The sequence below is a fragment of the Magnolia sinica genome, chromosome 9 (genome assembly GCF_029962835.1).
Source record: "Magnolia sinica isolate HGM2019 chromosome 9, MsV1, whole genome shotgun sequence".
Classification (NCBI taxonomy): Eukaryota; Viridiplantae; Streptophyta; class Magnoliopsida; order Magnoliales; family Magnoliaceae; genus Magnolia; species Magnolia sinica.
In genome coordinates, this window is record NC_080581.1 from 25,688,977 (window position 1) to 25,761,065 (window position 72,089).

At 42.4% G+C, this 72,089-nt stretch overlaps 1 protein-coding gene and 1 long non-coding RNA gene across 2 annotated transcripts; both read left to right on the plus strand.

Annotated features, from left to right (window-relative positions):
* Window positions 1-10,975: 10,975 nt before the first annotated feature.
* LOC131254915 (LRR receptor-like serine/threonine-protein kinase EFR) lies at window positions 10,976-22,016 on the plus strand. The gene is made up of 3 exons (XM_058255618.1): window positions 10,976-11,179; window positions 20,430-21,507; window positions 21,646-22,016. The coding sequence occupies exons 1-3, from the start codon at window positions 10,976-10,978 to the stop codon at window positions 22,014-22,016; spliced, it is 1,653 nt and encodes a 550-aa protein (XP_058111601.1).
* Window positions 22,017-41,070: 19,054 nt separating this feature from the next.
* LOC131254748 (uncharacterized) lies at window positions 41,071-51,219 on the plus strand. Its single transcript, XR_009175842.1, has 2 exons — window positions 41,071-42,719; window positions 51,003-51,219. It is a non-coding gene; the product is annotated as an uncharacterized LOC131254748 (long non-coding RNA).
* The last annotated feature ends 20,870 nt before the right edge of the window (window positions 51,220-72,089 follow it).

The window sequence follows — 72,089 nt, forward strand, 5'->3', positions numbered from 1 at the left end:
CAATATAGAAACATGATAACCCAAAATGCTAAATGTCACGCCCCAAACTTAGAAACCGAGCTCACAAAATTCCCGATCTCCAAATCCGGTGCCGACAGCCTCCGTAGTACCCCATTCTCAGCTCCCAGCGTGCATGCGCCGAATTCCGATCTTGGGATCCTACAAGGAGGATTTTGCAACGTGCATTTATCTCATAAGAAGCATAACCACAAGTATACCAAAATCACAAGAACAACATCATCATCACATATCCACTAATATAAATATTTGAATACAATGTAGAAAGGTAAATACATATGCCAAAAATCAAAGCTCTAGAAATCCACTGCTTGCTCCAAGCTCAACGCTGCTGCAACCTAACGCCACCTGCAGCATCTATCGTGCATAAGCTTATAGAAAGCTTAGTGGGTGGTGAAAGTGTGTGCACAAGGTAAGTGCCCAGTAAGCAATATCAGAGTAAATACTAACAAGCCCATAAAGCATACAATATCAGAAATACTAGTAAGTTTATAAATCATATGATATTAGAGTAATGTGAAGACATGCTAATAGGCCCATAAATACCATCGGCCTTATCCAGGCTATGTGATGCAAAAATATAATAAACCAATATCATATATTGATGAAGGAATGTAGATCAGCTATGCAATGCGGAGGCAGTAAGCTAAATACTATGTGTTGAGGATGCAATGCAATATGTGATGTGAATGAAATGACTAAGCTGAACTGTAAAGTCGGGATGGTAGTACGTAGTATCGCAAGCTACGGGGTCCATCACAAGGGACTTCTATCCAAACCAGTCTCATACCTAAATTTGGATAGTCAAACTCAATGTGGTAAACTCCTGGTCTCAGGTTAGTCGCGCGCCCAACCGAAATCCTGGCCATGCGAAGGTACACGTAACAAATAGTTACGCACCACCAACCCGAGTGGATAGTGAATGAATAAATGAATGAATATGCAATTTATGCTCAATAAGTCCACATATCAGTACGGTTCCTCTCTAGGAAATCACCGGGGTCTATTACACTCCAAACCAGATTGCCGCCTCATCATGCGCAACAAGGTGAGTGGAAAAGACCTCACTATCCGCCTGCCAATATCGGGCCCGGATCGTCGATAGCGAACCCATTCCTCGAGCTGGTCAGACTCAGCCTAGTATTATCCCCTCCTCTCGGGTAGGTAAGGCTGTACCCCCTTCCAACCGACCACGACACAGTGGGAGACGCGGCCTAACAGTATACGACCCTCATGCGCTCATGTATCCACTCGGTCTAGACGTTGGAGCAACCTCTAGAACCAAGAGGGTTTAGAGACTTTCACCCAGGGATATCTATAGCACCCTATGTAGAACAGATTTTCGGTGTCCCATCTGGCCATCCACGAGATACCTGTGGAGGCTACAGCCCTGATGTCGCTAGGGCGTACGGTGGTCATGTCACATAAATGCAAGATGCATGAGTCACACAGTCCAATCATGCATCAATCCTGCGCATACCGTGCGCTCAGGTGAGACAATCTCTGCCTATCAGGGAGTCTCATAACAACCTGCCCAATGACATATGCAATGGTCAATCACATCTCATAACAAACATGCAGATGATGCGTATGGGCATGTGTCATGATGCTATGCGGTCACATACTCATAATCGGTATCAATATCGACATCGACAATTGACCTCGACAATGTGGACATTTAACCAACATTACCCCCAAGGAATGGCCCACATAGAGTCTAACGTATAGTGGACTCATGGCCTCACACAAGGGCCAAATATACAACATCATAGGCCTCACTCAAGAGCTTAATACTCATCATAATGGGCCTTTCACATGGGCCTAACATACATCACAATGGGCTTCATCGCCTAGCCCTCAAATGCATCACAATGGGCTTCATCACATAGACCTCACATACATTACATAGGCCTCAAATGCATCAAGCCGAGGCCGAATGCTCATCAGAATGGGCCTCAATAGTAAGAATCGGCGATCAGAATCAGCCTTGATAATCGGCCATAACAATCGGAATTGATCGATAATCGGCTATCGTCCACGACAAATCAGAATCGGTAATTGGCAATCGATGAGAATGGGCCTAACAAGGCCCAAGGGAAGGTCACAATGTGGACATTCAACCACCACTGCCCATCAATGTGGACATTTAACCATCATTGCTTCCAAGGAGTGGCCCACATAAACATTATTACATACATCATTGCAAAATCACACATCACATCGGGCCTTGAATACACAACAGGCGAGCCCTGCACTTGGGCCTCAAATACATAACAGGTGAGCCCTGCACCTGGGCCTCAAAACAACAGGTGGGTCACAACCCATGGGCCTAATGCTTATCATAATGGGCCTCATTAAATGGGCTACAAAGCATCACAATGGCCACGCCATATGGGCCGAAAACACATCTCATTGGGCCTTACCAAATGGACCGGAAATATATCACAATGGGCCACAACATATGGGCTAAAAATACATCTCAATGGGCCACGACCCATCGGCCTAATACACATCTCAATGGGCCATATTATATGGCTTAATACACATCACAATGGGCTACATCAATGGGCCACACTAATGGGCCGTACTAATGAGCCCCATAAATATATCAAGGTAGGCCTCACAGATGGGTCACAAGCATATCAAGGTGGGCACCTCGAATGGACCAAAAAATACATCAAAGTGGGCCCGACAAATGGCCAAAAATTACATCAAAGTGGCCTTAACAACATACCTCATACACATCAAGGTGGGCCTCAACAACGGGCCATAAATACATCAAGATGGGTCCTCATATGGCAAGTGGGCCACATCACATGGAATATATGTACCTCAAATGAGCTACACCAATGGGCCTCATGTATATCAAATGGGCCTCAACTCACGGGCCCTAATACATCACAATGGGCCTCGACTCATGGGCCCCAAATACATCACAATGAGCCTTACCAAATGGGTCGAAAATACATCACAATGGGCCTCGTAACATGGGCCTCATACATATACCAAGGTGGGCCTCAATGGACGGCCACAAATAAATCAAAATATATGTATATAATATATACAAATGAATCATATCAAAAGATCAACTGGACCGCACTCCAAATATCAATGGTGACAATGATTTCCACTGTTAAAAATCCTACAGGGGCTCATCGTTATGTATTTTTGGGATCCAACCTATTTATAAGTTAACATGGAGGTAGATGAAGGCAACACATCATCTTGATCGGAACTGCCATGGCCCTTAAGAAGTTTTGAACGGTGAATGTCACTATCCCCACTATTTAAATGGTGGGGTCCACTTGAACTTTGGATTTAACTCACTCATTTACTCATGCCATAAAATGATCTCGCAAGTGGTTGGACGGCATGGATACAACACATGCGTCATGGTGGGCCTCACCACCCAAATAGTGGGCCGTGAAGATAAAACACATACATCCTGATGGTACCTGCATGTCGAATAGTAGTGGGACCCACAGAGCTGGACGGTGTGGATTGTATCCACATGTGCAACAGGTCCCACGGACCTAGCTGAAACCAATGGAGCAGCTACCTAGCTGTTGAACGTGCAGCCTCAGCTGCTTTAAAAAGAGCAGAGGTGGGTCCCACGTAGGGGCCACCATATATATATATATTTAATATATTAAAAAGCTAGCTGTTGTACATGCAGCTTTTCTGCATTAAAAGGGAGAGGTGAGTGCCACGTAGGGCCCACCATCATGAATGTATAATATATAATATCTAATATACAATATATAATATATAATATAATATAATATAATATATATATATATATATTATATACCAAAGCAACGTCCAGGCCCTTGGACGGCCTGGACAGCCACATACATCAAAGAGGGCCCCACACGGGCGTGGTCCCACCGTCCAAGGACGGTGGATACGTGGCATGCATCATGGTGGGGCCATCTAAATGGATGGACGGAGTAGATGGGTCTATGGACCCCACCGACGTTCACACATCACTGTTAGCCACCAGTACAAGGGAATAAATGCCAAACCTCAGCGTTGAAAAGATGTATCATTCACTCAGCCTACCATTTGAGCTACGGACATGGGTCCCACCATCTGGACGGTCTTGATCTCACGGGGGACCCACAGGACTGCTGACGTCAGATGGCAGTGGGTCCCACCATCAAAATAGGTGGACGGCATGTGTAAAACACATACAGCATGGCTGGGATCCACCGTCCATAGGCTGGACGGTGGATGCAGCGCATCCTCAAGGTGGCCCCACCGTCAAGATACGGCTTGGATGGGTCCCACGTGATGGGCTATCCCCCTGTATAATAATATAATATATTTTATTTTATTTGATGCAGCAGGTGATTACACCCCACTGCCAGCTAACACTTCACTGACAGCCCCTCCCTCCACCGTCAGTTCATGCTTCAACGACAGCCACACTCACTGTCAGTTACGTCCAACGGCCCTGGACGGACGGTGCAGATATACACCTCATCAAGGTGGGTCCCACATGGCCCACCTGCTTTGGACCCAAAACTTCTGTAAAATTCAAAAAGGATTTCAATGGTAGACATTAATCCCACTGTTTCCTGTGACGTGGGCCACTTGAGCTCTATATACAACTGATTTTTGAGGGGGCCCACTGTCCCAAGGGAGACTTACCAAATGCATGGTGTTGATGCCAAACAAACATCACAGTGGGGCCCACGGTTGGGACCCACGTCCCTGCCCGTTTTACAAGCAGCAGAGCTGCAGCGTCCTGGACGGACGTCAGCAGCCAGCGGTGTCAGCCCTGACTATATAAATTTTAGTTTATTTATTTTTATTTTTATTTTTGTTTTCTTATGGTTTTTCATAGGTGGGGTCCGCATCAGTAAAATCCAACCCAACCATTGGTGTCTACGGTCCAAGACAGACCCATCAAGCCCAATATCTGACATGTTTTGGGGTACAAAAACATCGGGGTGATTTTCAACGCTAACAGTACTATTTTTTTATGCTATGGCCCGCCAGATAGTCGGATTGGCTTTATTTTTTGGCTCAACGCCTAAAATAATCTGGGAAATAGGATTGACGGCGTGGATTGCATTCATACGTCAAGGTGGGGCCTACACGAGCGGCCACTCAAAAGTTGGAATCAAGCAAACATTTTTGCTTGACAGGTGGTCTGTACACCACACCGTCAGTTCACATTCCTCTTCATGGCCTCGTCCAGTGTCCCTGGACGCTGGACGGTTTGAATGCACCACATGTCTAAGGTGGGTCCCACCTACAAGTGTGTTAAGGAGAGGTGGGCCTGTAGGTGGGACCTTACCCAGGTGGGCCACCAAATGGCGGGATGGTGTGGATGAGACATACATCAAGGTGGGGTCCATCCGAGTGGGCCACACGGCCACACCATCACAAAGAAATAAGGAAAGAGAGAGAAAGAAGCACTCGCCTCAAGATATTGAACTTCTCCTTCCTCCAATAAGTCTTAAAGCTCCAAAGAGGTTGATTTAACGGTCGAGATGGGGCTTGGATGGTGGAGATGGGAGGTAGGAAAGTGGGCCACACAAGCTCTCTCTCCCATGGAAGCTTGGACGTGAGTTGCTCTCATGGAGCTTGAGAGAAATGAGAGAGAAATGAGAGAGAGAGAGAGGTGATAGGTGAGAGATGTGAGTGATGGATAAGTGTACTTGATGGGTGGAGAGAGAGAGAGAGTATTGACTTTTGGGGTTGCTTGAGGATGGGTGTTTGTACTTGACATGATGGGATGAGGTACTTGACACTTAATGCGATTGATGGGACATTCTCTTGGGATTGCAACGCGCGACGTTTTTCTCAAACCAAACGAGGGCCCACATCTCCTAGCCTGGGTATCATCTCGGCGTGCAAGACACGGCATCACAATCGCGGCGATGGCACGGTCGCACTGGTACAAGTCTCGGGTCGAATCGACTCTAAAATACGGGATACAACTCAGGATCGCACGCCACTGTTATTTATGGGTCGTGGGTCACCGAAATTCGACTGGGAGGACCGCGAAAGCCTACGGAACGGTAAGTGCTAGGATACGGGTCTTACACTAAATGCTGCGGATGCAATGTAATATATGGTGTGAATGACATGAATAAGCTAGAGTGAATTTGGGATGATAGTACGTAGTATCGCAGGCTATGGGGTCCATCACAAGAGACTTCTATCCAAACCAGTCCCATACTTAAATTTGTATAGTCAAACTCAATGTGGTAAACTCCTAATCTCAGGTTAGTCGTGCGCCCCAACTGAAATCCTTGCCATAATGAAGGTACACAACAATTAGTTGCGCACCACCAGCCCGAGTGGATAGTGAATGAATGAATGAATGAGCATGCAACTCCTACTCAATAAGTCCACATATCAGTAGGTTCCTCTCTAGGAAATCACCGGGGTCTATTACACTCTAAACCAAATTGTCGCCCTATCGTGCGCAACAAGGTGAGTGGAAGAGACCTCACCATCTGTCTGCCAATATCAGGCCCGACTCGTCGATAGTGGACCCATTCCTCGAGCTGGTCAGACTCAGCCTAGCATTGCCCACTCCTCTCGGGTAGGTAAGGTCGTACCCCCTTCTAATCGACCACAACATAGTGGGAGATGCAGCCTAACGGTATATGACCCTCATGCGCTCATGCATCCACTTGGTCTAGACGTTGGAGCAACCTTTGGAACCAAGAGGGTTTAGGGACTTTCACCCAGGGATATCTATAGCACCTCATGTAGAACAGATTTTTGGTGTCCCATCTGGCCATCCACGATATGCTTGTGGAGGCTACGGCCCTGATGTCGCTAGGGTGTACAGTAATCACAGCACACAATGCAAGATGCATGAGTCATACAATTCAGTCATGCATCAATCCTGCGCATACCGTGCGCTCATGTGAGATGATCTCCACCTATCGGGGAGTCTCATGAACAACCTGCCCTATGACATATGCAATGATCAATCACATCTCATAACAAACATGCAGATGATGCGTATGGGCGTGTATTAAGATGCCATGCTATCACATACTCATAATTGGTATTAATAACCGGCCTCAATAATCGGCATCGACAATCGACCTCGACAATGTGGACATTTAACCAACATTGCCCACAAGGGGTGGCCCACATAGAGCCTAACATATAGTGGACCCATGGCCTCACAAAGGACCTAATATATAACACCATAGGCCTCACTCAAGAGCTTAATACATATCACGATGGGCCTTTCACATGGGCCTAACATGCGTCACAATGGGCTCCATTGCCTAGCCCTCAAATGCATCATAATGGGCCTCATCACATAGGTCTCATATAGATCACATTGGGCCTTAAACATGGGCTGAATACACATCACAACGGGCCCCAACTACGAGTCGCATATATATTACATAAGTCTCGAAAATCGGCCTCAGCAATCGAAATTGGTTACGACAATCGAAATCAGCCTCAACAATCAGAATCGACACTCAGAATCGGAATCGGCCTCGATACTCGGCCTCATTAATCGGAATCGGCCTCGATAATCGGAATCGGCTTATACAATCGGCCTCGACAAATCAGAATCATCCTCGATACTTGGCCTTGACAATCGGAATTGGCCTCGATACTTGGCCTCGACAATTAGAATTGGCCTTGACAATCGGAATCAGCCTTGATACTTGGCCTCGACAATCAGAATCGGCCTCGACAAATCAGAATCGGCCTCGATACTTAGCCTCGACAATCAGCATCGGCCTCAATCCTCGACCTCGACAATTGGAATCGGTCTATATAATCAGCCTCGACAAATCCGAATCGGCCTCGAACTCGGCCTCGACAATCAGAATCGACCTATACAATCAGCCTCGACAATCGGAATCGGCATATACAATCGGCCTCGATAAATCAGAATAGGCCTCGATACTCGGCCTCGACAATCAGAATCGGCCTATACAATCGGCCTTGACAATCAGAATCGGCTTATACAATCGACATCGACAAATCAGAATCGGCCTCGATAATGGAATCGACCTATACAATTGGCCTCGACAATCAGAATTGGCCTATACAATCGACTTCGACAAATCAAAAATCGGCCTCGACAATCAGAATCGGCCTCGATACTCTGCCTCGACAATCAAAATCAGCTTATATAATCAGCCTCGATAATCAGAATCCGCCTCGATACTCGGCCTCGACAATCGGAATCGGCCTCGACAAATCAGGATCGGCCTCAACAATCAGAATCGCCTATACAATCGGCCTCGACGATCGGAATCGGCTTATACAATTGGCCTCGACAAATTAGAATTGGCCTCGATACTCGGCCTCAACAATCAAAATCGGCCTATACAATCAGCCTTGACAATCGGAATCGGCCTCGACAATCCGCATATAAATAAGGCGGGGTCCATAGATGAACAACCGATCAACCATAATATAAAGATCTGCCGTTGGCCGTGGTTATATCAAATCCGATAGCATGGAGCCATCCGTTTATGGTGAATGGGGTGATAAGGCCTAAAGGAAGGTCACAATGTGGACATTCAACCATCATTGCCCATCAATGTGGACATTTAACCAACATCGCTCCCAAGGAGTGGTCCACATAGAGTCATACGTATAGTGGGCCCATGGCCCCACACAAGGGCTTAATATACATCGCCATGGGCCTCACTCATGGGCCACGTATACATCACATTGGGCCATGCTCATGGGCCTCAAATACATCACAATGGGCCTCGACGCTGGGCCTCATATACATTGAGTGGGCCGCATCATATGGGCCTCATACATATCAAGTGGGCCATATCACATGGGCTGCACCAGTGGGCCTCATATACATCAAGTGGACTGCATCCACGGGCCACACCAATGGGCTTCATATACATCAAGTCGGGCCCACCCATATGTATTTCGAGATCCGACCTATTCATAAGTTAACATAGAGGTAAATGAAGTGAAAACTAAATATCAGTTTGAGTGGAAGCTGCTATGGCTCCTAAGAAGTTTGAAAGGTGGATGTCACTGTGCCCCACTATTATTGCAAATGGTGGGGTCCACTTGAACTTTAGATCTGGCTCATCCTTTCGCTCATGCCATAAAATGATATCTCAAAGTGCTTGGATGGTATGGATATAACGCAATGCATCATGGTGGGCCCCACCATCCAAACAGTGGACGATGTAGATAAAACACATACATCATTGGGGCCCACACCACAGGGAAGAATCACATACATTTGGAGTGGGTCCCACTGTCAGAACAGCTTGGATGTACATGCACATCACGTGGGACCTGCAGAACTTGTTGTCGTTCAAAGAGAGAGCAGCCACATAGGTGCTGTACGTGCAACATGGCTGCCTCTTTTTAAAAAAAAAAACAGAGGTGGGTTCCACGTAGGGCCCACCACATCATTTAATATGTGATATTATATTATATTATAATATAATATATAATATATCATATTATGTATTATATTATATTAATATAATATAATAATATTATATTAATATTTAGACAACGTCCAGGCCCTGGACAGCCTAGACATACACATACATCAAGGGTAGCCCCACACGTGGGGTGGGTCCCACTGTCCAGGGATGGTGGAGACCCCATGCATCACGGTGTGACCCATTTAAATGGGTGGCCGATGTGGGTGGGTCCCATGGACCCCACTGTCTGTTCACACCTCACTGTTAACCACTCCCACCGTCAGTCACACTTCATTGTTAGCCACTCCCACTGTCAGTGTTGAAACGAGGTATCTTTCACTCAGTTTGCCACTTGAGTTATGGATCTGGGTGGATAAATACATCAAGGAGGGCCCCACCCATACGTGTGGGGTGGGCCACGTCCTAGATGGATGGGATGACATACAAACATCATGGTGTATCCCGCATGGATGGGGTCCACTGGTAGATGGCTTGGATATAAACATTATGGTGGGCCACACACCTCATCATCATCATTACCATGCAAAAAAAGGAAAAGAGAGAGAAGGAGAAAGAGGAGAGATCGGATGGTGATCGAGGGACCCCACCACTATGGGCCCTCCATGGTTACAATACATAGATCAAGATGGGTCTCACCATATGTGGGCCGTCAAATCACAAAACACACACCTTTGATCTTCTTAGACTTCTTCTTCCATCAACGCATCTTAGAGCTCCGAGGGATGCATTTCAACGGTGGAGATGATCATTGGATGGTGGAGATGGGAGGTAGGAAGGTGGGCCACACATGGCTTCTCTCATAGAGATAGCTTGGTCGTGGATTGCTTGGGAGATAGGTTTGAGAAATGAGAAAGAGAGTTGTAAGAGAGAGAGAGAGAGAGATGTGTGAGTGATGGGTGAGGGATGGGTGAAAGGTGATGGAGTGATAGGTGTACTTGACATGTATGAGTTGCTTTGACTTTGGAGTTGCTTGGGGATGGGTGTTGTACTTGACATGTGAGGTGATTGATGAGATTGATTGAGGGGATGTGATGTGATTAATTTGAAAGATTTTCCTGGGTTTGTAAATGTGCGGCGTTTTTCTCGAATTGAAGGCGGGCCCACATCTCTTGGCTTGGGTATCGCCTCGGCTCGTAATTCGCGGCATTGGAACCGTGGCTATGACGCAGTCGCAATGATATAATCTCGAGTTGAGCCGACTCTAGAATATGGGATACGACTCAGGGTTATGTGCAAATGTTGGTTACAGATCACGGGTTGCCAAAATTCGACTAGGAGGACCGCGGAAGCCTACAGAATGGTACGGGTTGGTATACGGGTCTTACAAATATGATAGACACCTGCTTGACAATAGGCGCAAAAATCTCATTGAAGTCTATACATTCTTTCTGAGCCTATTCTTCACTACCAATCTCGCCTTGTATTTATCATGTTTCTTTCGATAGATTCACTTACAACTAATCTCTTTACACCTAATGAAAAACTGCACCAACTTCTACATTTCATTCTTATATAGAGAGTCCATGTCGTCTTGCATCGCTGCTATCCACTTGTCAGCATTTAGGTCATTCAATGCTGGATTTCCTTCATCCGTAATGAGAGCGAATGCAATATTTGAGTCATCTCTGTATCTTGCCGGCAATTTACGATCTCTCGGTGAATTTCTCCTCATAGTTGGTTGCTCCACCTTCTCTTCTGCCTCTTCTTATGTCTCAGCTTCTATCCATGTCTCACATTTTTCAACTTCGACATCAATAAATGATAATTTTTCTGTTCCCTTATGTTCATCCTTACGGAATAAGGAATCCTCATCAAACCTGAGATCACGGCTAATCATGATCTTCAGTTTGACTCAATCATACATGTATCCATTCACACCATTATCATAGCCTACAAAGGTGCACTTCTCAGTCCTTTAGTCTGTCTTTTCTTTCTCAACTGAGGGTACATAAGAGTAAGCGTTACAACCAAATACTCATAACCCTTAGTAGTCTACATCACGACCACTCCACACTTCTTTTGAAATTTTACAGTCTATCAGTGCAGAGAGGACCGGTTCACTAAGTAACAAGCCGTGTTAATGACCTCAATCCATAAATATTTGTCTAACCCAGCATTGTTGAACATACTTCAGGCACTCTCTAAGAGAGTCTGATTCATTCATTCTGCTACACCATTTTGCTCTGGTGTGTGCTTGACTTTGTTATTTCATACGAACCCCTCATCTTTACAAAACTGATTAAATTCCTTCAAATTGAATTTTTAAGAATTGTCTATCCTCTACACTTTCAATTTTCACCATGACTATTTTTCTACTATCTCCTTCCACATCTTAAAGGCAGCATAAACATTGGATTTATTCTTCATATAGTAAACCCAAACTTTTTTATAATAGTCATCTATGAATGAGACAAAAATGATGACCCCTCTTTAGAAATAATAGACGACGACCCTATACATCCAAATGCACATAGTCTAACACACCCTTACTAACATGCCTTTTATATTTAAAACATAATCGTGATTGTTTACCATATATACAATGCTCGCATATGTTAAAATCAATAGTTTTAAAATCATGAATCAAGCAATGAACACAAAGAAGTGTGCATGCTACAATCGTGCCGATGTGGGTTCCGTTATAGATGTTGTAGCTCCACTCGATACGATATTCTCGATCAATTTGTAAAGGTTACCGCTCCACTTTGCCTTCATCATATGAGTGCTCCTTTTAAACCATGAGGACATGATCAAACACGGTGAACTTGCACTCAAATGCATTGAAAGCTCCTAGGGATATCAAATTCTATCTTATTTTAGGAATGCATCTCACATCCATCAGGATTTGCTCCATTCCATCAAACATCTTGATGTACACTGATCTGACACTAACAACCTTACAGGCAAATTCATTTCCCATAAACACTTGGCAACCATCAAACTCACTGTAACTAGTGAACCAACTATGCTGAAAGGTTATGGAGTATGAAGCCCTCGAATCCAAAATCCACTCATTGTTGAAATACTCGAATTTGGATACAGTCAGAACGTCAAAACCTCCCTGGATTCTGCTGTGTTGGCCTCCTTTGGCATTTCATCTTATTTTTTTCGTTTCTGTGCTTTAGGATTCCGACAATTCTTCTTCATATGTCCATGTCTTCCATAGTTCTATCACTCTATCTTCCACTTGCCTTTAGACTTGGACAAATATCGTGAGTTTTCATTCTCCCGCTTCAAATTTCTTCCCCTAACAAGCAACACATCCATAGAGGAACCACCACCACTGTCATTCTTTCTCAACTGCTTTGAATGAAGGGTTGAGATGACCATTTCGACGTTTATAGTCTCCCTACCGTGGCACATAGTATCTACGAGACTCTCGTAAGATTCTGAAAGAGAATTCAACAGAATTAGGGGTTGGTCTTCCTCACTGATCATCACTTCCACACTCGTCAATTTACAAAGTAACTAGTTAAATGCACTTATGTATTCATTAATATCAGACCCTTCCACCATCTTTAGGTGATAGATTTTTTTTCTTTAGATACAGATGATTTGAAAGAGATTTTGTCACATGTACAAGTTTTCTAACTTTTCTAAAATCCTGCAGTGGTCTTTTGAACAAGGACATTATAAATGACCTCGTCAGACATGCATAATTGAATCGAGGTTTTCACTCGATCATCCAGTTCTTCCCACTCTTCTTTAGTCATAGTTTCGTGATGCTTCACTACACCAAGGAGTGTCTGTTGCAATCCTTGCTGAATTAGAAGGCTTATCATCTTCACCTTCCATAGTTCAATGTTATTTTTATCGGTGAACTTTTCAGTTTCATACTTAATGTTCGATCCTTTCATCAACATGTTTTAAATTCAAACTCAAATTCCAACGTATAGCTCTGATACCACTTGTTGGAGGACCGAGGAAACAAACCCCAAATTCGAATCAAACAAGTAAAAGATAAATGCAATAAAGCATGCACAAGAACACACAATTTTTCGTGAAAATCCCTTGCGGAAAAAAACCACGGCACAAATTGGCAAGTAAATCCACTATGAAGAACGAATTAATTAGAAGAGATTAGATGAACTTAAAAATGCAAAACCCTTCAGAAAACCCTAGCCCTCCTTCAAAATACTCTTAGAAATATTTAAGCTATCTTAGTCATACCCTAATCTCGCATTACACCAATATTTATAGCATAACACCAGGAATAGTAAACAATCTGCATAATTACGCAAAATTGTGTACGTCGTCGATCGACATCAATCGAACAACCATCGATTGATGGGCAACCGCTTGTTCGGTCGCTAGAACATGCTCAAAATGGTTTAGAGAGTTTACAAGTATTATTAGAAAATAGTCGATCGCTCGAACCTCTCAGGTCAATCAACCGAGCCTGTCTAAAGCTGTCTACAGACCTGCCTATATAATCTAAGGCTCATTTGATTGATCGATTAGTTTGGTCGATCAATCAAGACCCCTATTTCATATACAAATTGAAGACATTTAGACAACAATAGGGCATGGTTTCACCATGGCCAAACTTACTTTTCAATGTGGTGGAGGTGACTGGGCATAACTTTTCTCCCAACTATTGCTTTGGTGTGGTTCATCTAAATTAAATGTCAGCTTGTTTTTCGGCCCCAAGCCTAACAATAGATTACACATTTAATGGTTAGAATGGATTTGAGTTACGATACATTCAAGCTATGTGGGGCTCACGATGATGTTTAAGTGACAGATATTCATTAGATGCACTGCTCCACAGGCCTAGATCCTGAAATTAGTTGATCATTAAGTCAGGTGTGTTGCATCAAAGATAAAAATGAGGAACAATTTGCCTACCTTGCCTCAACCTATCTGTTGGACATCCTTGTATGTTCTTGTTCAGATGATCCCAACCGTTCATCTGGTGGATACTAAAATGTGAATGGGTCGAGGATCAAAGTTAATGCTGATTGGTCATCATAGTTAGCCAATGAATGAACTTTTTCCTATTAAGTGTGGACTATTTACTATTTTTGACCTTCTTCTGGATCCAGTAGAGATTACTAGTAAGTGACTTGGAAGGCCTAGAAATGTAAATGATTCATGAAGTCTGCTCGATGATCTGCACCTGGATCAGATATGGAGAGTTAAAGCTCTTTCCTTGTGTGCAATCCAAGTTGGTTCCAAATATAAGTTTAGAGAAGAGAACTCAGATGGCTGATCTCAAAGTGATCTAGCAGTCCACTAGTAGGAAAGAGTTCAGGGAGGGGCTAAAGACAACAAGCTTATGGACCTCGGAATGGGTGGGGAAGGACTGGTCCAACTGAGGGTAAAGGTTGAAAGGCCTATTAACAAAATGCGCACGTGCCCCTTTATTTATAGTCGTTTTCAAGCTACCAGGGCCCTGATGTTTTCTTTAGGGCCCCTTATGTATATCCGTCAGTTTTTAGATGAAGAGCTGCGGATCATCTGACTGGATGGTAAGAACGATCGACAGATCATTAGACCATGCTGTTTTCTGGTCCCTATCCAACATTTTATAATCCATCATGGATGATGAGCATCTCAATCTTGATTATATTTAACATTGGGTTATGTATATCTTATCAGATGACCATGTCACTTGCCTTGCACACTCATCAGATTGACTTAAACTGATAAAGGGATAAGATTGGGTCAGGTTGGGATAACACCGAGGTTGGTCAAGCCGTGACAACCTACTTTAATGTATATGTTATATATGGATGTTGGACGTGGACCATCTATTTTGCCAGCTCATTTTAGGACACGCCCAAAAATGAAGCAGATCAAGATCTCTGGTGGACCACACCACATGAAGCACTGGTGATTGAGCACCCACCATTAAAAACTTTTTTTGGGTTTCAAAATTTTTAGATCAAGACGATGGTCGTGTCTTCCCATTATCCTTTTCTATTTATTTATTATTTATTATTTTTTTACCTTGTTGACTAAATGGATGGCAAATAAAAATTATGGTGGGCCTTTTGAATATTTGTATAGGTATGATACAATTTTCATACTGTGGTATACTTGAGCCTTGGATCAGCCTATTTTTGGGAAACGGATTGGCTACTCCCCCAGCCCGCAGCTAATGACTGGTGGTCGGTGCTTTGTGGGCCGCACCATGATGTATTTATTTCATCCATGCGGTAGATCATTTTAGGGTACGAGACCAGAAATAATGTATATTCCAATCTCGAGCGGACCACATTGCAGGAGATAGAGTTGAAGGAACGTCGAGCATTAAAAACCTTTTGGAGCCCATAAAAATTTTGGATCAAGGTAATATTTGTTTTTTCCCTTCATCTAGGTGTGTATGACTTGATCAACGGATTCGATGTCAAATAAACAGTACAGTGGGCCTCAGGAGGATTTTAATGGTAGATATCCAATCACTATTGTTTTCCTGTGGTGTGGTCCACTTAAGATTTATATCCCTCTCATTTTTGTATCAAGCCTAAAATGATCTGTCAAAATGGATGAACGGCATGGATGAAACACACATTATGGTGGGGTCCACAAAGCACCAACCATCAGCCACGGGGCTAGTGGCAGTGGGAGTAGCCAATCCGTTTCCCTATTTTTGAGCGCATCGCCGAAAATAATGTCAAAATCGATGGGAGTGGATAAAAACCGTGCATCACCAATTGGATAGGCGGATTGGGTACTACCCCACCATTGGAGACGGACGGTCCTATCAGGGAATCCGTGAGACCCACTGTGATGTATATACTTTATCCACGCCGTTCATCTATTTTGATACATCATTTTAAGACATTTATTCAATAGCGAGGCACATCAAAGGCTCAAGTGTACCGCACCACAGGAAGTAAGAAGCAGTAGAGATTGAACTTCTCCAGTTGAAAACTTAGTAGTGTCCACCGTTACGTTTATTTCCCATCCAACCTGCTCATAAAATCAACTGGACAAGAAAGAAGGGAAAACATAAATATCAGCTTTGGTTTGGTAGGCTTTCAATCCCCACTTCTTCCTTTGGTGTGGTCGACTTGAGCCTTCAATCTTCATATTTGTATGGCTAATGCCGAAAATGATATCTGAAAATGGATGGACGGCATGGATAAAATATATACATCACGTTAGACTCTGACCACCCGTCTCTTGCTGGGTACGGGTGGAAGGGAGTGGATTGGATACTGAACGCTTCAGTAGCCAAAACGCTACTGAAGTGACGTGGCAAAATGGCATTGGTGGATACCAATCGACTGTTTCCTTTCAATAAATGCTCTTCGAATGGAGATCCATTAGTGGATGTTTTTCCATTTAGGCCGTGAACACACTCCGCCACGCACACGTAATTGTTTATCTTAAGAAAAAAAGGACGTGGATTTTCTGCCAAAGGCTTTCGCAAGAAGTTCCTACGCTGCGAATCAGGTGGGGCCACTGTGATGTTTGTGAGAACTCCTACCCGTCCATCCGTTTTTTGAGTTCAATTCAGGACATGAAGCCAAAAATGAACCGTTTCCAGAGCTCAAGTGGGCCAAAAACGTGATAATTGAACGTCCACACTTGAAATATTCATGAGCCACAGAAGTTTTGAGTCATGCTAATATTTTTTTTTATTTCAGTTCAATCCTAGTAGGAATGAATTAATAACAGTACGGATGGCTTGTAAACATCACTGTCAAACCTAGGTAGATTTTAACGGTAGGAATTTCCCTGACCACATTTTCCTTTAGTACGGCCCACTTGAGCTTTGGATACTGTTCACTTTTAGCATCATGTCCTGAAATGAACTCAAAAAATGGATGGAAGGAGAGGATTTCTCACAAACATCACAGTGGCCCCACCTGGTTCCGAGCGCAGGAATTTCGCAGCGAAAGTCTTTGCAGGAAATTTACGTCCTTTTTTTTCTTAAGACAAACAATTACCTGAATTACCTGTGCGTGGCCGAGTGTGTTCATGGCTGATCTCTGATGGGGCAAGTTGGATTTCTGGACTGGGTGTCTCTAATCCACTCTGCAGGGACAGGGAGATCTCAGATGGGTTGGATCTTTGTCGTATGGCGCTTCTATTGTGAGACCTTGTTCATTAACCAGTCTCGATCATCACGTGTTAGGTGAATGGCTACTGCTGCTTGCGGGCCTGATAATTAAGCAATCCATACCTTTGATCTGTTGGTCCTAGCCAAGGAAAAACACCTTTGGTCAGGTGGCCCTAACCATGGAGAATTGATACCTTGGAAATAGATTATACAATCCTAAGTCCTCGATCTTCTGTTTGTTTTCTCAATGACTATGACCATGGTTGTACCTTTTATCTTGTCCATCGATTTGCTGGCCACCGTTATAGGGCATTGAGACTGCCCCATCTTCCGGGTCATCAGGTAAACGGTTTGGATTAATGGAACCACGTGCTACGTATATGGGGATGCTACAGCAAAATGATTCATGCGAGGAGAAACTGAACCCCTAATGTTTTTAACCTTTTCCTGTTACTTATGGGGACATTTGTTTCATTTTTCTTCCCAACCATCTATTATCACAGTGGGCCCCACATGGGTTCCCCGGAACTTCCGCATCCAGAAAAAATGTACGCGGAGTTCATGGGTATGTAGCCAAGGGAAGTGGATTGCGTACTGAGTAAACTCTGTGGGGTCCACCGTGATTTATGTATTTTATCCGGTCTGTCCATCCATTTTATAAAATAATTTTAGGGCCTTAGCTCAAAACCTAAGCATTACTAAGGCTAAAATCAACCACACCAAAGGAAATAATGTGAAATGAATTTGTACCGTTGAAAAATTCTTGGGGCCACAAAAATTTTAGATCGAGATTATATATATATATATATATATATATATATATATATATATATACCTTTATTTATGTTTTTTGATCCTTTGAACAGTTTGGATGAAAAATAAACATCTCTGTGGGGCCTGGCAAGGTTTCAACAGTGGAAATCATTATTTCCACTGTTTCTGGTGGTATGGTCCACTTGAGATTTTTATAAGCTTCAATTATGGGATCAATCCGTAAAATTAGATGGAAAAACATATGGAAGGTGTGGATAAATCACATAAATTCACAGTGGGCCCAACTAAAATTTCTCGGCATGACAATCCGATTTCATGGCCGAGCGGGTGCACGGCGGAAACGGAGAAAGATCCGTTAACGGATCTAACGGAGTAGCATTTATACCAAGGGAACGTGCTATTGGTATCTAACCAATGGCGTTTTGCCACATCACTTCAGTAGCGTTTTGGCTACTGAAGCGTTCAGTATCCAATCCGCTCCCCGGGTGGAGGTAGTACCGAATCTGCGACACTTTCGGGCAGCGACTTGATTCAGTATTATTTATAATTAAAAAGAAGAAGAAGAAGAAGAAAAGAAAGAAAGAAAGAAAAAAGAAAATAATATGGTAAACTGGGACCCATCAAAATCATCTGATCATTTTATTATAAGTAGACTCCTCAAGTCATCAATGGCTCAGAATCCACTCCATCTTTGTCTCCTCGCTTTGACTTTCCTTCATTCACAAACATTGTTATGGAGCTCCCACCTACGACCCTATTGGCATTTTGGTCATTTCTCCTTCTCTCTTCCACTCACGTTCCATGCTTCTTCGCATCAGCCGCTCACTTCTCCAACGAAACCGATCACCTTGCTTTGCTCCACTTTAAAGATCTGATAACCGACGATCCTCTCCATTCCTTGAGTTCACGGAACCATACTCTCCACTTCTGTCGCTGGTAAGGAGTCACATGCGGTGGTCGCCGCCATCCTCAAAGGGTCACTGCCCTGATCCTCACAAATAAGAACTTGGTGGGCCCCATATCTCCCTTCATAGGGAACCTCACCTTCCTCAAGAGAATTGATCTCTTAAACAACAGCTTCAGCAGACCTATTCCTGAACAGATAGGCCAGTTGTTCCGCTTGCGGTTTCTCCGTCTGCGCAATAACACACTCACCGGAGAAATTCCAACAAATCTGAACTACTGTTCGAAACTTGAATTCCTTCAACTTTCCCGGAATCGGTTGGTAGGGAGGATTCCAATTGAGATTGGCTCTCTAACGAAACTCACTTTATTGTCTCTTGGTGAGAACAATCTTACAAGAAGCATCCCACTTTCACTTGGAAACCTTTCGTCTCTCTCTTTCCTTTATCTCACAAGAAACTGTTAGAGAAACTATTTTTGGATACACCGAAAAATAAATAATAAAATAAAATTATCACTAGGCTGAATCACGTATAAAATACGCTGTTCTTAAAGCATGATTCGCCCCCTTATCAACTGCTGATGGGTTACAGGCAAATTGCTTCCAGGATAAGACAAGCATAATCTGAATCCAGCGTGCAGCAATCACGATAGGTCTACTATGGAACAATTTTAACGCAGTCGATTTATTCTGGCACCGTTCTCAGTTAGAACGTTTGAAAAACGTTTCTGGCCGTTGCCCATTAATCTCAGACGTTTCTGGTCATTAGATCTGTAGATCTGACCGTTGGATCATCTTGGCCCGTTCGTTTTCGGACCGTTGTGGCTTTTAAGGTAGCTATCCGTTTAAGAAACGGCTGGACGTTTCGGATTTAAGATCCGACCGTTCTCAGTCACCTATAAAACCCAGGCTCATTTCCAATATTTCGCGAGTGCAAAGTGCGCCATCTAGCGCCACTACAGCCACACTGCCTCACTGCCCACGCCCACGCCCTCGCCCTCGCCCGTGCCTATGCCCGAGCCCGAGCCCGAGCCCAAGCGCTAGCCCGAGCGCGCGAGCACTGGAACACGCAACCAAGTTTCATCTCTTCCAAAAAAGCTCCAAGTAAGAATACCCTTCTCAACATCTCATATAAACCACAAAACTTTTTTCTGTATTTCCGAAGTGGGACAAAGCACACATACCGCACTTTTTAATTTAAAAATTCAAAAAGGTATTTTGGCGGGAAAATCCCAAAATTTTGAAAGTTTGAATTTTCATTTTTTAATTATTTTTTAAACCACAGAAAGGCAACAGAAACAGTCTGGACGGCAGCATACCAGATGAACTTGGTCGGTTGGCAAGTTTAGAAGTGTTTGGCATTAGTGAAAATGAACTGTCAGGTAGGATTCCACCCCAGCTATACAATCTCTCCTCTATTAAGTTTTTGGGCGTAGGATTGAACAGATTGCATGGAAACCTTCCTCCTAACTTAGGCCTCACTCTTCCTAATCTCCAAAAGCTTTACGCTGGAGGAAACCAATTCACAGGACCCATACCAATTTCATTATCCAATGCTTCAGGACTCGTAAGTATTATTCTTGCTAGCAATAGCTGTAGCGGATCTGTACCTACGAATTTTGGAAGCCTGAAGGGTCTGTCCATGTTACTTTTGTGGGGTAATAAACTTGGAACTGGAAAATCTCATGACTTGATTTTTCTAGATTCTTTGACCAATTGCAGTAGCTTACGAGCGCTACAGGTAGCCATTAATCATCCCAGCGGTGCGTTGCCCGACTCCATGTCTAATATTTCGACCGAACTGACTTCGCTAGCTTTGGGAGATAACAAGATATTCGGAAGCATCCCTTCTGGGATTCAGAATCTTGTCGACTTAACAGAGCTAGATATGGGGCGTAACTTTTTAACAGTTACTATTCCCATTGGTATTGGGAAGCTTAACCAGGCAAGAAAGCTTTGGTTTGAAGCAAATGAATTATCAGGGCAAATTCCGTCTTCCTTAGGCAACATCTCCCAATTGTTGGTACTCAGTTTATATGAAAACAATCTATCAGGGAGCATACCTTCAACTATTGGTAATTGCAAAAACCTGCAAGCCATATACCTCCACAGTAATAAGTTCAGCAGTAGCTTACCCAAACAGCTTTTCATCTTTCCATCTTTGATTGAACTTTACATTGGAAATAACTCTTTTACTGGTAGTTTGCCAGTCGAAGTTGGTTACTTGAAAACTCTCTCGACATTGAATGTTTCAAATAACAAATTGTCCGGAGAAATTCCAAGCTCGCTAGGCAATTGTCTCAGCCTAGAGTATCTCTTGTTGGATGGAAACTTCTTTCAAGAATCAATTCCTCCAACATTTAGTACTCTAAGAGGCCTTTGATCCCTGGATCTTTCACGCAACAACCTTTCCGGGGAGATTCCAAAATATCTGGAGAAGCTTGCTCTAGAGTCTCTAAATCTTTCCTTCAATAATTTCATGCTTTGTGGGGGTATTCCAGAATTAAATTTGCCTCAATGCTCTAGCCAAGCTTCCAAGAAACGGAGAAAGTCTCTTGCATCAAAAGTAAAAATCTCAGTTGTTGCTGTTGTTGTCCTGTGCCTCATGTTAGTATCATGTATCTTTGCCACTCTTTATTGGATAAGAAAGTCAAGAAGGAAACCTGATGATGTGCCTACTGCGGAGGATCCTTTCGTCACCATGTCTTATGCGGAACTCTTTAAAGCAACAGATGGCTTCTCTTCTGCCAATTTGGTTGCCACCGGAAGTTTTGGCGCTGTATATAAAGGGGCTCTAGATCGTGATGGAACTATGGTAGCAGTGAAAGTCTTCAATCTTCAACAACAAGGAGCTCTGGAGCTTCATGGCTGAATGCGAAGCCTTGAAAAACATTAGGCATCGGAATCTTGTTAAGATATTAACTTGCTGTGTAAGCATTGATTTTAAGGACAATGATTTTAAAGCTCTAGTTTATGAGTACATGCCCAATGAAAGTCTAGACAAGTGGTTGCAGGGAGATGGTCATAAGCAGCTTGGAAGGAACTTGAAGTTTACTCAAATGCTAAACATAGCTATTGATGTGGCTTCTGCACTGGATTATCTGCATAATCATTGCCAAACACCAATCATTCATCGAGATTTAAAGCCAAGCAATATTCTTCTTGATGATGACATGATTGCCCGTGTGGGTGATTTTGGGCTAGCCAGGTTCTTATGTCACATCCCAAACTCGGAAACCGGGCTCACAAAATTCTCGATTGCTGAATCCGGTGCTGACAGCCGCCGTAGTACCCCATTCTCGGCTCCCAGCATATATATGCCAGATTCCGATCCTGGGATCCTACAAGGAGGATTTTTCAACGTACATTTATCTCGTAATGAGCATAACCACAAGATTACCCAAATCACAAAGGCAACATCATCATCACATATCCACTAATATAATCGTTTGAGTACAATACTGAAAGGGAAATACATATATAAGATAAATCAAAGCTCTAGAAGACCGCTGTACGCTCCAAGCTCAATGTTGCTGCAACCTAACATCACCTGTATGAATCTATCGTGCATAAGCTTATAGAAAGCTTAGTAGGTGGTGAAAGTGTGTGCATAAGATAAGTGCCAAGTAAGTAATATCAGAGTAATCAGAGTAAGCGAAAATACTGATAACTCATAATCATACAATATCAGAAACACTAGCAAGATCATAAATCATACGAAATCAGAGTAATACGAAAACATACTGATAGGCTCATAAATACCATTAGTCTTATTCAGGCTATGCGACGTAGAAATATAATAAAAATAATATCATATACTGATGAAGTAATGTAGATCAACAATGCAATGTGGAGACAACAAGCCAAATATCAGATGCCGCTGATGCAATGAAGTATACAAATCCTGATGAGTCCACGAATACCATTAGTTGTATCTAGGTCATATAAATGCATAAACATAGTAACACGAAATGCTATATACGGCGAATGTAATGCGATATGTGGTGTGAATGGAATGCTCATAATGGAGTGTGGAGTCGGGATGATAGCATGTAGTATCGTAGGCTATGGGGTTTATCACAAGGGACTTCTATCCAAACCAGTCACATACCTAAATTTGGATAGTCAAACTCAATGTGGTAAACTCCTGATCTCAGGTTAGTCGCGCGCCCCAACCGAAATCCTGGCCATTGCGAAGGCACACGTAACAAATACGTACGCACCACCAACCTGAGTGGATAATGAATGAATGAATGCATGAATGAGTATGCAACTCATGCTCACTAAACCCACATATCAGTACAGTTCATCTCTGGGATCATCACCGGGGTTTAGTACACTCAAAATGACACTGTCGCTCTCCTAGCCGCATAGTCCAAGTGAGCGTAAGAAACCTCACTATTCGCCTGGCCAATAGTCTATCAATACCTATCCGGCACGTCGATAGCGGACCCATTCACGAGCTGGTCAAACTCAGCCTAGTATTGCCCCCTACCCTTGGGCGAGTAAGGCTACACCCCCTCCCAACCGACCGCGACAGAGTGGGAGATGCGACCTCCTGGTATTCGGCACTCGGGCGCTCATGTATCCACTCGGTCTCGACGTTGGGGCGTCTCCTGGCCACAAAATTTTAGGAATTTTCACCCAAGGACATTTATGGCGCCCGTATGTTAGAATCAAACATTTTTAGTGTCCCATTTGGCCATCCATGATATGCCTGTGGAGGCTACGGCCCTCATGTCACTAGGGCGTACAGTAATCATATTGCGAGATGTGTAAGTCATACAATCCAGTCATACATCAATCCTGCGCATACCGCGTGCTCATGTGAGATAACCTCCGCCTATCAGGGAGTCTCATAACAACATGCTCAATGACATATGCAATGATCAATCACATCTCATAACAAACATATAGATGATGTGTATGGGCATGTATCATGATACTATGCTGTCACATACTCATAACCGGTATTAACAACCGGCATCGACAATCAACCTCGACAATGTGGACATTTAACCAACATTGCCCCCAAGGAATGGCCCACATAGAGCCAAACATATAATGGGCCCACGGCCTCACACAAAGGCCTGATATACAACAAGTGGGCCTTACTTAAGGGACACATATATACAACCGGCGAGCCTTGCTCATGGGCCTCAAATACATGACATGTGGGCCCTACACGTGGGTCTCGAATACATCGAATGGGCCATGCATCATGGGCCATGAATACATCACAATGAGCCTTTCTCATGGGCCTAACATACATCATAATGGGCTCCATAGCCTGGTCCTCAAATGCATCACAATGGGCCTCATCACATAGGCCTCATATACATCACATTGGGCCTTAAACACTGGCAGAATACACATCATAACAGGCCTCAAATACGAGCCGTATATACATCACATTAGGCCTCAAACACGAGCAGAATATACATCACAATCGGAATCCACCGTCGGCCACGATGATTGGCCTCAATCGATAATCGGCCAATCGGCCACGACAATCATAATCGACAATCGGTCATGATAATCAGCCTCGATTGATAATCGGTCAATCGGCCATGACAATCATAATCGGTAATCGGCCACAATAATCATAATCGACAATCGGCCACGATAATCAGCCTCGATTGATAATCGGTCAATCGGCCATGACAATCATAATCAGTAATCGGCCACGATAATCGGCTTCGATCGATAATCGGTCAATCGACCATAACAATCATAATCGGTAACCGGCCACGATAATTGGCCTCGATCGATAATCGGTCAATCGACCACAACAATCATAATCAGTAATTAGCCACGATAATTGGCCTCAATCGATAATCGATCAATCGGCCATGACAATCATAATCGGTAATCGGCCTCATTGATTGGTCGAACATGGCCTAAGGGGAAGGTCACAATATGGACATTCAACCATCATTGCCCATCAATGTGGACAATTAACCAACATTACTCCCAAGGAGTGACCCACATAGAGGTGAACATAAAGTGGGCCCATGGCCGCGCACAAAGGCCTAATACACATCACTATGGGCCGCATAACATGGGCCTCGAATACATCATATGGGCCACAACCCATGGGCTTCAAATACACAATAGGTGAGCTCTCACATGGGCCTTATACACATTAAGTGGACTACATCTATGAGCCTCAATGACATCACAATGGGCCACATCATATGGGCCGAAAATATATCACAACGGGCCACGACATATGGGTCGAAATTACATTACAATGGGCCTCATATATATATATATATATATATCAAGGTGGGCCTCAACGGATGGCCACAAATACATCAAGATGGGCCTTATAAATGGGCCGCTCCAATGGGCCGAGTCGAATAGGCCGAGTCAAATGGGCCGAGTCGAATGGGCTGAGTCGAATAGGTCGAGTCAAATAGGGCGAGTTAAATGGCCGAGTTAAATGGGTCGATTCAAATGGACTGAATCAATAGGCCGATTCAAATGAGCCGAATCAAAAGGGCCAAGTCGAATAGGCCGAGTCTAATACACCATAAGTACACTGTTAGATACCATTGAATAGCATAAAAAATGAATCATGTCCAAATGATCATTTGGACCATACCACAAATGACAATGGTGTTAAATTTCAATGGCCCACCATAGTCTTCATTTTCCATCTAGTCTGTGCATAAGGTTGCAAAGACCTGAATATAGAGGAAAAATAAATATCATACTAGTTCAGAGCCCCATAATCCTAAAGGGTTTTCAATGGTGGGCGTTCATCCCACTGTTCTCTGCAGTGTGGTCCACTTGATATTGGATCTTCTTTATTTATTTATTTATATATTATTATTATTATTATTATTATTTTTGTCTCACGCGGGGAGACAAGCTCGCCAAATGGATAGACGGTAGGGATACATCACATACATCATGGTGTGGCCAATCATCAAATGGATGGACGGTAGGGATACAACACACACATCATGGTGAGGCCAATCATCAAATGGATGGTAGGGATATAGCACACACACCATGATGAGGCCAGTCATCAAATGGATGGACGGTAGGGATACAACACACTCATCATGGTGAGGCTAGTCATCCAATGGATGGACAGTAGGGATACATGTAACGACCTTAGAAATTTTTGTGTTAATCTTTCCCTAAGTAGTTGTTTTTGGGGTAATTAGCGCTATACTCGATTGCTTGTGAAATTTGCATCAATCACTTTAAATTCGATCTGCATGACTCAAAACTTGTAAATTAGTTAGCGCTATGTTGCTCTAAAATCTGGGATCCATCGCTAAATCCAGTTGTTCTAGGGAATTTTTGCAAGTTCTAGATCGGACCTGGACCGCGCGTCGAAAGTCCGTTAGCGATGATCTTAGGCTGTTGCGGTCACCATGTTGGGCTTGACCATCACCTCGAAAATCAAGTCCATGAGATGTTTTGGGTCGATTTGATTGAGTCTGGAGTGAAGAGTGTGAGAACGGTTGGAAATTTAATAAGCTTTTATGAAATTTGAGTCGTGTCGCTTGCGCGACGATTCTAAGCATTCTGACCATTGGATTCTGACTCAATTTCACTCTCTGATCAGGGAAGGTGGCCCAGGCATATCCTTGTGCTTGTGGACCTGATCGAGATTCTGTGACCGTTGATTTGAGTGTGGTACGCCACGGCTGATCTGAAGAGCCGGTCGGTACGAAAACTCAGCCTGACCTAGATCCATGGTCAATGAGCTTAAGTCCGACCTTTCGTGGTTATAGGCCCATCAGAAGTGCTTCGTTAGATCGTAAGAGGCAGGTTTTGGTTATACCCTAAGTGTACCTTGACCCTGGGGTTATTTTCATCAATATTAGGCCTATTTATAGTCCTTAAACCCTAGCCCTCTTTTCCATACGAATTTTCTCTAACCCTAGCTTGGAAAGAGAGTGGAAAAGAGAGAGAAAGTGAGAGAGAAGTTGGTGAATCATCTTGGATTCTTTCCTGTTCTTCTACATCCTTGAACCTTCACTTTGAATCATTATTCTGACGATTCTGAGTTCATCTTGGGGTAAGTTAACCTAATCCTAATCTATGTTAGAGCTTAGAATAGTCTTGGTGTTGTTGTATCTCATTTCTATTCTTGCTTAGGTTATTCTGTCGCCGTTGACGAAGACAACTCGTCTGAAATCAGTTCGGTGTTCTTTCCTTACTTAAGGTGCGGGCTTTAAGTGTATAGGTTATGATTTTCAAGGCTTTCAATGCCAGTTAGTGATTTATTCTTGTTATGGATGAGATTTCACATGCCAAATGCTATGTTTATGTTGCGTTCCTGATATGCATGTGTTATATTGAGATTTGTGTATTCTATATGTATGTATAAAGTACCGTATACGTATAAAATATGCACTCGTGTTTGCCATGATGATTTGTCGTGTATGTATGCTAGATGTATGTATGACAACTCCTTGGTAAAAGGAATTGTCCAAATGCTTGTTTTTCAACATACGTCATGTATGTTGTATCATGTATTCTAAGTGTTTGTAGATATGACTGAATGACCTAAAGTGTAACTTATTACACTAATTGCGGGCGTTGAGAAGTGATTCTCAACACTCCTATTGATGTGCATGATTTCCTTCTTGCTAGTTACATTCCTTGTTATTTAATTTCAAGCATTACTTATGCTTACATTTATGTTAAGTTGATATTCCTCAAGTGCTTATGTACTATGATTTGAGTTGTTGTTTCCTTTACTGTTCTACATTCAATTCATATATCTGTTGTAGTGTAATGTGTTTGGGACTATGTATTAGTCCAGAAAATCGGTAATCTACCTTAAGGTTGTGGCTGAGATTGCTTTCGCCACAACGGATGTAATTAGACGAACCCGAGCCGTATTAGAGTTTGCGGCAGTGGTTTGGCCACGTGGAGTGTTTGTGCACTCTATGTTGTTCAACCCAACGTGCGCTCGTGCTAGTCGAGTTCGTCAAGTAACCCGATTGTTCGATATATGTTCACCATGTATGGACGCTACTGCTTGAATCTAGGGTACCAAACTTACCAGTGGAATCCTAATAACCATGGTACCTTGATCCGCTAAGACTCATGAGCCGGACATGGTGGTATGGGACACCGTGGTCGAGCTGTCAGCCTACGCTGGGGTGACGAGCCTCCCCGTAGTGACCAGTGAGCAACTAAACTCGTGAGCCGATTATGTTGGTATGGGACACTATATTCGTGCTGTCGGCCTACATTGATTGGTGACGAGCCCTTTATAGTGACCTCGAGCATACTTGGATACCGCAATGAGGTGACGAGCCGAACTGTGGTAATAAAGGTATGAAAGGTGTGCATTGATTGGTGACGAGCCCTTTGCTACGACCTCAAATATATGATCGTATGAGACGACTAGGATTGATGACCCTAGAATGGATCACTGTTTGGATGGTGACATGAGGAAGGTATCTTAGCTTCCCAATCCTGCTGTGTGAAAAGGACTAATAACAACTTGGTAACCATGTTCATGCACCGCATTTGTATGTGCTTTGTAGATGTGTCGTACTTTGAGGTGGTGTCATGCGTAACGTAAGATGAAGACGTTGAGGGTGTACGCGTGAGGGCACGCATCATTTTGCATACATCCTTACATTAACAAGAGTACTTATGATTTATTTAATTGTTCTGCTTTATCATTACTGTTTGATTGAACTGATAACATGTTAACCAGTGCCTTATTGTTCCACTGAGTTGATCACTCACTCCCACGTTCTAGGGCGGTGTTAAACACCCACCAGACTCTGTCTTAGGTTCTGATGTTGCAGATGTGGATGCAACTTCTGAGGCAGAGTGGGAGATGGATGATGATGAGGCTGCTTTCTCTTATATGCAGTTTTCAGACGGGTTCTAGCGAGCCTTGTTCTGATGTGCGGGACTCTGGGATTATTTTTGAAAATTTAAATGATGTAACTTGATACTTGTAATTTTGTTAAGTAACACTTTCATACGACCTGGTTGGTGAATGTACTTCAGGGATTTACACTTGTACACATATATTTCTATAAGTCTTCCGCTTGCTTTATTCACTTATCCCTGAATTATATTTGTGTTTTGGCTTAATCTATTCCATGTTTTATACACTAATATAGTCAATATACATCCATCATTAAATATGTTGCATAAGTGATATTTTGGAACTCGGGAGCTGAGTTATGCTCGACCCTCGAATTTCAGGACGTTACAAATTGGTATCAGAGCATGATCTGGATTAAACCAGACTTGGGTTATGGTCACACACCGCACGTTGTCACCACTTTAGTGTATTTGGGTGCGGGTCTATTGTAGATTTTGTGTTTGTGCTCCGTAGCTTTTATCGGCGAAAGTTTCTTGAAAACCTTCGCCGAGATCGAGTCTGTGCTCTCTCCTAATCACACACAGCGACCTGAAACCTTTTTTAGATCATCTATTAATGAGTTTAGATGGTTTATCATCTTGTTTTAACCCTTAAACCTTCAAGAAATCTTTATTTTAATCAGATTTCTACCAGAATGGCCCGATAGGCGTCAAATCATGCAAGGGGCCGATCGGGGCATTTCTTGTAGGGCCCAGGGGGGGACCACACTTTTCCAAGCATGGGGGACCAGGAGGACCTCGCCCAAATGGCGAGGCATCATCGGTCAGTCCAGAGACTGGCGATGCCATCGCCGGTTCGGCGAGGGCTCGCCGATCAGCGGGCCAGGCGGGCAGGGCCGATGCGGGCTGATCATTTCTAGGCCTAGTGTGGCCCACCCCTCCACAGTTTTCAGCTTAAAACCCTTCCTTTAACCTATTTCCTTCATAAACATCCATCCCAAGCTCTCCCTTTCTTGAAAATCCTCTCTAATCTTCTCCAAATCTCTCCCAAATCTTCTTCTTCTTCCATTTTTCGTGCGAACCCATCACCCTATTTCAAAACCTTCACTCCCATTGCTAATTTCTCTCATTTTCCTTCTCATTTGAGCTCTCACATTCCTTTTTGGGCTCTTAAGTGTGTGGAAGCTTCACCATCTTCCTATTTCTCTCTTTCTCGCATTTCTCATGGCCCTTTTTGAGATTGTGACGACCATCTTTTTCATTTCTTCCCTTCTTTCCTTGATGGGGAAGAAGAGAGCGCTCGTGGATGAAGTCGGGCCTAGCCGCCCAACTCGTGCACGGAGGCTGAGAGGAGCCGCCGCGAGCACGTCCGCCACTCATGAATTTCAGACTAAGCGAGACCTCGATCCTCGAGCTCCCATTGGTAGAACTTTATTGGAGGAGTTATCGCATGGAGTCTATGAAGGCCGTAGGGTCCTTTTTGAGGCTCATGTTGATCTGCGGCTCTTTGGTGAGTTTTTGTTGTTGGAGCGCTTAGAAGGGGCTAGTTGGGGTCCTTTGTTTGAAGGCGAGTATCGTGCGAATGCTAGCACTGTTCGAGCCTTTTATGCCAATATTCTTGATCCTTCGCTGGAGCCTCTGTAGTTCAAGATTCCTTGTGGTAGCGGTCGAGTGGGTATTGTCAATATTGCTTTGATATCCCAACTCCTGAATGTGCCACTTAGAGAAGTGCATGCCAGCGAGAAGAATGTGAACAGTGTGCACGAGAGGGATCGTCACACCCGATCCTTGTGTGGTCGTCTGGTCGAATGGCAGCCGAATAGGAGTCTTCTGGCTACCTACATGACGGACGACTTCCGTTTACTTCACCACATATTTACGTTCAATGTATACCCAAGGTGGAGCAACCGCAGCGAGTGTATGCGCCTGATGGTGGATTTCTTATATCAGGTGGGATAGGAAACGAAGTTGTGTGTGCCGACGTACGTCCTGCACCAGATTATTCTCATCACTCGTTCGAGTAGGAGGACTGAGTCACTTCTATTTGGTCGCCTCATTTGCATGCTTGCACATGAGTTTGGCTATAGGCTTGGAACTGAGAAGCTGGTTCCTGTTCGTCATATTGATCTGAGGACTCTTAAGCAGATGGAGATCGGTTCTGGTCGATATGCCTCAGAGAGTGAGGCTGAGTCTGAGAGCGGTGATGAAGAGAGTTATGCTGAAGGTGGTGCTGAGATTGAGGAAGAAACAGAGAAAGACGAGAAAGAAGACGAGGCACAGGATTCGAGTGATAGTTCTCCTCCTGTGGCGCCAGAGCAGGACGCAGAGTAGACTGCCAGAGATGCCCGTCTTACACCGCTTGAAAAAGGGCAGGCTGTTTTACGCCAGGATATTGTTGATCTTCGAGGCCTTGTTAAACATAAGTTTAAGAAGGTGACTCGAACTCTAAAGTCTATCCTGTGTTTCTTGCAGGATAAGGGTGCTCCGCCTCCATCTCCTGATTCGGACGAGTAGCTGTCGTCGTGGTCGTCCTTTGCTTTGTTTGTTATTTTCTTTCTGTGTGTAGCCGTTGTTGGCTTTGTAGTTGGAGTTGTTTGTGGTTGTTTGTAGTTGCTGTGGTTGTTTGAAGTGTTTGAAGTGTTTGAAGTGTTAGATGTTGTTGTTTACATGCTTTCCTAGTCATGATTTATGTATTGCTGCACTACTTGTACTGCGACGATTTTGATTAATGGAATGCATATTGTTTGTCTTTGGAGTTGTGCTGTGTTGCTTTGTGGATGGATTATGTGACGTAGAATCTGACAGGTTGCATCCTCTGTTGAATGTAGGGATGCCTCCTAAGGGTTCAAAGTCTTCGGCCCGTCTCTCTTTGATTGAGTCGCTTGCTGGGGTTCCTCCCTTGAGCGATAGCCAGTCAGATCCACAGGCGGGTCCGTCTCATGCCGGTGTTGGGTCGACACCTATGGCTCCTCCAGTCACACCCTCGGTTCCTGAGCCAAGCCGTGTGCCTTCGTCTGCTCCACCTGCTGATAGGTTTGAGCAGCAGCACCACCAGCAGCAGCAGCAGCAGCAGGAGTTCCTCTCTTCCATGGTTGGCATCTTTGCTCAGTCAGTGGGGGCGACTCCACCTGTTTCACCTATGCCTCCATCTGGGAGTGCCAGTGCCAGCGACACTTTCGAGCGATTCTAGCGCTTGCGACCTCCTACGTTTGCGGGTTCTCATAGACCCGAGGAGGCCGAGTATTGGATCGACCGTATCTCTAAGATGCTGAGACCGCTGCACTGCTCTGAGGTTGAGCAAGTTGAGCTTGCCTCCTTCATGTTTGAGAAGGAGGCCAATCTGTGGTGGGACAGTGTTCTTCGCACTGTCGAGGAGGATTTTGTGTGGTCGTGGCAAGCGTTTGAGGCACGCTTCCACGAGAAGTATTTTCTGATTACGTACCGACATGAGAAGGAGAGTGAGTTCCTTCGCCTCCGCCAGGAAGGATTGTTGGTGACGGAGTATGAGAACTGGTTTACTGAGTTAGGTCGGTATGTTCCTTTGATCCTGGGTGATCAGCCGATGAGGATGCGGCGTTTCTCTGAGGGATTGAGACCTGAGATCCGATCGAAGATTTGCTGTGCTAGCATTTCTTCTTATGCGGAGCTGGTGAGCATGTCCTTGTGAGTAGAGCAGGACGGGGATAGATCGTCCCGCATGCGAGCACCGATGGTTCTTAGGCCGCGACTGGATTTCCAGGGTGCACCTTTCCTCGGCAAGAGGCCGTGAGCAGATTCTCCTCCGAGGCGTTCAGCGCCGCCCGCTCAGCAGATGAGAGCTGATCTTCGATGTTCATATTGTGGGAAGACAGGGCATTTGGACCGTTTTTGCTTCTCCCGTATGCGAGCCAGTGGTTTTACTCCACCGCAGAGGATTAACCGTCCGATGCCTCAGGTTATTTCTCCTCCACCTCTTCGATCAGCGCCAGTTCATCCATCCTTTAGACCTGCAGTTCCTAGCTTCAGGCCACCTCAGTGGCCCATGGTTCCTCTGCCGAATCGTCAGCAGCAGGCTCGAGTTCATGCGCTTTCAGCTGAAGCGCCTATGTCTGACTTAGTGCCGAGGTCCTTTGAGGTGACAACCCACATTGAAGGTATTCCCGTTTCTATGTTAGTGGATACAGGATCCACTACTTCTCTTATATCTTATGCGGCAATTAGGCGTTTGGGTTTGAGATCTGTTCCCATGTAAGGAGTGACGCTTACTACCGCTACTGGGATTTCCTCTGCTTTGGGCAAGCGTTGTTTGGATTGTTTGGTCGATCTTGGAAGTGGATCGATCCGTGTTAATTTCTTAGTCGCACCACTTTATCACTACGATGTTATTATGGGTATCTCACGAGGATGCGAGCTGAGATTGATTATGAAGCTAGATCAGTGATGATCCATGGACCTGAGGGCGAGACTGTTACTTTCCCAGTTCAGGTCAGTTACCCTCTTCGTATTGATTATTATTCTTCTCTGTGGAGAGTATGGCTGAATCGGCGTTGGTTAGCACGCCTGTAGTTCAGGAGTTTGAAGATGTGTTTGAGTCGATTCCTGGATTACCTCCTCAGCATGAGATTGATTTTGCTATCGATCTTATGCCTGGTGCGGCGCCCATTTCTTTACCCACCTATCGTATGCCTGCGAGTGAAATGGAGGAGTTGAGGAAGCAGATAGATGATTTGCTGGAATTGGGTTTTATTCGGCCTACTGTGTCTCCTTGGGGAGCACCTGTTCTGTTTGTGAAGAAAAAGGATGGTTCCTTGCTATTGTGTATTAATTATCGCAGGCTGAATCTGGTAACTGTGAAGAATAAGTACCCTTTGCCCAGGATTGATGATCTGTTTGATCAGTTGAAGGGGGCACGGTACTTTTCGAAGGTTGATCTGTAGTCAGGGTATCATCAGTTGCGCGTCAAGGATGGGGACGTGCAGAAGACCGCTTTCAGGACTAGCTTCGGTCATTATGAGTTCCTTGTGATATCGTTCGGTCTGACGAACGCTCTGGCCGTGTTCATGGTTCTGATGAACAGGGTGTTTCGGCCATTCCTGTTCCGATTCGTCATTGTTTTTATCGATGACATCTTGATTTATTCGGCGAGTCAGGCAGAGCACGAGGAGCACTTAAGAGCGGTATTGGATACTCTTAGGAAGCATCAGCTTTTCACGCAGTTCAAGAAGTGTGATTTCTGGAAAGAGGAAGTCAAGTTCCTGGGACATGTGGTGTCCAAGGAAGGAATAGCCATCGATCTTACCAAGGTAGCTACAGTGCAGGACTAGAAGTAGCCTGGTTCAGTTACTGAGGTAAGGAGTTTTCTGGGTCTTGCAGGCTATTATCGACGCTTTATTTAAGACTTCTTGAAGATTGCCAGACCGTTGTCGCAGTTGACACGGAAGGATTTGAAGTTTGCTTGAAATGAGCAGGCGGAGTTAGCTTTTCAGGAGCTGAAGGACAAGTTGACATCCACCCCTGTGCTAGTATTGCCAGAGCAAGGGGTTAAGTATATTATTTATACTGATGCCTCTCGCGTTGGCCTGGGTTGTGTCCTTATGCAGAAGGACAGGGTGATTGCTTATGCTTCGCGTCAGTTGAGGAAACACGAAGAGAATTACCCTACGCATGACCTGGAATTAGCAGCTGTTATTTTCGCATTAAAGCTTTGGAGACATTACCTCTATGGTGAGGAGTTTGAGCTCTTTTGCGACCACAAGAGCCTTAAGTATATTTTCACACAACGTGATTTGAATATGAAGCAGCGCAGATGGATGGAAACATTGAAGGACTTTAAGTTCGATGTTTCTTACCATCCGGGCAAGGTGAACCTTGTGGCAGATGCGTTGAGTCGCAAGAAGGCTATTGAGTTTGTGGCTCCGCTGATGATAGCAGAGTGGGATATGTTGGAGTTCGTGCGCGATTTTGAGCAGAAGCTTACGGTGGTTGAGCCGTATGAGGTTATCGCACACATTCGTGTACAGCCCCTTATAGACGAGAGGATCGTTGCAGCTCAGGCAGATGATGAGCTTTTGGTGAAGATGAGGCAGCGGGTTGGTACAGATGAGAACTCCGACTGGAGTGTTAGTTCTGATGGGGGCCTACGATTTCGTGGCCGGTTATGTGTTCCTGACATCCCTGACTTGAGACGGGAGGTTCTCGAGTTAGCCCATAGTTCTAAACTTGCGATGCATCCAGGTAGCACGAAGATGTATCAGGATATGAAGAGGTCTTATTGGTGGGACAATATGAAGGTCCAGATTGCTAAATTTGTTTCTCGTTGTCTCATGTGCCAGTAGGTCAAGGCAGAGCATCGCCGACCTCCTGGGTTGTTGCAGCCCATGCCCATAGCTGAATGGAAGTGGGATTTCATCTCTATGGATTTTATTTTTGGGTTACCGAGGACGAGGAAGGGATATGACTATATTTGGGTGATCGTCGATCGATTAACGAAGTCGGCGCATTTCTTACCGATCAGAGTCACTAACTCTGCAGACGAGTTGGCTAGGTCGTATATCAAGGAGATAGTGTATCTGCATGGAGTTCCCCTGGAGATTGTGTCTGATAGAGACACGCGTTTTACATCTATCTTCTGGACTCGTATCCAGGAAGCGATGGGTGTGAAACTGAAGTTCAGCACCGCGTTTCATCCGCAAACAGATGGGCAGACGGAGCGCGTGAATCAAGTCCTAGAATATATGTTGCGAGCTTATGTTTTGGATTTCAAGGATAGTTGGGATGATTGTCTTAGTATGTAGAGTTCGCGTGTAATAATAATTTCCAGGCGAGTATCGGCATGGCTCCCTATGAGGCGTTGTATGGTCGCCTGTGCAGAGCACCCCATTGCTGGGCAGAAATTGGTGAGCGTAGTTTGCTTGGCCCAGAGTTGGTGTAGGTGACTTCAGAGAAGGTTGACATCATTCGATGTCGACTTTTGACAGCGCAGAGCAGGCAGAAGAGTTATGCTGATACAAGGCGTTGACCGCTTGAGTTTGAGGTTGGAGACCATGTGTTTCTGAAGGTCTCTCCTATGAAGGGAGTTCTGCGGTTCAGTGAGAAGGGGAAGCTGACACCGAGATTTATTGGTCCATTTTAAGTTTTGGATCGAGTGGGAGCGGTAGCATACCACCTTGCTTTGCCCACACCTGTTGCGTGCATGCATAACGTATTTCATGTTTCTATGCTGAAGAAGTACGTTCCTGATCCTTCGCATATTATCAGTTGGAAGAAGTGCAGTTGAGTGAGGATGCCACTTATGTACTGCGACCGACGCGTATTCTCGACAGGAAGGAGTAGGTATTGCGTAACAAGGTTATCCCTCTTGTGAGGGTGCTATGGACGCATCATGGCGTGGAAGAAGCTACTTGGGAATCTGAAGCTGAGGTCAGAAAGACCTACCCTCTGATCCTTGAGGATTATATGAAGGTATGAATTTCGAGGACGAAATTTTCTTTAAGGGGGGTAGATTGTAACAAGCTTGGAAATTTTTGTGTTAATCTTTCCCTAAGTAGTTGTTTTTGGGGTAATTAGCGCTATACTAGATTGCTTGTGAAATTCGCATCAATCACTTTAAATTCGATCTACATGACTCAAAACTTGTAGATTAGTTAGCGCTATGTTGCTCTGAAATCTGGGATCCATCGCTAAATCCAGTTGTTCTGGAGAATTTTTGGAAGTTCTGGATCGGACCTGGACCATCGCTAAATCCAGAGTTAAAATTAGAAACTTACTAAAAAGGAATCCTAATCTAGAAATAGTAAGGAAGAGAGAAATTACCAATTTAGAAACCTATCTCAGAATCCTACAAAATAAGAAAGTTGGGTTAGTTTCTAAAAAAAAAAAAGAAAACTATCTAAAATAGAAAGTTATTTAAATAGAAAATTTATAAAAATTAAAGAAAAACCCGGAATTAGAAAATTCTAAAATAAATCCTAAAAATCAGAAAAGTCCTAATCTTAAACTAATCCTAAAACCAGTTAACTTCAGGAAACGTAGCCGTCAATCCTCGGCAACGGCACCAAAAACTTGTTCACACCCCAAGTACAGGGTTGTGATGTAGTAATAAACTCGGTAAGACCGAGGTCAAATCCACAGGGACTGAAACCTGTACGTTATCTGAAAATAACCAGATCTAGAACTAGGCTAAGATGAAATCTAAACCAATTGTGATTTGAGGAATAATGGTGAAATATTAATCTAAATTTAAAGAATTCAGAGAAAGGGAACTAGGGATTTAGAGGATCCACTTGTAGAGATCAAGGAGATCTTATGCCTGCTTCATGGATATTATACTGAACTTACTTGATATAGTTTTCAAGAGATGAAAGGTATAAGAATTAGGTATGATTCCATCACAAATCCATGCCTAAGAGACAAGGTAAACAACAGAACTTAGACCAATCCATAACCAACTAAAAGATGTATGAGTGTTAGGAAGGATTCCATCATCCAACCATGTCTATGAGACGATGGCGAACTACAGGGTTTCCGAACATCAAAATAAAAGGAAAGGAATTATTCAAGCCATCACAGATCTACTGTAATTTAAATCACAACAAACCATTAATGACTAAAAGAATTTCTTAAATCAAAACAGAGTCAATCAGTTCAGTTCAAATCAAACCTGTAGAAGCTCCCATCACGCCACAAGCTTCACCTCTTAGCCCTAGCTAAGAGGTTTAACTCAACATAATTAGACTAAGTCTCAACATAATTCATAGGAAAAAGAAGAAAAATAAAGAAAAAATCTATAAAACTTCCAAACACTTCTCTCTCCGCCTCTCTTTCTCTATCTGACATCCCCTATTCAAGCACACCATCTTCTCCACATTTGGAACTCTTTTTATAGCTTTTGGAGTGGTGAAAATCGAATTTGGGAAGCTATCGCACGCGCAGCGAAAGCCTTTTTGCAGCCAAGTTCGGGGCTTCATAACTCTCGCGTTCCTTGCGTTATTCCTATAAAATCAATGTCTCTTGGAGGTATTTTGGCTGGCCTACACGATGGATGGTTCAGATCTGCCATATGATCAAAGATGGTCGGCCACAACTGCCTGAAAAATCAGATTTCGAGGAAATCCACCCCGTCCATTAGATTGCCCTCGAAATTTCGATAAGAAACGGATGGTTTTTCATGTCCATTGACTCAGAATCAGAGAAGAAATCATTCAAACATCAATTTGAACATTACAGGGCAGTCCACTTATGGCCTCTGTATCGCGCACATGTGCTTGCATGGGTCCAAAAGTTCAGCATAGGTTTGAAGAATTCATGGCCCTCTACAAGATGGACGGCTTGGATCATCCGTACGGTCATTCTATGGGGTCCACTAGCATCCGCAAAAACGGACGCTGTCCGTCCGTAAAACAGCGTCAAACGGCAGTTGCCGTTTTGAGAAGAGAACGCGGGTCAGCGCTGCTGACCCGCCTTACTTGGTTCGGTGCGCAGCGGCATGTGTGTACCTTATGTACACACACTGTATATACGGGGCCCATTGTGATGTTCTTGCAAAATCCAAACCATTCATTCGATTAATCTCCCTATTTAAGGCGTTGAGACCAGATTTGAGACAGCTTCAGATATCAGGTGGGCCCAGAATCAACGGTTTATGGGTTGATCTGTCAGTTGAGGTGCTTTTATAGTGATCCGAGGGCTAAAATTTGATATGTACGGTTAATTTATGGCCCTCAGGCCATGTATAAAGTTTTGAGCCAATCAGATGGCGGGAACTATGTGATCTTGCATTCTTTACCAATTTCGGGCCTCTTTAACGTGAATGACTTGATTTCCTCGGATCCCTGAATGTAAATTCTTCAGTCTTGGTTCTCTGGAGTGCGTCCCTTGTTCTGGTAACTTCGGAGTGTCAAATCCATGCTTTTAGTGCTATTTTTCAGTCCACGCTCCTGATTGCATCCTGCAATAAAAACACAATTAAAATATGACATTAAGCATTATCATGTACGTAATATCAGGCAATAACTGGGGTCTGATATGTAATTTTAGACCCTCAACACCCAAGACAGACCCATCAAGTCCAATATTCGACATGTTTTGGGGGTACAGAAACATCAGGGTGTATTTCAACGGTAACCATACTATTCTCTATACTATGGCCCGCCAGAAGGTCGGATTAACTTCATTTTTTGACTCAATGCCTAAAATGATCTGGTGAACAGGTTAGATGGTGTGGATTAGATCAGTGAATCAAGGTGGGGCCTATAGGAGTGGCCCACCCAAAACCACTCTTTCCCTTTCCTTTTTTTTTTTTTGCATTGGCACACCCCATTGTCCTCACGCTTCACTAATAATGTCCAGTGTCCCTGGACCCTATACGGTTGCATATTCATCAAGGTGGGTCCCACATGGGCGTGGCTTACTTAATCGTTTGATATTTATGTTTTGTCATCATTGTTAAGGAGGGCCCATTTCGCTTAGACGGCCATGGGGTCCATTTGAGGAACGGCTTGGACATCACATACATCAAGGTGAGTTACATCCGGGTGGGCCACACGGATACATCATCACACCAAAGTCTTGAAAGAGAGAGGGGGAAGAAAGACAAAGAAGCACCCACCTTAGATCTTGGACTTCTTCTTCCACCAATGTGATCTAGAGCTCCAAGGGAACAAGATTCAATGGTTGGGATTGATTTTGGAGGGTTAGATTTGGGGAGTGGAAAGCTTGCAAAAGAGTTAGAAATGGAGAGCTCTCATGGATGTGGGGAGCTCCCTCTTGTTAGGAAAATAAGAAAGAAAGAGGGAGGGAGAGAGATAAGAGAGAGAGAGAGATGTGATGGCAATTAATGAGTTTGACTTATGGGAAAAACGGAAGGGGTGGTTGCTTGTAAGGGGTTAGGGCTAGGGTAGGGTGATGTCACCCCTAGGGTGACATCATAGTAATTATATTTCTTGGAAAGTACAACAACAGGGATAGGTGGGTCCCACGATCAAGCGATCAACGGCCGAGATAATGCATGGGCTGGATCTCATAATCTGAGCATCTCATTGATGCACAAGACGTGTCGTCTGAATCGCGGCGACGGCGCGGTCACAATGACATAGGTCTCGTTTTGATTTGGCTCAGGTTTACAGGATGTGACTTAAGAGCATGCGCCAATGCTATCTACACGTCGCTGGTCGTCGAAATTCGACTGGGAGGACCACGGAAGTTTATGGAATGGTACGGGATAGGATACGGGTCTTACATCTTACCTGAGGTTGCTCAAACTAGCTCGGTTGGAATCAAGGGATCTGTTGGATAAATCGCTCTAGGTAACAATTTTATCTATTACCTTATTTAATTATTTGTATATGAATACATAAATATGAACAAAAACACACACCCACCTAGTCTGGCTATTGGCTTCGCAGGAGAGTATAGGAGGTGCCAGCAAAGTAGGGTGGGCTTGGGTAGGCCCACTGTGATATGCATCTGAAATCTATTCTAACCAATAGATGCATTAGCCCATGTTAGGCTCTAGGTCAAAAAATAGACTCGTTTCTGATTTAGGTGAGCCATTCCAAAGGAAATAATTGGGGAGATGGTGCCCACCATTGTTAATTTCTATATGGCCCACTATGAAATCCACTCCGATCATTAGATATGTCATCCCGAGTAAGATTGGGGGCCAAAAATCAGGCTGACCTATGATTCAAGTGGGCCACATCAAACTAAAAGTTGGGAGAGGACAACCCTTAATTTTTACTGGGTCCACTACCATGATAATATGAAATCAACTCCAACCATTAGCTTACACACTAAAATAAGGCCCAAGGCTCAAAAGGCAGACCCATCCGTGATTCAGGTGAGCCATACGAATTGAAACACAGTTTGGAAGGTGAGTGTTTTCCCATGTATTATTTCCAATTGTGTGGTCTACCTAAATCGTGGAAGGGGATGTTTTTTGGGCCCTGGTGTGAAATAAGGTGACAAAACTTGTGATTCGGGTGGATTTCAAATAAGCATCCAATCCATGCAATAGATTGGCCCCATCACAAGGATTGCCACATGAAAAAATCAACCATCAAATAATTGAGCAAGTCTATTTATCAATGGATAGCCATTGTTTTTTTATTTTATTTTTATTTTTATTTATTTTATAGATGTGATCCACCTTATGGGTGGATGAAGCTGATTTTTGTAGTGCAAATGATCCTCATTGTGGGACTAACCTATTGGATTAGTTGGATGCTGCATTCACTTAAGAGGTTGTAGGTTATTCTTGGGTAGAGCATAACTTGTGGTCCAACAAATTGGACATGAAACATTCTCTCTCTACACACCCCCAAAAGGTGAGAGCACACCCCTAGTAATTGTATGGACAAAAAGCTATTCTAGCCCCCTACATATTTTTACACTTAGGTGTGTGGGAAAAGGTAATCCTAGCATGAAGACAATTAATCTTGTGCCAAAGTAAGGCTCATCCAGTCATATGGAGCATCACATGCTCAGGCGATCACTTCTTTAGGTTCTTAGATGTACTGAAAAAGTACACATGCTATCATGGCATACACAATAAAATCATAGCCATCCATGAGTTGGGACCATTTTAAATATGCACTGGGATACGATTATGCTTCCGAGCTGAATAGGTAGATCTATGTACGTTGATCAAGCACGTGTACCTTGAACATGAAATAGTAGTCATATTTTTCTAAGCTTCTAAATTTTCCCATAGGTGTTGTTGATTAATGGAACATTTTACTGTATTGGCATCGTATTTTTATAATGGGTCCCACTTGTTGAATGTCGTAGGTTTTTATATGCCCCCACATATGACTAATGCCTATTCATTATATGAGTTCTAGCCCGATCATTCTTGTAATCAAGTAGGTCACCTCTTGTACACTGAATGTGGAACACTAGTAAATCTTACCTGAACCTGATTTTATCTGGTTTCAGATCCTGAAAGAATGACCTCAGATTTAAAGGATATACCCAATAAGATCTAGATAGACAGAGTTGTGCTCACTTGCACCCCATATTAATCACACCATAACAAGATATAAAGAATTATTTTCTTATAATGTCTTTAGTTAAGATATTTGTTTCAAAAAATCATTACAATAAGTCTTTTGTTCAGTTGATAATTGACACGTTGAGTTCTTTCACTTTAGTGATAGAGTCTTGATCAAGTTTGAACATCTTTGTAAGCACTTACAAGTTCATAGCACACCAATATTGATGTTAGAAATTTAGATCCTTAGAATATAAAAAATGCTAATTACTTGTTTAAATAAAATATTCCCCCTCTCTAAATTTAACCTTTGATATTATTTGTATCCAAATGGTCACTTACATTCTAATATGAGATATATAAATTACAGAATATGCAATGGGCGGTAAAACATGTACACAAGGAGATGTTTACAGCTATGGAATCCTTCTATTAGAGATGATCACTAGAAAGGGGCCAACTGATGACATGTTTATGGACAATCTAAGCCTTCATCATTTTGCTAAGTTGGCTTTGCCTGAACGAGTAATGGAGATTGTTGAGCCACAACTGCTTTAGAAGACACTGAAGTTACTGAGGGTAATGGAAATCATATCAATACAAGAAATAGAATGCATGAATGCTTGATTTTAATGGTCAGAATCGGTGTCTTGTGCTCTTCAGAGTCTCCAGGGGAACGAATGTGAATGAAAGATGTGGCTTCAGAAATGCATGCAATCAAGAACCAGTATCTTGGGATCAGGATTCACAGAGACATACAAGTTAGATCACAAATGTTGGATGGAGGTTCGTCTTACCTCAGTCAATACTAAGTTATTATCGGTAGTTATGTTGAGAAATATTTTCAAACAAAGTTACTTTGTTGAATACATTTCTAAACAAGCTTTGGATAGATTTAGTATTGGGTTAAGAGTGTACTTGTATTCATATTGGATATATCAGAAGATGTGTTTCTTTTTCTTTCTTTTATATTATGCTAGACAATGAATTTAATATGAAAAACACATTATCGTATTATAATAAGAAGAATATTGAGTTATTAAGATGTTTAATTGTTAATATATTTTATGCAAAAGTTTTAAAATTGATGTTTCAATAGTAAGGAATTAGTTTAGATGTTGGATTGCCAATTTATTATTAGTCAATGAGTGCTTTCATGCGAGCATGGTGTCCTCACTTACTCGGCCTTTTCTTACTTTCCTTTAGCATTTATGTGATTAAGGTGTGATTTTACTTAGATGAGATAATGCATATAACTTAAAGTCACTACTAGCCAAATGAGGGTTACAATCTAAGGTCTGCTAGATATCGTAGAATAATGCTTATAGGTTAGGAAATCATAGGACTCCCCTTTTGGAGTTCTGACATTTATCTCCCACCACTATAATCTAATCCCAGCCATAATAAATCTAGATCAACCTTACGTATTAGAAATTTGGATCTAATACCATAGTTAATTTATACACTTTATGGAAGCATGTTCAACAAAAATAAAACAATCAAATAAACAATAACCAATAAAATAATCACATAAAGTATAAGATAATTAATGTAGAAAATCCTTGTGGGAAACAATTATGGCACAAAATGATAGAAATCCACTATAATTAAAAGCATTAGAGTTTACACCACTCATCTTCTTTGATTACAGCAGAAACCCAATCTCCCCTTACAATGTGCACTTAGAAAAACTCTAGCCCCTTGAAAAAATCCTTTCACATGCCCTTAAAAGTGTAGAAAATTGACTCACCTCACAAAACCCTTGCCCTTAGAGAGAAAGCACTCGTATAATCTAAGCCCTAATCGAAAATGGAGTTAAATACCACAATTTGTACTAATCAGTGTAACCTGTCAGTCGGACCGAATGAGACCTTCTGTCAAATCTAAATAAACCAACTTACATATTTTGGTCGAAATGAAAATGTGTAAATCTTCATAGTGAGAAAACTAAGAAACCTTCCCTAATTCGGTTGAACCGAAAAGACATCGGTCGAACTGAGATAAGACTTCTCTACACTAGCAGATCGGTAGAATCTAAGGCATCCCACACAATAATCTCCACATTGACTTGCATTATGATAAGTCATCTTAAAAATCTCCCTTAAAACCTCCACCTTGAGCATAGACTACTCCCAGAATTCTCCACCTAGAATGCATATCCATTTACACCCCTATGTAATGGTGCACAATCTTAATAATGGATGGAGAGATTGATCAAGCACAAGCAATGCTTGAAATCCCTTTGGTCATCGACTTAGTCAACATATCAGTGGCATCCTTGTCCATGTGGATCTTTCGAAAAAGAATCTATTTAGAAGTAATGAGTTCTTGTATCTTATGGAACATCACGTTGATGTGCTTGGTTCTCGCGTAATACACTTGATTCATTGCTAGATGGATAGAATTCTGACTATCGCAATGTAAATGAATCACCTCTTGCTTCAACTTGAGTTCTCCTATCAGACCTTTCAACCATAGTGCCTCCTTTGATGCCTCTGTTGTAACTATATATTATACATCGATTCTAGAGAATTCTATTATAGACTATAACATAAGTCTCCAACATACCGGTCGGCCTGCTAATGTGAAAATATATCCTATAGCGAACCTCTTGTTGTCTAGATCACTTGTATAATCTGAATCCACATAGTCGACAACTCCACCTAAAGTTCCATGTCCTTCGAACATGATTTTAGTGTCGATTGTGCAGTTAAGATACCTTATAATCTGCTTAACAACATTCCAATGCTCATTTCCTACATTCGCCATATATTTATTGACCGCACTAACTGTCCGTCAGATATTTGGCATCGTGCAAACCATTACATATATGAGATTCCCCACCATACTTGCATATGATACCCGTGACATATCTGAAATCTCATTTTCTATACTTGGACATAACCTTGTTGATAACTCAAAGTGGCTTGCTCAAGGCGTGCTAACTGTCTTAGCACCTTCCTGTTAGTGCACTTATTAGTTAATCACATGTGTCCATGTGTCGGTAAGTTGGTTGAGCCCTTGGAAACTAAAGATTGAAGACACAAGAGTACATGAAATATCAAGGAGTGAAAAACAGGTAAATCATGAGGTACCTTGGTGATCCTAACCTTAGACCCAAATAGACTCAAAACAACCTTAAACTCTAGATGATCTATTCCTTAATAGGTAATCTTCATTTGATCATACATTGGCCTTAAGATCATTATTTAGACATGCTTAGTTAGCCTATAGAGATTTAGAGTTATTGTAAATTGTATATCCTAAAGACAACAGAACTTTAGATGATTTCGACTGATCCTCGATCAATCAAGCGAATCCTCAATCGATCGATCGATCGAGCGAATCCTCAAACAATTAATTGAGAATAGCTAAAACAATTAATCCAGCAACATTTCTAGCCAAAGTGAAACTAAGTTTGACTGATCGACACATCGATCGATCGATCGAAGGTGCCATTTTAAGCTTATTTATAGTCATTAGAACTCAACTTCTTTATAAAGGGCATTTCGACCTTGGGATTTTTGATGATTTTTTTATGCCATTAGAGCTTAGGTGATTCCCCACTCTTAAATCCACTTTTAAGCCTCTAAACCTTAGAGATTCAAGTCATATTCCTTTAGATTTACCACTCTAATGAGGATTCCAACCTCCATTATGAGGATGCACTTGATCTCCACCATTTTCTAGTGAATAGACACAATTTCATAGGAAAATCCTTAGTCTATTAACCTTTAGAACACCCATCTAGGTGAATCTGCATTGGATAACAACTATCTATTTAGTTATAGGATATTCCACTTTCTCCCATTACCTTGGTCATCTCATTAAAGCATCAAAATAAGGTGATTGATCATAGGAGCTGAAGCATCCACATCAACGATCGTGGGAACAAATGAGAAGTTAATTCAAGAATAAGAGAGTATTGAAGAAGTATCCCAAGAAGGCGTAATAATGGGGCTCAATCTTGAAATTGCAGTTTTACTGCTACAAGCGAAGCTTTAAGATATGGCTAATGTCCTAGAGGGGGGTGAATAAGACTTTTTAAAATTTAACTAAATAATCAAATTCACTTACTTCTAATATACTTATTTAAAGGAATACAAATAAGAAGAAGTCTAAAAATAAAGTCTACTTAGTGAAAGCATCATTTAAGCATTCTATCAAACATGTTTGCTGCAGTAAATAAATCAAGTATATTGTTCAATAAAACATAACAGATAGAAATTTAAATCATTTAACCCATTGCATAAAATGTAAAGTGGTTTGGCTACGTGCCTACTCCCGGCTAACGCACTCTCTTCTAGAGTGTGTCGGATTTCACTATTTAGATGGAGTTCGTTCGAAACCAAATGGAGCTATTTTATTTTGTGATGTAGCCGAGTTTAGTGAAGCAGAGTTTGTTTATGTCGACTTAGGTGTGGATATTTGGACTCCTAGTGGAGCATATCTTTTATGCTTTGTATGCCAAGCGAGTGTATCTGCATCCTAAAGTGAGGTTTCCCCCTTTAAGCTTATCACTTGAGTTCATTAATCTTTGTTGGGGCACAAAAATATTCTATCTTTATCTCTTTGGGAATCTCATTGGCACATGCCTCACCTTAGTGAGGAAATTCCATTGTGTGGATCAACTCCCCAGATTACGCCCTCTATTGCACAAGTTAGCACCCCCAGCCTATCATTGACGTTTTGTGCACTCTCTCTCCCCTCGAACCATGGGTTGTGCGCTGGGATGGGTTGTGCGCCCCTGCTGGAGATGTGTTGTGCACTCCCTGTTGTGCGCAAATATCCTTCACACGTGCGAGACGCCTATAAATACCTCTCTCCCATCCTCATTGAGAGAGGACAAAAGTTAAAGAAGCTCAAGAAGTTCCCGGAGTAAGAGAAAAGTGGAGCCACAGAAAATCCACCCAACTCAAGTTGCCCTGAGAATGTCATTGTGCGGGTGCACAATCGAAGTTATCTATGGCATAACTCAAGTTGCCCCAAGAATGTTGTTATGTGAGTGCACAGTCGAAGTTATTTATAGCACAACTCAAGTTGCCCCAAGAATGTCGTTGTGCGGGTGCACAATCGAAGTTATCTATGGCACAACTCAAGTTACCCCGAGAATATTGTTGTGCATGTGCACAATCGAAGTTATCTATGGCACAACTCAAGTTGCCCCGAGAATGTCGTTGCGTGGGTGTACAATCGAAGTTATCTATGGCACAACTTGAGTTGCCCTGAGAATGTCATTATGTGGGTGCACAATCGAAGTTATCTATGACACAACTCAAGTTGCCCTGAGAATGTCGTTGTGTGTTCACTCCCCAAGTATAGGGTTGTGATGTAGTAATAAACTCGATGAGACCGAGGTCGAATCCCAAGGGACTAATACCTGTACATAATCTGAAACTAAGTAGAACTAGAACTAGACTAAGATGAAATCTAAATCAATTGTAATTTGAGGAATAATGATGAAATAATTATTTAAAACTTAAAGAATTCAGAGGTAGGAAACTAAGGATTCAGAGGATCCACTTGTAGAGATCAGGGTGATCTTATGCCTGCTTCAAGAACTCAACTAGACTTAGAGTCCCATCATGAAAATCGAACTGAACTTTCTTTGATATAGTTTTCAATAGATGAAAGGTATATAAATTAGAATGGATTCCATCACCAAACCCTGTCTAGGAGATAAAGCAAACAACAGAATTAAACTAATTAACAACCAATCAACATGATATGAAGGTTAGGAAGGGTACCATCACCCAATCATGCCCAGGAGACAATGGTGAACAACATGGCTTCCTGACGTCATAAACATAAAAAGGAAAGGAACACGCTCAAAGCTATCACAGACCTATTGTAATTTTAGTCACAACAGACCATTAAAAACTAAAAACATTCCCTTAATTAAACTAAAATCAACATCAGTTCAGTCTAAACAAAAGGCACAAGCAAAAAGGTCTCCCATCATCCTGTAAGCTTCACCTCCTAGCCCTAGCTAAGAGGTTTAGCCTAACAGCATGATTAGGCTAAATCCCTTAACAAAAATAAAATAAACAAAAGAAAAATAAAAAAAATAAAAAGAAAAAGAAAAACAACTCTACTATCTATCTATCTCTCGGCTCCACGTCTAAGCTGTGTCTCCACTTTCCTTTCTTCCTCTCTTTCTTTTATAGGAATAGGAGAGTCGGTGCTGGGGCAATGGAGACGTGCGTAAGGGGCTGAAGTCGGTGGAGAACCTCCTTTACGCAGCTGGGGTCGGTGGGAGCTGCGTAAGGGCGTGCGAACAATAGAATCTACGTAACTCAACTTACGCTGATGTATTGGTGGGGCCCACTTCAGCTAACATTTGGAAAATCCACGCCATCCACCTTGTTCTCCTTGAAATTTCGGTCGGAAGGTGTATTTTTGGCCTTCTGTTGATGAGGCACACAAAACTTTTTACTTCACCGTCTGTTGTCTTGTTTGGACGGTTTAAAACCAATCTTCATTAACTTCTGCCATTCTGTCACCTGAGATTGGGTGAGAGGGAGCTTGGGCTTCTGATAGACAGTCTGGATGAGACCGAGGATGCATGATGGTGGTCCACAACATTCCTCTGCAAGTCCCTGTGCGAAACAGAGCCACGTTGGTCTTTTCATTTTTTTTTGGTCGTTGATGTCATGATCGACGCAATCGCAGGGATCCAGTCCGTCCCTTAGAATACTCATGTAAAACCATTCGGAAATGGTTTGTTGGGCTTGGATTAGGTGTGGTCCACCGTTCTGTCCATTTCACCGTCAATCTTTTGTTCGGCTGAGACGTTCACACGATCTCTTGCATGGTGGCAAAAAGACACCATGGATATAGTCATGGATACCCCCTAGGGCGAATGGACGGTTCAAATCGATGATTTGAATGATTAGTGGGCCCCACTGAGAGAGACCGGTGGACGCTAGTGCGTCCGCTGTTGCTGGTGCGGAAAGAGTCGGGTAAGCCGACTTTGAATGGGATTCTCGTTCCGGTGCGGCTCGCATGCAGATGTGCTATGTACACGCATGTTAGACGTGGGGTCCACTATAATGCATGTGATCAATCCACTCCGCTCATTCCTTTCCTCTTGTAGATTAAGTGGTTGAGACCAAAGCTGAAGAATATGCATATATCAGTTGGGCCCATATTACTGTTTTAGTGGCTGATCTGTCAATTGGGCCACTTCAACAGAGATTCAAGAGCTAAAATTCGACGTGTACGGTTAATTTATGGTCCTCAGGCCATGCATGAAGTTTCGAGTTGAACGGAGCTGGAAACCCTGTGATCTTGCATCCTAGACAATTTTTGGGCCACTTGAGTTTCAGTTTCTTAGTTTTCTCAGATCTCTGGCATACAAATCCGTCGATCTTGGTCTCCTGGGGTCTGTCCCATGCTTTGGTGAATTCTGAGTATTAAATCTCAGCTTTTAGTATCTTATTTCAATCCAAGCTTGTAAATACACCCTGCATCACAAACATGATTACATCAGGCTGTTAAACAGTACCATGTTCATAAATCCAGGCAATAACTGGGTTGTGACATGCAATATTTGACCCTCAACATTGTGTGGGTGCACAATCGAAGTTATCTATGACACAACTCAAGTTACCTTGAGAGTATCATTGTGCGGGTGCACAACCGAAGTTATCAAGTGCACAACTTAAGTTTCCCCTAGAGTATCATTGGTGCACAACCGAAGTCTCATACAACAAAAGTTTTCATGTTTAGAGAGCTCCCGAAGAAGGAAAAGTCCATCCGTGCATCTGGTTCACTCGCACAACCATTTCTTTTGAAGGGACATTAAGAGCAAGAAGAGAAGAATTCAGAATGAGGTGGAGAAGTCGAAGGAGAGAGTGAAAAGACAACTAGTGTTTATCACACAACCAAACCAACGGCCTCAAGTCTTCACAACTCATCTGTCTTTGTGATGAACATCTAATATGCCGAAATGCTGCCAAAATTTTCCATTGAATTGCTTCTCCTCTCATTCGTTGTGTTGATTCATTGTACTTTGTTTTCAGAATCAAGGGAAATACGAGGATGTAAACAAACTCAGAATTAATTAAATATATCATAATGATTGTTCTCTCATTCTTTCATTGTTATTATTGAATGATAATCCCCCTAATCATGCCTTCGTTTCTTATCAAAACAATCTTATTATAGATAATGTTTTAATTACTTATATTTAGAACCTATTGAGTTACTTGGTTAATCTATTTCTCTTAGTACAAAAATATGCTAATCTTTTATGCAATTGACTCTTAAATTGAATAATTGACATGCCTCTTTAATTCTATTAAGAATAAGTGATTTGATTGTCACATGCTATCTCAAGTAAAAAATAGGTTAATTAATTATATGTTTGCCACTTCTGATTACTTGATGATATTTCGGAGGTTCTTGAACTAGTGGACATTTTTTTCTAATGGATTAAATAAAAAATTTTGTGAACTAACTATCTTAGGGATCATTTGGGCCTATGTGGCTTTTGGGGATAATCCAATTTTATTGCATCCTTGGATGGATTATTTGCCTTATGTGGTTTTGATGGAATATTTGTCATTTTGTGTCTTGATGGTTTATTTTATGCGGAGTTATAATTTCTGAGTGACGTTAGAGTTCAGGTGTTGATTTTCTATTCATCTTGCGGAGTTCACTTTTATTGTTATTTTTAAGTGAAGTTGAAGTTCACTTGTTTATTTTTTAGTCACCTTGCGGTGTTTTATATGATTTTCGAGTGAAGTGGAAGTTCACTTGTTGATTTTCTAGTCATCTTATAGAGTTCATATACAATGTGATTTCTGGGTAAAGGAGAAGGTCACATGTTGATTATCTAATTATTTTGATATGTCCATTCCTATTATGGTTCCTTTTACATTTTCTTAATAAAGTAATTATGTTGGTGGATATATTCTTTGTGTATATGATCGTGAGTTAGAATTTCATTGTTTAATAAATCTTTTTCTATGTCTTGCAAACTATTTTGAATTATGAATGTTGGGTGTATAATCTTAGAGGGTATTTCTCACTATAATAGCCATTGACGCTATCAAAACATATCAGTTGATGCAGGTTAGAGCGAGTCGACGATGTTTACCTAGTTGCTAAAAGGGATCAAGTAGTTGAGGAGCTATACGAGATCCCATTGGAGCATATTGAGCTTCATCATTAGTTGATAAATTTCTATTTTAGATTAGGGTACTTTTGGTATTTGGGTTGTATAAGTTTTGTATGGGCACTACATTTGGATTTTTGTTATGAATGAAAAACTTTTACTTAATGCACAGTTTACTCCGCTAGTAATTGTTACTAACAATGAATATTGAGAAGATTGTTTAAATTTAGACTTTAAATTTTAAGGTTAACACTCAGAATTTTAGAAAACAAGTATTATACTCAGGTTTTGAAAACTGGGGTGTCACAAGATGGTATTAGATCGGAGTTTAGATAAATCTTGCCTTGGGGAAAATGGAACTTATATAAATTCAAATACTCCAAATTTACATTGATGAAATTAGATACTTGAACTAAGTTTAATTCTTATAAGTAATATGGTTTTATGAATCTAGAAATCTAAATTTTAAGCTCCCTTGAAAATTACTAGAATAATATGGAACTTAAAAACAGAATTTAGGTGTCGTGGGAAAACAAATGACTACCATAATGTATATTGAATGAGAACACCTCCCGACTAGACATTTGAATAATATTCTCTTAAATATGACATATGAACATTTCAAACATCCTTTTTATTAGAAATAATATCCTTCTGTTGAAATATCGATATTAGGTTGGAAAAATCTTATTAAATTCAAGAAATTACAAGTTTAGACACCTTGTAATTTGTCATGGATCCCAAATATAACCTTGTAATAACTTGTAAAAAAACTTAGGATATTCGTAGAACTTTAATAATAAGGTAAAAATTAGAAAATGCGTGTTGAAAAATAACTTTTATATGAATTGCATTACAATTTAGATACAAATACTTTGCTGCAGCATCTGCTACTTCTTGTTGGAGTAAGCCAGCTCCTTATCACGCCATAACAATGTAGATACAAAATAGAAACTTTGACAAAAATCACATGATTGGAGTATTGTTAGAATCAATAAAATCTCAACAATTCTCTATTCTTTACGATTATGTGTAGAAAGACTCTAAAGGTCCTAAGATGATCAACCAAACATCTTTGCATTTGCTTTCATGGCAATAAGAGATTTTTTTTTCCCGAAAAGTTAAATGGAGGGAAAATAGTTTGCTTATTACATGAGGTGTCAAATAATAGAGTGAAAAAGTAAAAAATGTTTACATATGTGGGATTATAATACAAATTGTTGCAAATGCGAAGAAAAGGTATTTCTAAGGACTTTTATTTAAACAAAAAGGTGCAAATGGTTTTCATCCCCTAGTGTTGATGAGTGTCTACCTCTCACTTATGTCATACCTTTTATGCTTTCTTTATATTTTCCTAGTTTACCTTCTGCCCTTACAGGCCCCTAGGATATGAATGAGGCTATCTAATTGTATAATCCAAGGTTATCAATTAAATTGAAATTTTTTAATGAAATGAATTTGTTGAATGTTTTTCTTGTCAAGATCTTGAAACTAATGTTAAATCCATGAAATGATGAGACCTGGCTACCCAAACCCCACACACTCACGCACCCACTCATATATGTGCACTCAATCCCTGGTCTCTCATTGTTGAAATAGAGGCATGTCTACCATTGAGCCATGGAATTAGACCCCTACTTTGTTGCATGGGTTGAAATGCTTGGGATGTTTTGAGCTCATTCATGGCTCATGCTCTGGATTGGTGTGATCGTTGATGTCATATTGAAATTTTTGGTTGACCTTTTGAGAGGTGTGGATGCTGTAACATTCGGTGGTGATTAAGAAATTATTTTTAACTTCCTATCATGGGGAGGGTATTTTAAGATTTTTGGGGTAAGATATGATGGTGCAAAATTTGATCCAACATATTTTTAATGGCTAATATCTATTAGACAATTCCAACCATCAAACTTTAATTTCCAACACTAATCAAACGACCCCATCAAAGTTTGATTTGGACCACTTGCCATCCAAAGTAAGGAAAACATTTGGATGTCATCAATTGTTGTAGGGGATATACCATATTTTCTCAGGATTCTTAGAGTTAAGTGGACTGTTCCCAAAAGATTAAACCTACTAGGGTGGAGAAGGTGCATACTTTTCAAAGAGATGAAGACATGACATTGTTCTTGTCCTCAGAATTAATTTTTCAGTGTGTTAAAAGGAGAAAAGGCATTGCTTTTTTCTCCATAGGCTTCAGACTTCTTTCCATATAGGATGAAGATGAGGCAACTAATTGGGGTGGGACCTGCAATGCGGAATTGGATTCAGGTCATGATTGTTGATTGCCATCTTTGCCCTCAGATCTAGGATGCAGAAGAGTCATCTGCCTCGAACATGTGGTTAATTTCAATAGACCATTGGTTTTCTTGTTTCAACTTTTTTATTCAGTCTAGTATGTGATTGCATCAGTCTCACTACAAATATATTGATGTGGCCATCAAATTGTACAATTTGTGGCCTAATAGTTTGTTGGAAAAAAAATAATGAAACAAAATAGTTCAATATTTTTGTTAGTAATATGTAGACATTGGTGTTGAACTTGTGGAATGATTAAGGCTGGCAAAAGGATATGCCACGCCCGCAATTCAGATACAGAGTGTGCACTCTTATACTCGAGTTACGGCCCATGACTCGTACTCCAAGTGTACTTAAATTAATAATTCATATAGTTGCTTGGAGGCATAGCTTAATGCATTCTAAGTTCATCCACAATTCTAACATTCACACATCCATACATATCATATAGTTTCACGCATTTCTATTAATCACTACCTTCTCATTCTCAAACCATATCATCTAACTGGTAACTCAAATAAGTCTATCCAATTGGGACTTTATTCAATCACAATATCAACAACCATCTAACATAAATGTCTATTAACAAATACCTTAACAATTTCTAATCATAAATGAGTAATAGAAAGAGATCTTAAAGTTCATGATCATCAGTTCTTATTAAACAATCCATTTAATCAGCTCATCGTAGTAAGTTCATCTTCAAATAAGTATGGCTGTTGATCTTGTGGGTCATCTGCCATTTGGGCCTCATTCTCTGGTACCTAATTTATATTTCTAATCTCGATCACCTCTGTATGATTCAACAAACATCAACTAGCCAAGCCTAGTGAGTGATCCCATCATGGTTCATGCACGACACAATTAAGATAGAACATAACAACAATTAAATTAAACAAATGTAGAAATGGGCATGGATGCAAAATTGCATGAGATGCATGCATCAAGTGGGATAATCATACACTTACTTGGGTTAGATATCCGTCAACTAGCATTGCACTTGATAAGATTCTCTAGGAATGGTGGGCATCCAGTAACAATTCTACCAAGAAACCATTCAAGGAGATCCCCCAGGAACCTAGGCACGAGGTGTGCATGCAATTCATCTAGAGCGAGCCTCTAAGAGCACTGTAATGCACGTGATGCATGCTCAATGCTCAATGCATCGACATATCCAAATTGTCTTATACATCTCTCTATATAAGTGGAAACTCTAATTTCATGAATGTAATGATAGACATCTTCATATATTCAATTCACAGTAATAGTCGTTCATTACAATATTTCATACTTCAATAAATCAATGTTAGCAAGACATTATAACAAATATGGCAATTATAACAAATCCATCTTAATCGTAATAGAGATGTGGCATGTTGGGATTCAATGGCCTATATTTGGTATAAATAAATTCACCGAATAGTCATACATGTTTAAATCCAAGATTCCTAATACATAATTTAAACCAATCGTGAATTTGATCTAATTGTTCCATTCAATGGGGCCCACCTTTGATCAAATCAAGGTGACCCTCTATCATTCATAATTTGGTAATTAATCCAGGGTTATATATGTATATTATAACTTAATAATCCAATTATCAAATTCTAATATCTAATAGATCAATCCAGGAATCTGTTGAGCGAACCTATCGATTGATCAAAGTCCCTCGATTGAATCAATCTCCAATCAATCGAATCGACAAAATCAAGATTAAAGTAGTTTGGTCATTGGACCATTGTCAATATTTTCGATCGAACTCTTCAATCGATCAAGTCTGATTGATGCTCCATTGATTAAATTAAACATAAATTGATCAAATTGAAAAAATCAAATTTTGATAGTTTAAGTTTCTAGACACATTTCGACATATTTCGATCGATCGAAGCTCCCTTCGATTGAATCGACAAAGGTCGATCATGCTCTATTACATGATCCATTTTTGCAAAGTTTAGGAATTTTTCTTGTTTTTAAGTTTTACAAGATCTAACATATTCATAGGTTAGATTTGAACCATCCAATGATTTTCTCACCATCAAGTTATAGAAAAATCATAGGATTGTTCAGATCTAGACCATCCTAAGATCTACAATCATCATTATATATATATATATATATATATATATATATATATATATATATATATATATATCATTATTGTTATCCTTTGATCCCTGTGGATAATCCAACAATTAGATTGATTAAAATTTTGGGTAACATCCCAGATATAACCCAGAATCAATATCAATGTTGTATATTGATCTAATACATCAGAAAATCTATCGAATCAACAAATATGCAAAACCATGACTAAGATTTACTCCAATTAGTGTGGCCCACTCAGTGTTCAGATCATTTTAGAATTTGGGGCACTGGTATATTTTGGCCTTAGGAAACGTATGATCTAAAGGAATCTGAGCTAACACCGCTAGACATACCATGTTAATCTCTACGATAAGAGATCTCGCTTAAAACCTTCATCTATTATAAACAATTCTCACATATCAAAGCAACAAATGCAAGGCCGATCTGCCCCATTCATGGCATAGATTTGAGGGTTATTAATCAAAGGCGTAAGAAAAATTATAAAAAGAAAGGTTAGGAACCTACCGGCGAGGGCTTTTCTCTACAGGCCTCCCCTCTCTCACACTTTCTCTTTTCTCTTTTCCGTAGGGTTTTCGTAGGAGAGTTCTCTCTATGATCCCTTCTTATAGAGAGAGAAGAGCCCTGGATCTAGAAACTTCTTATCCAAATGAGCTCATTTTCCTAATTTGAAAGTTTTATCAATTTGGATAAAAGGTTATTTAACCTAAAGTCGCAACGACACAAGTTGATCCTCCAACCTCTCCTTTATCCAAGAGTCTCTACTAACGTGCTAAGTAATTTATTTTATTAGTAATTACAAATTTTAAATTTAATTAATTAAGAATTTTATATGAGTAAAAATTCAAGGGCATTATAGGCTAATCCTGGGGTAGGGAAAATCAATATTTTGAATAGGCATGAGCCAACAACAAGCTTGTTCATTGTCGTCCATTGTTAGTTATTTGGACCACTAGTTGGATTGAAACTCAATGTCGTAATGGGTAACTTGTATGCTAACATTGATGGTAGGTGGTTGATCAATAAAAATTACTTATAATGTTTCAGGCTTTTTCCGAGCCTATGCTTTGAATTGGGGTGTTTCTAATTGTCCAAAGTAGATTGAATAGTGCCTTTGGTGATATGGGATTCACTGTGATGTATATGTGTTATATCTATATTGTCCATCCATTTTGTTAGCTTATTTGAGGGCATAAGCCCAAAAATTGAAGAAAATCCAAAGCTCAAGTGGACCACACCACTGGAAACATTGGTGATTGAACATTCATGATAAAACCTTCTTAGGGGCCACAAAAGTTTTAGATCAAGCTCATATTTGTGTTTTCCCTCTATCTAGATTTGTGAGACCTTATCAATATGTTAGATGACAAGTAAGCATCATGGTGGGCCCTGGGAAGGTTTCAATTGTGTGTCAATTATACCCACCATTTCGTGTGGTGTGGTCCACTTGAGGTTTCAAGTCGCTTCATACTTTTAGGTTGTAACGTCTTAGAAAAATCCGTACAAAGACCCGAGTACCACCTCAGGCAGAAATTACTAAGGACCAAATCCTTTAGAAATTAGACAAAAATTAATTAAGTACTAAACTAAATTAATCGGTAGATAAGCTTGAACAACTTTCCATATGAACTACAAGACCCAAAACTAGTAGAATCGATAATGCTACATTACTTAAAAACTAAATATTAATCTCAAAACCCAATTGCTCTCGGGAGCACATTGAAACTCTGTATTGGACTTGGATCGCTCATCGAAAGTCTGATTACCGCAAAGTTATACAGTTATGACCGCCTTACTGGGCTTGACAACCATGTCAGAAATCAAGTCCAAATAGTGTCTAGAAATGCACAACTAGAGCCCTGAGTGAAGTGTGTGAAAAATGGGAATATCTTTAGAAAATGAACTCAGATTTAAGTGAATTGGGTTGTTCGCTTGCAGGCTAAATTTAATGTTTCAGACTGTCAGATTCTGACCCAAATATACCCTTGGATCAGGGAAATTTTCCTACACAGGTCAGTGTACTTATGGCCCTGATTGAGTGACGACGACCATTGAACTGAAACTGGTCCTCCACGGTCGATCCACAAATTCGATCGAACCAAAATCTTAACCTAATGTAGATCCATCGCCAAGGAACTTTTTTCAGACTGTATGTAAGTAATGGGCCTCCAGATGAGCTCCGTCGGCCTGAAACAGTCGACTTTTGGCTATAACCTAAGTATACCATGACCCTGGGGCCATTGACATCACTTCTGGGCCTATATAATGCCCTAAACCCACCTCTCTCTCATTTCATACGAATTTACAAAACCTTAAGAGAGAGAAGAGAGAAAAGAAAAGGAGAAAGTGAGGAAAGGAGAGACAGTGTGAGAGATAGTTGCTGGGATTCGTTCCCATCACTCCACGGGCCGAATCATCTCTCCCGTGTCGCAACGTCGGTGAATCCAAATCCATTTTTGGGTAAGAAATCCTAACCCTAATCTGTTTTAGGTATCTAAGTAGATGAATCGATGAAATAGCTAACCTATTTCGTAATTCAGGTAGCCGTTGTGCCGTAGACAAAGACGTAGTGTTCAAACTAAGTTCGATTCTAGTTTACCGACGAAAGGTGTAGACTATAAACATTTAGGTTATGGTTTCCAAGCCTTTCAAAGTCAGTTAATGATTTATGATTGACTTAATTGCTATCACATGCACTTAGATTCGATGTTTCCCGCATATTACACATATATATGAACTATGTTGAATATAATGCATTCTATGTCTTTGTAGAAATGTTTGAATGAAATTATTATCATGATTTATACTTGCCATGACTATAAATCTAAAATGCGTAATTGTTATAGGTACGACAATTCCTAGGCGAAAGGATTTGCCCTATTATATGTTATAACTAGTTTATATCATGTATGTCGAAATGTGTAGCCTAAGTGTTTGATAAAATGTTCAAATGAGTAAGTGTTTGATAAATTGTACTTTATAAGGGTGTTGAGATGAGATTCCCAACTACCTTAACTACCAGTATAACTTCATGTAACTTAAATCCAACTATGGGATTTATGTATGAAATGCATGTGTGATAATATGTTTATTCTGTGTTTCATAAAATGCTCAAATGCTTGACATGTTTGAATTGGTTGCTCAATATTGCTATGCCTATCACATATGATTTACTATTGTAATTGAGTGTGATTGGGACTATGGGGTAGTCCAAGCAATCGATAATGGTTCCCGATTGGGTGGCCGAACTAGATTCGCTACATTGGATACGTTCGAGGAATCTGAGTCGTACGATGATTGTTGACAGTGGTTAGGCCACGTGGAGTGCTTACGTGCTCCATGTCATTAATTTACCATGCGTTTGTACCAATCGAGCTTGTCAAGTAACCCGATTAACCCAATGTATGTTTACCATGTATGGACGTAACTGCTTGAATCTAAGGTACCACTTAGCAATCAAAGCTCGTGTAACCTTGGTAGCACGATCTGCCAAGACTCATGAGCCAATCATGGTGGTATGGGACACTATGGTCGAGCTGTTAGCCTATGCTGGGGTGAAGAGCCTCCCCGTAGTGACTAGTGAGCACCTAAACTCTTGAGTCGAATACGGTGGTATGAGACATTGTATTCGAGTTGTCGGCCTACGAGAAGGTGAAGAGCCTCTCGTAGTGACCTCAAGTATATACCAGGACCATGTTAAGGTGACGAGCCTTTCTGTAGCGACTTCGAGTATAAACCAGGCCTACGCTGAGGTGACAAGCCTCTCCGTAGCGACCTGGAACTGCCTATCGCATGTGATTAACTGGGATTGATGACCCTTGATGGATCATTGTTTGGGTAAATGATACAAAGGGAGGTACCTTAGTTTCCCGAACCTGTTGTATGAAAAAGTCTAATTAAGAACTTGGCTAATCACACCCATGCACCGTATTGCATATGCTTTGATGAGGAAGTGCACGTTTACCGGGAGTGTTGCATGCACGATCGTGAGATGATGTCGCTGAGGGAGTGCAGGCCAAGGCATACATCATTGTTGCATATCATCCTTGCATTAACAAGAGTACTAGGACATGATTGCTGTACTACTTTATCATTACTGCTTGACTGAACTGATAACATGTTAACCTTTATCTTATAGCTCCACTGAGTTAATCACTCACTCCCACTCTGAGACAGTGTTTTAAAACACTAACCAAACTCTATTGTAGTTGCAGGCGATGGCGAGGCTTACGAGATGGAGCCCGCCTTTTATGACAACGAGGAGTTCTCCTATCTGCAACTCTTTGGCGGGTTTATGTAGACCTGGAGTTGTGTCACCGGGGCTACAAGGACATGGACTAGATGACATTACACTTTATCATTTTGTAAATTTTGAAATTATATATGTAATTGTTTAACCTGGTAACACATTCGTACTCTTGAGACTTACAACCACTTATATGCTTTATATATTTATCACAGTCTTCCGCTTACGTAATTTAACCATCTCTGGTGTATGATATGCTAATTTGGTATAATCTCATTCATGTTTAATGTACTAATATGGACAACATTTAATCATCATTATTTATGTTGTATAAGTGATGCGTTGAAACTCGGGAGTTGAGCTTCTACTTGACCCTTGGATTTCGAGGCGTTACAAGTTGGTATCAGAGCATGATTTGGATTAAAATATACCTGTGTTATGGTAACATGATGCACACTGATGTACTCTGACCTAGGAGGGAGCGTTAAAATGTAGACATGATCATAGAATCCCGAGTTTCGCCCGTCGGTGATCATATGACCGTTGGAGTGAAACTTACCATTGAATTTCACCCTGTATGCATATAAGATCATGTAAAAATGATCCCAACCCTTTCGTAGACCGTCAATCGATAGGTTTGGGTGATAATTCAGTGAATCCCATGCTCAAAACACGTCAAAAAGCGTGAATACGTGCGAGTTGAAGTCCGAAAGCACCTTAAATGGTTTTGAGGGCAATACCATAATTTATCGAGGGACCCAAGGTGGGTCCCACGTGTTTTCAGCACCCCGGGAAAGGGTGGGCACTGCCCCCAGGTGGAGCCACCGCAGATGGACCAGAGTCCGGTCGGCAGTGCACCGCCCGACTAGGTGGGCCTGTTCACACGTGTGGGGCCTCTATTTGACCCCCCTCACTCCCCTTTTTGCCATTTCACTCACCCCCTAGCCCTCTAAACACTCAAAATCTCTCTTTTCCTCTCAAACTCTTTCTTCCATACACTTCCAATCTCCAAATCTTCCATTTGGTTCATCATTACCTCCCATTTCCTCAATTTCATCCCTCCACCTTCAATATTTTCACTCATTTGAGCACAAAAGCCTCTTTTGTGTCTCGTAATCTCCCACATCCTCTACCCATTACATCTACCTACATCCATTGCCTTGAAAACCATCTTTTTCATCTTTCTAGCTCCCCTATTTCCATCCATTTGAGCACAAAAGCCCTCTTTTGTGGCTCACAACCTTTCAAACCCATTAACCTATCTCATCCTTCAAGCATTCTCACTTCCAATGGCTTTCTTTGAAATTGTTGCCTCCATCTTCTCGATCTCTATGCTTCTTTCCCTTATGGGAAAGAAGAGAGCAACCCCGGATGAGGTCGGGCTGAGCCGACCACAACGTACTATGAGGAGGGCGGACGCCAAAGCCAGTACGAGTGCCGAGCATGAACGGAGGTCCAAGCGGGACCTCGATCCTCACATTCCGTTAGAGAGATCGCTATTACCAAACATCAACCTAAGTAAGTTCTGCAACCGCAAGGTCATATTTGAAGTACATGTCGATGAGAAGATGTTTGGGATGTATTCAGCCATCGACTTTCTCCTGGATAATGGGTGGGGTCCCATATTTGAAGGGAACACTCATGCAAGTGAAGGCACTATGCGCACCTTCTACGCCCTCATTCGGAATCCACTATTAAAGCCTCTCTAGTTTACTATCCCTCTGGGAAGGCAGGAGATCATAGTTGGTGTGGACGAGATTGCCCGCATTGTGGGAGTTGAAAAGGGTGTAGTGTATGCCAGTGAGAAGAACCTCACTAGTAAGTGAGAGAAGAGACTCCGCACACATTTTTTATGCGGCCGACTCGAGCATTCGAGGTAGGGAAATAGTCTCGTTTCATCCAAGATAATGATCGATTTCCACCTGCTCCACCACATATATACGTATAACGTATATTCTAGGTGGAGTAATCGCACCGAATGCACATGTTTCATGGTGGATTTCTTATATAGAGTCGGGTAAGGAGAGAAAGTATGCCTGCCTACTCTTGTCCTATCCCGGATAATCCGCACTGTACAGTCTACTAGGGAGAGCTCCTCTCTGCCTTTTAGTCGACTTATTTGCAAGATAGCTCGCTAATACTGTTTCTGACTCCATATGGAGGATGTCGGCCCGATTCACATTATCAGTGAAAACACGCTTCACAACATGGGCATTGGCCAAAGGCAAAGCCAAGCCCGCCTTGAGGAGCACAGTGATGATATAGAAGAAGAAAGTGACAATGTCGAAGGAAGCGAAGGTGAGGAAGAAAGTGGCGACGAAGAAGAAGGAAGTGGTAGGGATGGCAGTGAAGATGAGGGCAGTGGCTCAGGGGGAAATTGGGAAGAAGAAGAGGAGGCCCAAGAGTCCGATGAGGGACCTCCTCCTACTACACCTGAGCACCGCCACAATTAGGCTACTATAGAGACTCGCTTGGCTCAAATTGAGGAGGGCCAAGTTGCCCTACAACAGGAGGTCAGTGAGACCCGGCCAAGCTTGAAGAGAATAGGGCCTTCATGAAACAAAAATTCAAGAAGGTGTCTCGCACCTTGAAGGTTATCCTGTGTTGCATCTAGGACAAGGGTGCCCCTCCTCCATCTTCAGATTCAGACGACTAGTCATCTGTGTAGTCGTCTTTTAGTTTTTTTTTTTAATGTTTTCTTACTTTCTCTGTTTCAGCCTTAGTGGGCTTAGTAGCATGGTGGAATTGTTAGTATGTTTAGTATTTAAAGCTTGTTTAAATTAGCTCACATGCATCTTCTATCATAATCCATGTAAGACTATATCTTATGTATTATGACAATTTTGGTAAATGAAATGCATGAAGTTCCTTTTGGTTTGGAATGTGAATGATGTTTGGATGAGTGTATCATCTTATGTTAATCTTACCTATGGTACACCCTATGTTGAATGTAGGGAATGCCACCTAAGAACAATTGGAGCATGACACGTCTTTCACTTGGCGAACCGTTTAACGAGGCACCTCCCCTAAGCGATAGCCACATGGACCCCGGTTTGGGCCCGAGTCACGAGACTATGCCAGATTCACAGCCAGCCACTAGCCCCACTAATGGACTGACACATTCTGCACCACCGGTTCCAGGGCAGAACCGTGCATCTACCTCGACACCTCCCGTATCACAGTCGGCTCCTCCTCCTGATAGGTTGGAGAAGATGATGCTCTTGATGCAGCAGCAATAACAGTTTTTGGCCACCATTGTGGGGGCCATTGCCCAAAACATGCATGTAGTCCCGCTTGCACCACCTGTGCAGCCTACTGGAAATGTGATAGCCAATGGCTTATTTGAGTGATTCTAGTGCTTCCAACCTCCTACTTTTGTGGGTACTCACAGACCTAAGGAGGCCGAGTATTGGCTTGACCGCATCTCTAAGATGCTGAAGCTGCTGCACTGCACTGAGGCAGAATAGGTAGAGTTGGTCACCTACATGTTTGAGAAGGAGATCAGCCTCTGGTGGGACAGCGTCCTTCGGACCATTGTCGTCGGCTACGTATGGACGTGGGAGGCCTTTGAGACACGCTTCCATGGGAAGTATTTCTCCCTCATATACCGCCATGAGAAGGAGGGAGAGTTCCTTGGCCTCCGATAGGGAGGAATGACTATTGCTGAGTACGAGAACAAATTCACCGAGCTGGCTAGGTATGCTCCGTTGATATTGGCTGATGAACTGATGCGTATACGGTGACTTTCTGAGGGTTTGTGACCTGACATACGCTCGAAGATGTGTTGCACTAGCATACCCAGCTATTTTGAGCTAGTGAACATGTGTCTGCGGGCTGAGTAGGATGGGGACAGACTATCTAGTACGCGGGTACCCATGGGTCCGAGGCCTCGACCAGATTTGCCGAGCCGACCGTTTCTCGGCAAGAGGTCATGTGCAGATTTGCCTCCTCGGCTTACGACTCCACCGATACAACCGAGGTGACCTGACATGTGGTGGCGCTTAGTGTAAGAGGTCGGGTGTCAGGCCAGTATCCTAGACTGTATCGTTCCGTAGGCTCTCGTGGTCCTCCCGGTCGAATTTCGGTGACCTGCGATGCGTAGATAGCATTTGCATGCATCCTTGAGTGTCATCTTGTAATTCCGAGTTGGCTTGACCTAAGACCTATGTCATTGCAACCGTATCGTCGCTGCGATTCCAACACCGTGTCTCGTGTGCCGATCTGACGGTTAGATCAAAAGATGTACCGTTTACAATATTTGAGCCCTTGATGATGTGGGGTCCACTTTGAGGGGGTGCACACATTTCCCTAGGTGGACCCACCCTAGGAGCACCATTTCCCATGAGAGTTTTAGTCAACTCTCTCTTACAAGTCATTATGAGGTTCTCTTCCCAATACTCTTACAACCCATTATTACCCTCTTACAACCCATCCTTTCACTCTCTCTCATCGCTCTACTCTCTCTCTTCTTCTTCATTTTTCTCCCCTAGCAAGGGAGGAGCTAAAAACGTCCATGAGGGATCTCCATTTCCAACCCTTTGCAAGCTCTCCACCCCCAAATCCAAGCCTCTAAAATCAATCCCAACCATTAAATCTTGTTCCCTTAGAGCTCTAGATCACATTGGTAGAAGAAATAGTCCAAGCTCTAAGGTGGGTGCTTCTCTCTCTCTCTCTCTCTCTCTCTTTCATTTTTTGTGTGATGTGTGGCCCACTCGGATGGACCCCACCTTGATGTATGCCTTATCCAAACCGTCCAAATCATATGGACCATACCCCTTTGGTGATAGGAAAAAACAAATATTAAATTGATCCAAGTCAAGTGGGCCACGTCCACGTGGGACCCACCAGCCGTGGTCCTCACACGTGGGACCCATTTTGATGAAATGTATCGTCCAGCGTCCCTAGACGCTAGACGTGGCCTGAAGCATGAACAGGTAGTGGGTTGTACTCACTGCAAAAAAAAAAATCATTCCTTTAGCATTTTTGGGTGGGCCACTCATGCAAGCCCCACCTTGACATATAAGTTTAATCAACACCGTCCAATCCATTCCCAAGCTCGTTTTAGGCGTTGAGCTAAAAAATGAAGTCAATCCGACTATCTAGCGGACCATAACTTAGAAAACAGTGGTTTTCACTGTTAAAATGCACTTTGATCGTTCTACACACTAAAATATATTGAATATTGGGCTCGTTTGGTCTGTCTTGAGCCATAAAATCCAATGGCTGGGATGGATTTACCTGATGCGGGCCCCATATAAGCCCCGTATCCTAGACCATACTGTTCCTTAGACTTCTACGGTCTTCCCGGTTGAATTTCGACAACCTTCGACCCTTAACCGATATTTGCCCGTGACCTTGATTCTCATGCCGTCAACCCGAGTCGACTCAACCCAAGACCTTTACCATAGCGACCGCGCTGTCGCCGCGGTTCCGATGCCGCGACTCACGCACTGATGCGATGCTCTGGCCAGGAGATGTGGGCCAGCGTTCGATGCGACGAAAACACCGCGTGTGCAAATTCTGAGAGAATCTCTATAAGATGTCACATCAATTAATCTCATCATATCAAGTACATGTCAAGTACACATCACCTTTCACCCTTTCCCAAGCAAGCCCCAAAAGTCAAAAAGATCTTACAAGCCCATACCTTTCTTACACCAAAAATCCCTAAAGTCAAAAAGTCTCTTACACACCCATCCCTCTCTCTCCCATCCATCACTCCATCACACATCACCCATCTCTCTTTACAACTCTCTCTCTCCTTCATTTTCAAAATGACAATCCAAGCAACCCAAGAACTCCTCACGTCCAAGCCCTTCCATGGAGAGAAAAATGCATATGTGAGGCCCACCTTTCCATCCCTAGATCTCCCATCCTAGCCATCCATTTCTCATCTTCCTCCATCAAAGAGAAGCACAAGGAGCTAAGGAAGCCAAGGGAGGAAGAAGATCAAGCGGTGGGTGCTTTGATAGGGTAGTTTTAATGTTTTTAAGATGGGCTAAGTGAGGCCAACCGATCAATGGTTTGGATCTCACTTTGGACCCTAAGATGTGGCCGATGGCCCACTTGGATCATCTGATCATTCCATGACGGGGCCATTCTACATGGACCCATCATGATGTTTGTTTTCCTTGCATATTTAGGGTCATCTAGACCGTCTAATTTAGTGGAGAAGGGATCTCCACCGTTGGATTTTGATTTAACGGGCCTATGTGTAATGGGACCCACTTGATGTATGATTTAGTGCAAGGGAGGGCCCATAGTGCTGGGGTCCCTCCATCACACGTGTCCCACTCTCTATCTCTCTCTCTCCCTTTCTTTTTTTTTGTATGTGTGATCATAACATGGTTGTATGGCCCACTTGAATGGACCCCACCATGAAGCATGTATTTGATTCAAGCCATTTGTAGGTGGGGGCCCATTTTTCATATATGTTGTGACCACACCATCCATCATTTGGTGGCCCACTTGAACAAGGCCCACCTTAAAGTGCTAAGCAACACTGTCCAGCGTCCCCGGACGCTGGACGTGTAAGGGAAACAAAAATATTAGCTTGATTCACAAGCTTTTTGGGTGGACCACTTGTTCAGGCCCCACCTTAATGCATGTGTTCAATCCAAGCCGTCCAACCTTTTCCTCATACTATTTTAGGCGTTGAACCGGAAAATGGTGTCAACCCGAGGTCCTAACGGGCCATACCGTAGCAAATGGTGGTTTTCACCATTGAAACCTTCCCTAACATTTCTATACACCGAAATATGCCCAATATTGGGCTTGTTTTGCTTGTCTGGAGCCATGTAAGGCCATTGGACAGAGTGGATTCTCTAGATGTGGACCCCACCTATGAAAACCACAAAAATATTGAAAAAAAAAATTTTACACAGCAGCGTTGGCTGCTGTGTCAGAAGGCAGCGAGCGCTGCCTGCGCACTCCCTGGCGGACGGGCGAACCGACAGCCACCCACGGCTCTAGCCGTGGGCCCCACCTTGATGTTTATTTGTCATCCAACCCGTCCACGAGGTGGGCCACTTCCTTAAGTGGGCCCCCTCCAAATTTCGTCCACTTCCATAGCACAGGTGAACCACACCGTAGGAAATAGTGGGATTGAACGGTGACCTTTGAAACCGTTTTTGGGTCCACAGAAGTTTTGGATCAGGGTGAAATTTGTTTTCGCCCTTCATCTAGGTCTACGTGACCTTATCAACGGGTTGGATGGAGTATAAACATTATGGTGGGCCCCACATGGAGCCCACTGTGATGTTCGTGCGGTGTAGCCTACTGTGATATTTATTCGTGTGCGTGCGTGTGTGGGTGTGTACGTGTGTGTATATATATTTATCTATATATATATAATATTATATTATATATAATATTATATGAAGTATATATAAATTATATATTATATTATATATAATATACTGGTGGTGGGAAGCCCATCTCAGTTTACTTGTGGCCCATGGTTGAGGCCCACTTTGATATATATATGTAAGGCCCATGGGTCGAGGCCCATTTGATGTATTAGGGGCCCATGGGTCGAGGCCCATTAAGATGTATTGGGGCCTATGTGTTGAGGCTCATTTGATGTACATATGAGGCCCAATGATGTGGCCCACTTGATGAATATAAGGCCCATAAGATTAGGCCCATTTGATGCATTCTAAGGCCCACGGGTTATGGCCCATTGCAATGCACATAAAGCCCATTAGTGCGGCCCAATGATGTGGCCCACTTGATGAATATAAGGCCCATATGATATGGCTCATTTGATGTATTTAAGGCCCAATGGGATGTACCTAAGATTCATTGCAATGTACGATCCCAACATGGTTTATATAATGATGTTTATGTCGGGCTATGCCTTGGGAGAAATGGTGGTTTGACGTCCACATTGCAAGTATAATGTTGGTTAAATGTCCGCATTATGACTTTCCCTAGGGCCCATTGTTAGGCTCGTACGTGTTATGTGTAGGCCGTCTAGGCCCATCTTCGTTATGAACATCATCCATCCCATATAACATGTTTAGTTCCATGATTCATGATCATATGCATCATACGTATGCTTGATATGAGAAATGACTGATCATCGCATATGCCTTCGGGCAGATTGTTTAGGGGCTCCCGGATAGGGGGTGTTGTCCTACATGAGCACACGATACGCGCAGGACTGCTGCATAACTGGATAGTGTGATTCATGCATTCGCATTGTGTGATGTGGTATTGTACGCCCTAGTGATATCAGGGCCGTAGCCTCCATAGGCGTATCGTGGTTGGCAAGATTGGATACCAAAAATCTTATTCTACATGGGGTACTATAGATATCCCTGGGTGAAAGTCCCTAAACCCTTATGATACCAAGAGGTTGCTCCAACGTCTAGACCGAGTGGGTGCATGAGCGCTGAGTGTCGATTACCAGACGGTTGCGCTTTCTACTAAGTCGTGGTCGGTTGGAAGGGGGTGCGGCCTTACCCGCCCGAGAGTAGGGGGCAATGCTAGGCTGAGTCTGACCAGCTCGAGGAATGGGTCCGCTATTGAAGAGCCGAGCCCGATATTGGCAAGTGAATAGTGAGGTCTTTTCCACTCACCTTATTGAGCGCGATGGGGCAGCAATCTAGCTTGGAGTGTACTAGACCCCAGTGATATTCTAGATTTTGAGTTGTATCGATATGTGGACTTAGATGAGGATTTATATGCTTGAGTTGCATTTTTCATTACATGGCCTTGGTATGGCCGACATCATTCTTTACACCACATGGCCTTGGTACGGGTAATGGTATTCTTGGCATTCATCAGCATGTTCCGTATTACTCTGATACTGCACAACTGCATTACCACCTTGAGCATACACTTTCACCACCTTCTAAGCTTTCTATAAGCTTATGCACGACCGTTGTGTGCAAGTGACGTTGGATCGTAACAGCGCTGAGGCTTGGGCAAGTGGCAGATCATTTTGGAGTTTTTGTTCATCATCATTGTATTTCCCTTTATGCTCATTGTACTTGTAAAGTTTTTGATCATAGTGAAAATGTGATAGAGTTTTTGGTTGTTGTTTGTGGGTTATGCCTTTGGTTATGCTTATTACGAATCAAACTAATGTTAAAAATCCTCATCGTAGCATCCCAAGATCGGAACCTGGCGAATGGGCGCTGGGAGCCGAGAATGGGGTTCTATGGAGGTTGTCGACGCCGGATTCGGCGATTGGGAGTTTTGTGAGCCCGATTTTTGAGTTTGGGGCGTGACACCCCACCTGTGAAAAACCATGAGAAAACCATTTTAAAAAAAAACAATACATACAATAGCCCTGCCGCTGACGTCCAAAGGATGTGCAGCAGGCACTGCTGCGCTGTACGCCCTGGACGGACGAGCAGGGACCATGGGTCCCAGCCGTGGGCCCCACCGTGATGTGTGAGGAAATCCACTTCGTGCATTTTGATGGGCCCCTTTGGGACAGTGGGCCCTCCCAAAATCAGTCACATGTGGAGCTTAGGTGGCCCACATCATTAAAAACAATGTGAATTAAACGTCTACCATTGAAACCCCCTTTTTGTGGTACAGAAGTTTTGGATCCTTATGAAATTTGTTTTTCCTCCTCATCAGGGTCTGTGTGACCTTATTAATAGATTGGATGGTAGATAAACGTTGTGGTGGGCCCCATAATGATGTATGTGTTTTATTCACACCGTCCACGACATTAGACGGCGGAACTACCATGGTTTATGTGTTTTATCCACGCCGTCTACCGTCCCTAAACGGTGGGACCCACCCCACGTGTGGGGCCTCCCTTAATGCACGTGAACTCCAGGCCGTCCAGGGCCTGGACGTTGCTCTTTCATTTAATATAATATTAATATATTATATTATATTATATTAGTATATGATATAATATATTATATATTATATATTATATTATAATATTATATAATACCATATACTAACATATGAGGGTGGGCCCTACGTGGGACCCACCTCTGTCTTTAATGCAAATGGGTTGTACGTCAGTGAGCACGGCGGCCCCCCTCAGGGATGTATGTGTTTTATCTACACGGTCTAATGTTTGGTGGTGGGACCCACCATGATGCATGTGTTATATCCATGCCATTCAACCATTTGTGAGATCACTTTATGACATGGGAAAAAAATGATGTCAGATCTAAAGTTCAGGTGGACCCCACCATTTAAATAGCCGACCATGACATCCACCATTCAAACTTCTAAGGGCCATGATAGTTTCCAACTAAGTTGATATTGTTTTCACTTCATTTATCCCTATGTTATCTTATGAATAGGTCGAGTCTTAAAATACATAACGGTGGGCCCGACTTGATATATATGAGGCCCACCGGCACGACCTATTTGATATACATGAAGCCCGATGGTGCGACCCATAAATGCGGCCCATGTGAGGTGGCCCACTTAACATATGAGGCCCAGTGACGAGGGCCAGGTGAGAGGCCGATTATGATATATTTGAGGCTCAGGTGCGAGGCCCACCTGTTGTGTATTCGAGCCCCGATGAGATGTATGTTGGCTCATATGATGAGGCCTATGTGACGTAAATGAGGCCCATCGTGATTGTACGTAAGGCCATGGGCCCATTACATGTTTGGCCCTATCTAGGCCACTCCTTGGGAGCAATGTTGGTTAGATGTCCACATTGATGGGCAATGATGGTTGGATGCCCACATTGTGACTTCCCTTAGGCCTTGTTAGGCCCATTCTCTTCATGGGTTAACCCAAATAAGCGGGCCCCATTCACCGTAGATGGATGGCTCCGTACTATCAGATTTAATATAACCATGGCCGAGTGCCGATCTTTATACTATGATTGATCGACTAATCATTTATGGACCCCGCTTTGTTTATCTGTTGATTATTGGTGTCATTGTCGTGGCCGATTTGCTGATTCTGATTATCGATCGATTTCGATTGTCGTGACCGATTGCCAATTTCGATTGACGTGACCGATTTACCGATTCTGATTATCGATCGATTTCGATTGTTGTGACTGATTGCCAATTCCGATTGACGTGACTGATTTACAGATTCTGATTATCGATCGATTCCGATTGTCGTGAACGATTGCTGATTCCGATTGACATGATCGATTTGCTGATTCTGATTATCAATCGATTTCGATTGTCGTGACCAATTGCCAATTATTATTGACGTAACCGATTTACCGATTCTGATTATCGATCGATTCTGATTGTCGTGACCGGTTTACCGATTCCGATTGTCGTGGCCAATTGCTGATTTCGATTGACTTGGCCGATTTGCCGATTCCGATTGTCGAGACCGATTATCGATGTCAATGCCGATTGTTGATTCTGACTCCGATTATCGAGGCCGATTCCAATTCTGATTATCGAGGCCGATTCTGATTTGTAAAGGCTGATTGTATAGGCCGATTTCGATTGTCGATGTCAAGTATCGAGGCTAATTCTAAGTGTCGATTCTGATTGTTAAGGCTGACCTCGATTGTCGAGGTCGATTTTGATTACCAAGGCCGAATGTCATTGCTTATATGATGTACATGCGACCCGTAGTTGAGGCCCATTGTGATGTATTCATGGCCCGTGGGTAAGGCTCATTATGATGTATTCATGGCCCATGGGCAAGGCCGATTGTGATGTATTCATGGCCCGTGGGTAAGGCTCATTATGATGTATTCATGGTCTATGGGTAAGGCCCATTGTGATATATATTAGGCCCATGAGCAGAGTCCACCTGTTGTGTATAAGTGGCCCTTTAGTAAGGCCCATCGTGTTATAAATTGGCCTTTGTGTGAGGCCATGGGCCCATAATTTGTTTGGCTCTATCTGGCCATTCCTCGGGGGCAACGTTGGTTAAATGTCCACATTGTCAAGGCCGATTATTGATGCCGGTTATTGATACCGATTATGAGTATGTGACAGCATAGCATCCTAATACATGCCCATACACATCATTTGCATGTTTGTTATGAGATGTGATTGACCATTGCATATGCCATAAGGCAGGTTGTTCATAGGGCTCCTTAATAGGCGGAGTTAGCCCACATGAGAGCATGACATGCACAGGATTGATGCATGATTGGACTGTGTGACTCATGCATCTCGCATTTGTGTGACATGACTACCATACGCCTTAGCGACATCAAGGCCATAGCCTCCATAGGTATTTCGTGGATGGCCAGATGGGACACCGAAAATTTGTTCTACATGGGGTATTATAGATATCTTTGGGTGAAAGTCTCAAAACCCTCTTGGTTCCAAAGGTTGTTCCAACGTCTAGACCGAGTGGATGTATGAGCGCATGAGGGCCGTATACCGTTAGGCTACGTCTCCCACTGTGTCTTAGTCGGTTGGAAGGGGGTACGGCCTTACCTGCCTAAGAGGAGGGAGCAATGCTA

Coding starts and splice junctions, on each gene's coding strand:
- LOC131254915 (XM_058255618.1), top strand. CDS start 10,976: ATGTCGTCTTGCATCGCTGCTATCCACTTGTCAGCATTTAGGTCATTC. Junction 11,180..20,429: donor ATGTCTCAGCTTCTATCCAT/GTCTCACATTTT, acceptor TTTAAACCACAG/AAAGGCAACAGAAACAGTCT. Junction 21,508..21,645: donor ATCAATTCCTCCAACATTTA/GTACTCTAAGAG, acceptor GGGGTATTCCAG/AATTAAATTTGCCTCAATGC.